The following is a 69747-nucleotide window of genomic DNA, read 5'->3' as shown; positions in this document are numbered from 1 at the left end:
CGGGTCTTCTGGCTCCGGCCCGCTGTACTGGCATTCGTACTCCTTGGCAGGCTCCTCCTCGATCACTCCGTGATCTACGGTGGAAACGGCACAATCGGCAAACAAACACAAGCAAGCTATAAAATAAGCTCAAATGGAGATGAAAATAGGAGAAATAGATAGTATATGGTTTGAGGAGAGTTTAGGAAGAAGAGTTATGTGAAAAGGAGTTGATATGAAGGAGATATTGGGTTTACAGTATTGGTTGGTATTCAAATAGAATGATTTGGATTAGGTGTATTCAAATAGAATGATTTGGATTAGGTGCTCACGACCTGGTGGGTGTTTTGGGCCTTTATTAGTATTGCGGAGTTAATGGTCGGGGAGTTGCCTGCTATCTCACCTTGGCGCGGAACAGCTCGAGGAAGAGGGTTAACCGTTGGAGCTTCGTCTCGTGAGTAAGCTGGGCTCGTGAGAAGTGGATCAGCTAGCGGAGTGAAGCGGCTTGGTGTGCTTGGGTTGATGATGGGTTTCGTCACGGCCTTGCTTCTTTTATAGGCGAGGGGAGCAGCAGCGACGTTGCACAGGGACGGGCGACGGCGTGGGCTGCGGCAGCTCGCCGTCAACTCAAACAGTGGCAGCGCTGAAGGCGCGAGCGTCGAGGCGGCAAAGCCGGCGAGGACGCTGCAGTGGCGTGGGCGAGGTGGGGACGCGGAGGTGGGCGGCACGGCGCGGTGCCGACGGCAGTGCGCAGTCCCATCGTGGGGCCGGCGTGTCGCGCGTGTGCGAGCGGGAGCGAGTGCGGGTGAGGACGGCAGGGAGGGGCGTCGGCTTCTTTTATGAACGAGGTGAGGCGGTTCGCGCGCGGAAAAATCTAGGCCGGCGCTGTGCGCGACGACCCCGATTTATGGCGAGGTGAGTGCCACTATATTTGCATGACGGGTTATTTCAAGGTCCATGGTGTGGGTACTCTGTGGCTTACATGGAGTGATGAAGTTATGGCAAAAAAGGTAGGTGCTGTCATGATTATCTGGGAATTATGGCGTGGTGCGGTGACCCGAGAGGCTTCTATGGAAAGGGACGAGATTATTTTTATCGTAAGTGCAAGCATGCGTATGCTAGAACGAATGTACTAACGCAGGGCAAGAGTATAAAATAGTCTGCCTAGTAGTTATGTAATACCTCATATAACGTTAGTATTATTTTACGTTACTAGTTTAATTGCAACATAAGTTTTATCTTAGCGGTTGTTGGAAATTGAGATGGCGCTAATACCCCCTAAGTTTAACCGGGAGTCTAACATTTATGAAGACACTTACCTTATTGAAGGAACACACACCTTTAAGGAGTTAGTTCAGCATTCACCCTCCTAGCCCTACCACAACTTATCTCCCTTGCTCATGGGTAGATGCTATGGCAAGAAGTGGGGACTCTATTTATAGGTCAAGGGGAGGCTTGAAAATATCTCACTCTTACTAAGTGGAGAAGGAACTAGAGGTTTGCCTTGAAAATATCTCTCTTGCTTAGTGGAGAAGGAACTAGGGGTTGACTTGAAAATATATCTCTCTTGTTTAGTGGAGAAGGAATTAGAGGTTGACTTGAAAATATCTCTCTTGCTTATAGGGTTTGCCTTACATTCCTTTCAACAGGGATAAAAACTGGGATGTTACGGATCCCTTCGCTATTTTCATTACTGCTGCCATATCTAATGGTGCATGCATGGCAGATACGCTTTCACGCCTTCGGCTCGTACGGGTTGCCAACTTTGCGACTGGCATGGGCATGGCAGGCCGCACTGCACGAGCGAGCGAGCGAGCGGACGACGCCTGCTTGGTGCACGCAACGCGTCCCGGCCGTCCGTCCGCCCACAGACGACGCGGGCGGAGGGAGCACCGTGGCGTCTCCGCCCGTGCCCGTTCGTTTGTTCGGGCTGAGGTTTTGACGCTGCGGCGGCCGGCGTGGACGCGGCGGCCAGTGCGTACCACGGGCGAGCGGCAGCCGCAGCCGGTGTCGCGCGCTGGACTCCCGTGCTCCTCGCGTCGTGTGCGCCAGACCACGTCGCCACGCTGCATGGGACAGAGCGGAGAAGATCGTGCGCAGGATCTCGGATCCTACGCAGCCGGGCGGTGTATATGTGGTCGGTCGCTCTGCGCCTGCGGAGACCGTACTGGCCGTTAACGATGGATCTTGGGGGATTTTTGTTTCTATATCAGTTGGAGAGGAGAAACTATGGAGCTGGGAGAATACGTCTGCTGGTTGCTCACCCGATCCATTCTCTATTCTCTTCCTGTTTTTTGTGTGCTTTTGCCAAACATTCTCTATTCTCACCCGATCCATTCTCTACACTTAGGCTTCTGTACTTGCAACTTACTCTCTCTGTGCATGATTTGCGCAACTTCAGTTCGTTTTTATATCCAAATTTACGCAACACCCTTCATGCCATCGAGTATTTAAAAACAGAGGGTACTAATTCTAATTTCATCACTGCTGCAAGATTACCGAGAGTATCCTACAGTTGGGCGGTACTCCTTGTGCAGGATTCGGATTTGGGGTGGCCGTCCGCGTCCAGGGCACGAGTCCGATCGCTGCTCATGAGGATCCGTGGACAGGCACAGAACCTCGCGCTTCGTATGAGTTCTGGCCATTCCTGCGGGCTGCCGCGGGAACGGAAAAAACGGGTGGTGACCAGCGGCGCAGGTCTCTGCTGCCCTTTTCACGGATCTGTTGGTTCTCTGCCCGCTGCAGCGTTTTTGATGGGTCTGTAAATGCGTGCAGATGGAGGAAGCAAATTCGGTGCAGTCAGGCTCCAAACCCATGCCGCTGCAGCCCTGGATGGATTAACGCCACTTGTCCATCTAATCGAATCTTAAAGCAAGTTTGTTATCATCACAGCCTAGCGTGGCTTCGGCTTGATTAGCTCCGGCTCCGGCTCGATTAGCTTCAGCTCCGGAAGGATTAGTATCATGCATGCCGTCTCTTCTAATTCCTTCACCGCCGTCCTCCGTGATGCCATGCTGCCGCACTATATAGGGCCTCGCTCCGTACCGCCGCGCCGGCAAGGAGACGGCTGCGCTCCGTGACCTCGCATGTCAGACGCACGCGGAAGCAGGCAGCCATCGCATGCATTGGATGAGCCACGCTTTTAGCATTTGAGCACTTGCATCTGCATCTGATATTACTTGCAATTGAACTGGAACAATTTAGTCTCTGATTCAACCAACAAACACATACACCCATTGGAGTTTTCGTTTACATGTGCCATAAATTCTGCCAACATTTGATCCAGGTCCAGCGAGGAAATACAACAATTAAAACCTGAAGACATAAGAAAAGTTCTAGGACGATGGACTATGATAATAACTAAAGTGCTCTATTTCTCATATGTTGTATCATTTCTTTCTTTATTAAAATATAATTTCCGTGCAGCTGTGGCGTCTTGGTCAAGACCAATCAAAGAGACTTGTATATCCTCCTTATATCCAGTCATGCACATTGCTCATACAGTTGGCCAATATATTGCTGGAATTATTTGGTACTGCCATATTAGCGGCACTATTCTCTCCTTTGTTACTTGGTTCTTCACCTAAAGTTCACACATACAAAAATAAGAATATTATCTAAACCTGAATTATATTTGCAAAAATTAATAAAATATGAGATGATAAAAAATATAGATCATGCAACAACAAGTACCTTTCTCCTGAGAATTTTTCTTTTTCTTTCTTGTCTTCTTTTCAACTACATTCTTTGCTCCTTTACTTTTTGCACCTTTCACTACCTGAGGAACTCTAAATGATATAGTACTATTTACTGTACCTACAGTACCATCCGTTGAAACCATAGGAACGTCGTTCTCTTGCATCTTTCTTAGAGAATCATCTGCTTCTAATTCTAACTTGTGCAATGCTTTCTCCAACTCATCAAGAAGTGGTATTGACACTGAACACTTTAATGCAAGTGATGTTGCCATTCGAGACAGACGTGCAGCATGTGCTTTCGAGTTTCCTTTCTCACTTTCTTTTTTATCAATATGAAAGTCTCTTTTTTGCATATTTTGTCCATCTGTTCAATATATATTGTGATGGTAAAATGAAAGCATCATTCACACTGAATACTTTGAAGGCATGGCTGCACAATATACCTATATATAAAATATTGAAGCAAGTGATTAGCAATTTTTATAAGAATTAGTATTGTAATTCAGAATGTGTTCAGCATGTGTATACATACCTATGGCCTCAAACTTTCTGCAAGAACATGTAATAGACATATCTGTACTATTGAATACAGTAGTTGCTCCTTCCTGAGAATGCATATGAGTAACCATAAATGTTGATATTGAACCTTCAGATTGTAACAGTTTACAAGAAAATGAGAATTAAGATTTGAATTCTGCCTCGAACTCTGCATATATCCTCCTTGTATAAAACTCAGCAGCAGTTTTCAACAAAGGTAAATCTGGGATGTAATTAACCGGGCTCTTTATACGGGATTTAAAATCTTCATCCAACTCATTTTCACGAAGGGAAGCAGAAACTTTCTCACATTCGACAATAAGTTCAGAAAGAACAAGTTTCCTCCGAAATTTTTTCTTAAAGACATTATTCATACCTTCACTCCTTTGAGTTGTTGTCATGTCAGCTGTGAAAGAGTCACGATAAACAGCGGCCTATTTTTCTCTCAAATCATACAGGTTTAGTAGCCATGAGTTTTCTTCAAATTTATAATCAGTTAACAATTCATTCCACTTCCTTTGGAAATACTCCTCTGATCTATCTTCATACACACATCTTTTAAAAGCAGGTAAAATTTTTTTGTGGTGCTCATGAATTGCATGACTGAGATGCTTTGCTGCATTAAGATAAATATGCCACAAACAAAGACGATGACTTGTATTTGGGAATACATAAGCAATTGCTCCTGCCATGGCCGTATCTTGATCGGTAAAAATTGTACTTGGATGCTTGCATAATATTGCCGTCAAAAAGGTTTGAAACAACCAAATAAATGATGGAATAGTTTCATTAAATAGCAGTGCAGCCCTAAAAATTATTGTCTGCTTGTGGTGATTGGTTCCAAGGAGCGGAGCAAATGGCATTTCAAACTTATTTGTCTGAAATGTAGTGTCAAATGACACAGCATCACCAAAGCATACATAATCCATGATAGACTGACCATCAGCCCAAAAGAAATTTGTTATCCGAGCAGTTGGCTTATCAATTTCGATGGCATAAAAAAATGCAGGATCCTCTATTTGCTTATTCTTCAAGTATTCCAACAGTGTTTGTGTATCATTAGATTCCAAGTATTTCATCCTCTCACGACCAATTTTATTATTGCAATCTGTCCTTGAGAATGGAATATTTTCGGCGCCACCATAAAATTATTTCATGAACTCAAACACTTGACTTGGCTTCATCCCAGCTTCCCTTATCTGAGCAATAAGTACTCTGTCGGCTTCTATAACTTGTCGTTGAGATCTTAGCTTGCAAGTCTTATTTGGACTAGCTAGATAATGATTGTATTCAGGTATCACTTTTTCACAGTCCAAATACCCTCTCTGCTGATACTAAACTGAATGCGAGCATTGCATCCTGTCCTTGTAGTGGCTTGTGATGAACTAGTTTATGCAAATCCTTGTTTGCTACAAACTATAATTTTGGAATATATTGTTTTATCTACTCGGCGCTTTATACCACTCTTTCTTATACTGAATCCAACCTTGCTAGCATAGTTGTTGTACATGTCATAAGCATCTTTCTCAGAGTCAAATATCATTCCAACTTCAGGAACTACCACTCTTGGCTCATTTTTGTCATCAACCTATCGTACGATTTGTAAGAATAAAAATCATATTACAACAGCTTAATTATTTTGTGTGTTAGAATAATAATTGTATTGCCACATCACATTTTTTAAAAAAAATATTAAATGTCAAGTTCATACGCACCTCAGATGATGTTGTTTCCGTGATTGTGTTGTCATCGCCTTGAGTGATTGCACCAGTTGCCAATGATGCTACATGCAGTGTCTGCTCTTTCGGTGCTTCATCCGTCACTTGCTCTATGGTCATCGAATTTGTGTTTTGTGTCATCTAACACATGCACATGTAACGTATGATCATGAGCACTACAATCGTGTGAATGATAAAATCATAGAGAAAACATACGTCCAATAAATAGGTGACTCACGTGCGCAATTTGCTGGCCGTTGACTCCACAATAATCATCAATGATTGAAGAGTTCTCATGCACAAGAGGGAGTGCAGATTGTATTGCCGCCTCATCTTGCTCTGTCATCTCGTGACTTCTTATTCGTTGTGTTAAACTTGGCTGCGATGGAGGAGAGAAAGAAGGTGCAGGAGATGGGAAGCAGCGATCAGATCGGCGGGGGCGTGATCCTGTGTTGCGATCAGATCGGCAGCGGCGGCATGACTCTGTGTTAGGTTAATCCTTTACGGGGCTGGAGCTAATCGAGCCGGAGCCGGAACTAATCAAGCTGAAGCCACGATAGGCCGCGCGGTGACAACAAACTTGCCTTAAGATTCGATTAGATGGACAGGTGGCGTTAATCCATCCAGGACTGTAGCGGCCTGGGTTTGCAGCCGGGCTGCACCCAATTTATTTCCGTGCAAATGGGAGTGACGGAGGCCGGGGCAGACCTACGCGCGGCGTGCTACCTCCATGTCAGCACGGAGCGCGTTGGCAATTGGCATGGCAGGCGCTACAGCCCGAAGGTGCTAGGCGCCCTTCAACTTTGGTGCTGTTGTTCTAGAAAGAGAAAATGCTTTCTTTCTTTCTTTTTTGTCCCGACGGTGCTGCAGTTTTTTTTGTTTTTTCAATTCGGCATGGTACAAAAGGCCGTGTAGCCCAATCTGAAGGATTGGTGGAGCATGACGGTTGACTAACTTGGGCCTCTGGCTTCGTCTTGTATACAAGAGAAAGGGGCCAACTGCTAAGGCAGCAGGCTCTATCTCCTACGTAGCCCATCTTGCAGAGTGGGCCAGCAATTTTTTGGTACGTTGAGGCTTACGAGTCGCGTAACATTTGTCCCTGCGCCGTTGGTCACTAAATGAATAATTAGTCATATCACTAAAAAAACTAAATGAATAATAAGTGCACGCATCAGTTTGCATTGGACGTAATCGAGCATCGAAGGAGCAGGCATCTGGACAAGTCTGATGACACCAAAGACTAACCGGCCCTGTTGATTTCTTTTAACTTGGACGAAGAATTCTCTATATTTCCTTTTGTTCCTTTGTTGCTTGTGCTTCCAAGTGGCCGCCGCGAGAAGCGCAGGCCAAAACACTTGTTTCGGCCGGCAGTTTTCCCAGCAAATGCCGGTGCTACCCGGCCGTTTGTTTTTGAGTTAGATCTAGACATGCTTGATGTGACCGCCGCTGTGTCGTTGTGACAAAGCAGAGCAAGTCATGTTCAGGTAGCGAGAATGAATGAACCGATCGAGGGGAATTTTCAGGGTGCAAAAATGTAGCGGTGAAAAGCACTGGTCTCACTTTCCGAGCACGACTGGATCAAGACCGTCGTTGGGTCAACATTATCTCCGGTCCACAGAAATGCAGAATTATATGTGATGGAAAACGAAGTTCAGTTAAAGCAGCACAATCGTAGGACTTGAAGTTCATACTAGGCTGACGGAGAAAACATCGTCAGAGGCAGAGGGAGTTACATTCTCTGAAAATAGTTCAGCTTCAGCTGGATTGAAGCTTTATCTGAATCCGACAATTCACAGGGCCAGAGCAACTGCTGAACGCTAATGTTTCCTTTTGCAACATAATCGATCGAATCCAAGTACCATAGAGCAGCATAATTGGCAGTTCATCTCACGTCTAAAATTATTCTGAACACGCCCGTAGCCTTCGGCAAATGGGGAGGTGAAGATCAAAGAACACACAAAAATAAAAAATTTATCTTAGAATCTTACTCAAACCTCAAACCACTCCCTCACTACTTGTACCGTGATCATGTTCAGCCTTGGTGCGATGCGACAGCTCCTTCGGCGCACCGTCGCCGTGGCTCCTCTTGCACTCGTGGTAGAACACGGTGTACACCATGGGGGAGAACATCCCCAGCAGGATGCGCACGGCGCACGCGAGCGCGTCCCTCCAGCCCAGGGCGCCGCGGCCGCTTCCTCCGAAGCCGACGGAGGCGTTGGCGACGGCCAGCGCCAGCGCGATCAGGAACCCCTGCGCCCTCCGCGCCCTCACCGCCTCCCCGGCCCTGTGCAGCGCCTCCAGGCCGCGGCAGCCGTCCTCGACGACCGAGACCACCACCCCGACCGCCCACACCATGCCCAGGTAGATGTACAAGAACCGCGCCGCAGCGGCGACGGCTGCGGCGGCGACGGCGGCGAGCCGGGACGACGGCCCGCCGGCGGCAGCCATGTTCAGGGCCGGGACGGCGATGAGGGAGACCGACAGCGAGGTGTAGCCCACGGAGAGGAGCGTGGAGTAGAGATAGGTCACCAGGGGCCCCTTCCACGACGCGGCCAGCTTCGGGGGCAGGTCCCGCACCGGCAGGTGCCTGCCGGCGCACGCCGCCGAGGCGGCGTGGACGATGGCCACCGTGGACGCGAAGTAGCCGAGGTGGGAGGCGGCGGCGAGGGCGACGTTGGCGTGCGAGAGGAAGTCCGCGTCGCTCTTGAGGCGGAGGAGCAGGTCGTAGAACCGCGGCGTGACGGGCTGCTCCCGGCCGAGGGCGTGCAGCCTGGCGATGACTCCCAGGAGAAGAGAGTACGCGGAGACATGGCCGCCGACCAGCTGGAGGGAGCCCGGGATCAGGGCGAGCAGGAGGCACGTCAGCATGTGGTTCCTGCTCCGGCGTGCAAGGCACAGGGCCTCGCTTAGAACCGCAACTGCACCCCGGGGTGCGTCCATGGCTCTTGATCCTCGAGGAAAGATTCAGTCAGGCAGAGCTCCAAGCTTCCCTGTTTCTACGACTTCTCCTCGGATGTGACGTTGATGTGATGGGTGCGTCCTCCTTGTGGGAGGCTTTCACAATGCTGTTTTTCTTCTTCTAGAAGATTATAACCTACTCTGAAAATCCTGCATCGAGATGCTGGCAATTCTGCTTCTTTGTGCGAGAGTTTTCTTAGTTGGAAGCACCATTTGCACGGGAAAAGACAAGAATAAGAACGTCCAGCACTAGGAATTAGACAATTGGGATCACGAGGAAGGTAAGCAGCCAAACAAACCGATGACTAGGAACAGGAAGCATTGTTCTATCGAATTGCTTCTGAACAACTACATGCATTGCACGTTATCGGGGGGAAAACGCTGCAGCACCCATTTGGTCTTTTTTTCATTTGACTTGATTGGTAATCTGACAACTCAACAGCAGATATTCAGGTTCGTACACAGAGTCACAAACTGTTGGAAACTCCAGCGGTTCACTCGAGTGGGTGTCGCAGCGATCAGCAACAACTCCGCAGCAAATTACTGGTTAACCGCATAGCAAGAGAGAGTCTCGGCCCAATACGTGCTTACCGGCCGCGCGTTCGTTGAAGTAGCGTTTGCCTTCGACTCCGTTCGTGGGCCGGATCTCCCCTTCGGGCCAATTTTACGCTGACGGCACCATCTGCGTGCGGATTTGCCGAGTACACAGCAGTATCAGTATATGTTGTTCTTCTACGGCTTCTCTGTTCACTTCGATTGCAGGGATAATCTCTGTTCACTCCATGAACACTCACACTTGCTGCCTGCCTGGCCTCGTGGCCGTGCCTCTCTCCAAATGCACTAGGGCAGGCCCAGCTAGCTCTAGGGCCTTTCAAGTCCTCCACAGCTCTCGCCCGGCCTGTAAAAACCGCAGGCATGCGTGCGGGCATGGGCACTGTTGTTGATCACCGGTGTGTTCAGTGGCCCTTTAGCTTGGGCCTGATCGCGAGTCCCTTTATTTTTTTTTAAAGGCCTGGACAGATTGTCCAGTGGCACCCTGAACAATCTCGTTCCTGACAGACCGTCGAGGTGGGTAGCTCCCGCCAAAATCCAAAGCCTGGCTTCGTCCTTCAAGCCTGAGAAGAGCCTATCGCGAGGCCCCTCTCGGGAAGAGCAGACCTAGATTGTGCATTGCTAGATTTGGGTAAAATTTTAGGGGCGAGGATCGTATTGTTTTTAGCGTATTTATATCGTGGGGGAGAGTTTCTGCCGGGACTCGCCAAGTTGATGCGAGAGTGAGGCACGACCTGGAGGCGAGACCACCGGAGTAGAATCATCCAGATATCTTTGGCTGCCCAATCAGCGGATCCCGACTACCAACAAAATTTAAAGAACACGGCAACCAAACGGCACCTTCATCGAGTAAACGGCTCAAAGATTATTCTATCCTTTCCAGGTCAACTATAATATTTTTCTTGTGATGCACGCATTGACCTTCGGTCTAATCATCTCAACCCGCACATGATCAAGGATTCCTAGCTCGACAGTACCCCTAACCTGCACCGGCAGCAACTTTTTCATCACCTGTCTCCAGTACGACGTAGCATTTTATTAAAAAAAAAATCATGCCATCTTTTGAAAGGCCTGACGAACAATCCAAACGGCGTGCATGTTTTGACGACGCTATTTTTTTTTCGCGACCACGTTTTGACGACGGTATGGAGACGCGGAATAAAAGCGGAGCACCTACTAACTGGCTCCGGCATTCAAGGCTGCAATGATGGCAGCAGCGTGTCGCTCAATCGACCAAGGCAGGGAGTAAATGAGACGAGAGGCGATGCGAGCGGCTGGAATTGCGGTTTTCAAATTTCCTGCACCTCTTTCTTTCCCTGCGCCGTTGTACAGCCAGATCCAGAGAAGTAAATGCTATCCACTTCAGAGGAAATACTATGCAGCAGAGTAAATGGAATGGAAGGAGGAGTGAACAATGAAGAAGTCGTGACTGGGAAATTGCTTGAATCGCTGTGCTCTATTCGAGTTCACGTTTTGTGTTGACTTGTCTTGTATAAAAAGATTCTGTTTGAATCAAATTTCGTTAGAATTGTCCATGGCTTTCTTGTTTAGGTCAATGTTTTTTTTTTCAAACCTGTGACCCCGTCTTCCCAGCTAATTATGCAGTAGACTCCAGCCATTTCAGGTCTTCAGTTCAGAAATCACCCTGCCTACTGAAGCAATGTTGAATGTACAGCAAAAAACCAAAGCAAGTACAGCTAACCTACTACACACAATTTGTGGAATGCCTTGTCGGAACATCTGGAAATCCCGAGCTGTAATCCTTTTGAACTCAAACTCATATCCACCATTTCTTCCAGTCCCGGAGCAAGGCAAATTTCCTGCGATCCAAAGTTGGAGAAGAAGATGCAGGCATGCATGCGTACACAGTTACACGGGGAGCAGAGGAGGAAGAAGAACCAGCTGTTGATGGAAGAAGCCAAGATCTCGGCTTCGCATTCGCTTCACAGGTGGCCTCTGATCCAGAGCAGCGTCCGCCGCGCGAACGACGGCGCCTCGTCGGCCCTGGAGCTCAGCCCGTGGCCGCCGCCCGCGGACTCGAGGTCCCAGTCCACGACGCTGCCGCTCGCGCTCTTGTCCCACGTCGACACGTTGTACTCCGACTCCGTCACGGGGCTCACCACGTCCGCCCGGCGCTTCGGCACCGCCGCCCCGACGTCGCTCGCCGTGCGCTGCAGCGCCGAGGACAGCCGGAACGAGGACGCGCGGCGCGAGGTCGAGCACGACCCGGCGGCGATTGCGGCACCTGAGGACGCGTCCTTCCGCCTCGGCCCGCCGCGCATCCATATCTTGGAGACCGAGAAGCTCTCCCGCTTGTCCACTGCGGCCTTCGACGGCTGGGGCTGCTGCTTGAGCGGCGCGTCAAAGCCGCAGAAGCCTTCTCGCTTGGAGTGGCAGTCGCACTCCGACATGGCGACGCGGTGCCCCGGCATGCGCGTCGCGGGGCGCTTCTTCTCCGGCGGCTTCACGGCGACGCGGAGCAGGGAGCTGTCGTCCATGACGTACTCGTAGGTCCCCATGGAGAAGCACCGCCTCACGTCCTGGTTGCCATGGTGGGCGCTGCCGCCGGCTCCTTCGGTGGCCTGGCTTCTGAACTTGCCGAGCTTGACGGGGACGACCACCTCGTCCTTCTTCTCCACGGCCTCTGCGGTGGCGTGCTTCCGGTCCTGCACTGCCTCCTCCTGCTCCATGACGAAGCTGAGGCGCGCAGACGACGCCGCGTCGAGGCGATCGGAGACGGAGCCCTCGGAGCCGGACTCGAGGACGAACACCAGCGGGCTGCAGCCGCCGCCGCAGGGGGAGAAGTCGGCGAGGAGGCTGCGGCGGCAGAGCGGGCAGGTAGAGTGCGACAGCAGCCACGTGTCGATGCAGTCGACGTGGAACGCGTGGCTGCACTTGGGGAGGAGGCGGAGGCGGTCGTCGTCCTCGAACTCGCAGAGGCAGACCGCGCAGTCGAAGGGGTCCTTCCCGCCGGCGCCGACCACGGCGCTGTAGAGGAACACCGGCAGCGCGTCGATGAAGGACTGGTCGACGCCGGCGTCGTGGAGGTGGAACAGCTGCTGGAGCTGCCCCTGGAACGCGGTGGCGTTCGCGTCGGCCCCGAACGCGTCGCCGGCGTCCCGAGGTGCCGGGCGGAGAAGGAACCGGACGAGGAGGTGCAGCAGGCCGGAGACGAAGAAGATGACGGCCAAGATCAGGATGATGAGGAGGACGCTGGGGCTGATCCTGCTCTGAAAGCCCGCATCGGTGGACGCCACCGCCGCCGCCACCGGTGGTGGCGGCGGCGACAGCAACGGCGGTAGCGATAACTGCGGCGGCGGAGGCGGCGGGAGGTACGGGAGGGGGAGCTCCAGCGGCGACGTGGGCGGCAGCGCGGCGTAGTTGATGGTTGCATGCATGGTGTAGTGGCTCATGGCGCCGGGTCAGGGGGTGGAGCGCCTGACCCGTGACTCGATCTAGAGAGCCAGGTAGCCGGGGAAAGAAGACAATTTGGAGGAGGTCAGCAGCAATGGTGGGAGTGCCGCCTGAATCGCGTGTCGTCTTCTTGTCAGTCGCCTCTTCTTGCGATGGAGACAGAAGCCAAGGAGGAAGAGGGGATCATCACTGGGAATCTTGGGTTCGATCTTTGTGATGTAAAGAAGGAAAAGAGGAACAAAGGCGGAGTTAATTGTGACACAGCTTGAACAGGCGCGGGTTTGGAGAGAGAGAGAGAGAGAGAGAGAGAGAGAGAGAGAGAGAGAAGACAGGGAGGGAGGGAGGTCAATGTATAGGAAAGAGATGGATCCTTAATGTGGGGAGAAAAAAATGGAGGGGGTGAAGGATGGTGATGGTGAGGAGTAGAAAAGGAAAATGAATTTCTTTATCACCACTATAATCGAAAGAAAACTAAAAGATCCCAAACTTTCGTGTTTAAGAAATACTCTGGTATTTAACACGCTCTGACCAAGATTATAGAAAATTATATGACATCTATTTACAATACCAAATGAATGCAATACAATGCATATTTGATGGTGGATTTAACGAAATTAGATTGAAACTAGCCTATCAACCCGTGCTTCTGTACGAGCTAATTAGAAATAATATAAAAAATAAGGTTTATAGCTAATAATTATGATTATCTATCACACGCCCTCTATCATATATTAAATATTCTAACACATGCGTTTAAATATATATATTTATCATTATCAAGTTGGTTCAATTTTTTGCATCACACCTCCACGTGTGTTTGATATATATTTAATTAAACTATTTATTTTTAAATTGGTATTCTTATCTTTTTCATCATATATGAATATATGGTGACACATATCGTGGGTAGTATTTTTATATAAATAATATATTAGTAATGATACAAATAGTAATTTAGAATTTTATAATGGTGCACTTTAATATTTTTTCATAATTATATAATTTAGATTCAAATTTAGGGGTTACTTTAACTTTTAATAAGATATAATTGGATAATTTATATGCAAATATAGAGAATTATTTGTATTATTTTTATAATGGCATAGGTGGGTAATTAACACGAAGATTAAGTGTTACTTCGGATTTATTTTTTATAATGGCAGATGTGGGTAATTTACATACATGTTTAGGGGTTACTTTAGTCTATTTTCGTAATAGCAGAGGTGGATAATTTATTAGAAAAGATAATAGATCTAATGATTATTATAATTAAAGTTGTTGGATTGATCGTCGGATATATTTCTGATTTTTGTGAGAATTTTTAGAATTTCTCTATTTCCACCTATGATCCTAGAGTCCTAGGTAGCTTCATATGGAGCTCTAAAAAGGAGCCTCCAACAGTAAAATTTAAAAATGACACTGGGGCATTACCCATTGGGCCATGTTATTTTCTGGATAAAAGCAACCACAATGATAATGTTATTTTCTGGATAAAAGCAACCACGGTAAGATTGTATGATATGATTCATGCGTGCAACAGTCAAGTCTTTTTTTATTTAAAATGATAATCGATGTTTGCCTGTATGTACAACTCTCTAACTCACGACGCAACGCCTTGTTGCTACCCATTACTCATCATGAGCTTTAAAACACAAATACTCCGCCTTTCTCTCTTAATCCATCCTAAACAATATCACCTCTCTTGCTATCACATTAGCCACCTTCCTCCTTCCCCATGTCCAATGCCTTCTTCCCTGGACTTATAATTGTTAACCATCGTCTCCTTAACATATCATTGTCAGAGCATCTTCAGCAGTCTCCCTTTCCTCAATAATCTGACAGTATTGGGAAGAGAATATACTCCAACAGTTCTCCAAAATCTCTCCCTTTCGCCAATAATTATTGGGTTGTCCTAATATTTCACTCCAACATATCATTGTCAGAGCATCTTCAGCAGTCTCCCTTTCCTCAATAATCTGACAGTATTGGGAAGAGAATATACTCCAACAGTTCTCCAAAATCTCTCCCTTTCGCCAATAATGAAGGAAAAATTTTGATTCTCCCACATGTTAGTTATATTGAAATGAGGTTATTGGGGAACCATGAATGCATCTCATCCAATAATCTATGAAAGTGGTATTGGTACATTCTAATACTATTTTATTTTATTTTATTAGAAGATGTTTATTGAAAAACTGTTGGAGATGCTCTTGCTAGTCCATGATTTTTCCATAACCCCACCAATAACCCGTTTCCGCTACTATCCTAAAAACGCCGTCCATTATCAGCTTGGTGCTGCTGAGTTACCCTCCAAACTTGCCTGACTCCTATGAAAACACACCCAAATACTAATTTTGAACCCCGAACTATAACCTCAACTATGGATCGATGTGCGTCAAGGAACGACAAACATTCAAGGTTGGAGCTCACTAATTGGAATTAGTCATATCTTTTACTCTTATTGGAGTAATTTTTTTTTAAGGAAACTCAAGGTAGTAAATTTTAGAGACAGTATGTGTGAGGTCGATGGGCCAAATATAACCATAGAGTAGCCCATTCCACCATGATAGCAAGTGTGTGTGGGATTTAGTCCCTCCTTGCTAGCCTAAAATGGGGAAGATCAACTTAAATAGCCAACTGTAGGAAGCATTACAATATTGGGTTAATCCTTTTACGCGAAGCGAGGATGAAAGCATAAGCAGGTTGCAGTGTAGGTGTGGTCCACTTGACGTGCAAAGTCGGCATGAGCCGTTTTCCTGAGTTGGGTTGTTGTAGAGTTGGCTATTTAAGTTGGTCTTCCCCACATTAGGCAACCCTTTTACACGAAGCGAGAACGAAAGCGTAAGCAGCTTGTAGTGTAGGTGTGGCGTAGCGGGCATGGTGCGCATGACGCGTGGGTCCAGTATGGTCACGATATGGCACATGCGTGCGGGCATGGTGCGCATGACGCGTGGGTCCAGTGTGGTCACGGTATGGCACATGCGTCGGTACTGGACGTACGGAAAGGGTAAGCATGTTGCAGTGTAGGTGTGGCGTGTAGAGTGGGCATGAGGCGTTTTTCTAGGTTGGGACGTGGTCAGAAAAGTTGATACTGAACCTGTATCCTGTATGGGTAAATCGGTGCCAGACAAGAACGTCGAGTCCTCGAGAGCCAACTCTAGAAAGTATTGCAATATTGGATTAACCCTTCTAATCGTAAACAGGTTACATAAATTGGATGGTTGCAGTATGTGACCATCTAAAATGGGACCAAAGGGGGACCATCAAATTTACATCCCAGATCATCATGGAGAGAAGGGAGTTCATTTCAAAACCTGTTGAGTTTAAATGGATGGTTAGATAGAAGTTGCATCGATCTTTTAAAAAAATCACTCGTGTCAAGCGTAGATTTACTCATCCTTTCGAAACAAAACCATTGCTTTGGGAACCACAAACTAGTGCAAGTGCGATTCCTAACTGAGATGGTGGGTGGACTTTTGAACTACCGACAAAAGAGAAGGGAGATTAGAAGCACGTAGCACCTCACCGAGCTAGGGGTTGGTTGGATCTTTGGTAACCTAATTTTGACTTTGCAAGAACACCTATCAGCAAGCGGCTCAAAGCCCAATTAAATCCCTCCTCACCTTTTATAATCATGCTAGGCCATACTCGTATTAGGCCACTCTCAGTGGGGAATGTCATCGCATAGTTGGTAAGATTGGCAACTTGGTAATTGTGCCGGAGGAGTATCATAGTGATAACACTCCTCTCTCATTCCATAACACTCCTCCTCCTCCTCCCTCCTCATAAATGACTCTATCAGTCAGCAAATTTGCTGATATCATATAATATTTAATTTTTTTGATGACACTCTTATGCCACTCCTGTTGAAATTAGCCTTATATTACTACGGAGACACCACTATCAGTGGGCGCTGGTAATGGACAGAGAGAGAGCGCGCGCTGTTGCTCGGGCCCACACTGTGAGTGAATGCCCCTAGGTTCATAGGTCAACTTGCTAGAATCCGAAGCAGTGGAAGTGTAGAACCAGAACATGGTTCGAAATCTTTGTTGAAGCCTGGGAGAGTAGTCCTGCGTGCAAAAGGGCAATGTGGTGGATCTGGTCTATTCAACCTTTTATTGATGTCAAAGTTAGTTGCCGGTCATTTTCAGCACCGGTTAAAGCTATAATTCTAGAGAATGGTTGAATTAGCTAAAAAAGATACCTACAAATACCAGAAAGTTAAACGAAGCCAAACTTTTAATCAGCTGAATGCATAGGGGCTAGGGCCGCTCCAAGAATTTCCAAAGCTGGTGGTGGCATTAGAAGTATTTGGTTGAGTAATTTGGTTATTATCTTAGAACCAGGCAAATTTCTTCAAACTATTTTCTTTTGCGAGTAATCCGTATAAAGAACTGCATGTGCTGTACACAGTAAACAACTCTTTCTTCTTAATACAATGATGCGTAGCTCTATTGCGTATTCGAAAAAAAATCGGTTTTTCTTTTATATCCCACAAATTGTACTTGCAAATGGAGGATCATGAAATTTGTGGACGTGTCAACCAGAAACGAGTTATGAACCCATGATGAGGAAGGGGCCGGCCAGCTGCTGATAGGAAAAGGGTGTTGATAAAGTGCCTTGGCTAGCCTTTGCGTTAAGCTACTGATCGAAACGTATAGCACGGCCGGAGACCGGGAGATGGCGCCTCTCCCGGCCGGAGTAGCTTGGGCCTCGCTGTCACCCATAAATGTGACCCCAACTCCCGGATTCAATGGGGATCCCGCGGCGGTGCGCGGGACAGCGTGTACCGGCGGACCGGACCGTCGGTGCGCGACCCCGCCGGCCTGGCGTAGTCGTGCGCGTACGTGTGGTGTGTGGACGCAGCACCGCAGCGGCGGTACAGCTAGCTAGCTCTGCACGCCTACCCATCGCTGCACTTCCGATCCAGGTCCACAGTGTTCCTCCCCGTGGAACCGTCGCCTCAGGAGCCGAGACGGCGAGACCTCAGTGACGTTCATCTCTACAGATCACGTGACGGGAGGACGGCGAAGACTAAGATCACGTGACGTTTTTCATTCAGAAAAAAAAAGCCCCCGATCGACCACTGACTTTTCCTTTTCCCCTTTACCAAGGGGGCGGCGACCTGCTTAAAAAATTGGGCCTGGTTGTGGTTGACCGCGGCGACGGGCGCTCCGCTTCCGTTTTTGGCTCGCGCGTTGTGGGGGAACGGCACCGGCCCGACGGGACGACGACGGTGCGCGCGGCCGCGCCTGCCGCGGGGGTCTTCTGGTTCCTCGGATCGCGGCGCCGGGGCGCGGCGCGGGCGTCCCGTGGTGGCGCGCTCGGCATGCCCCCCACTCCGTGCCGCCCGAGCGGGGAGCTGCGCCGAGCGCGGCCCGGCCCGGCTTTCCGGGCGGGCGACGGGTCCTCATCAGGAAAGGCTGCGCGCTTTTCCCAATTCCCTCCCGCGCTCTGGCATCCCATACGCGACAGACCGGCGGCTAGCGGTCTCTGATCCTCGGCAGCCTTTCGCCGTCGGTCATTCCGGTTCGCGCCCCTGGTAGTGGTGGTAGGTTGCTGTTGTCGCGGGCCTTTCGGCCTCGTCGTGGCAGTCGGGTGGGTGGGGCGGCGGCCGATGGGGGCTTGGCCTAGGCGTAGGGCACCATCCTCGGAGTCCGGCGTGGTTTTGTTGGATGGCGGTGGCAGGCGGAGCCCTGCCCATGATCCCTTGCTCGTCGATGACCACCTGCAATGCGCGGCGGTGGCCTGTGAGTTGTGACGCCACCCGCCGTTACTTCTCGTTGAAGCATCCAAGGATCCGTGCCCAGATACCATCGCAGGCAGCCTGCTTCGGGCCACTGACCCACCAGCTCGGTCTCGGACCCAGCAGGCCAGTACGTACTCGCATGTCCGTAGTGGTATGCCCGGAGACAGTGTGACCCTGCGCGTCGTCCCTCTGCCGCGCGGCGTGTACCGGGATGGGTGCGCAGTGCGCTGCTGGCTGCTCCCAGTCGAGAGCCGCGACGCGACCAGCAGGCCCGTCCGGTCCGCCCCGAGGCGCGCGTGGTCCTTCCCTGGGTGCGGGTGAGGGTGATGAGGCGAGGCTGACGACCTCGGGAAGCGAGGTGAGGACGACTCGGCGGGCCGGTGGGCGCCGCGCTGGCTGCCGGCCGGGCTTCTTGGATCCATCATCAATTTTTTCTTTTTTTTGATGAGAAGATCCATCATCAAATTGCCGTGGCCGATTCACCGTTCAATTCGGTTGGGCCTAAATCCGGTCTTTGGAACATCAACACTCCTTGATTAATTACTGCAGGTTGGTGGGAGTTGTTGGTATGGTCAGGAGAAATGAATGGTTAGGCCAGTTAACAACCTACTATACTGATGAGACGGTTACAGGCTTAACATGACAGACTGCTGCCACATGCTGATCACCCAGTCATCCATGATAGTTAACATTACGAAGTCGGCCTTCCAGTGCTTCACACTGGACAACGTGTTCAGACCAGGCCAGCCGTGCCGAACTTTATACTTGCCCAGACCAAAAATGAGTACTTGAGTACGTACTAGTACGTAGTAAGTAGCCAACGAAAACTGCTGCGAAGTTGTCGAGCGGTAGCAGTGCAGCACGTGCCTACAAGGCATGCGAAGAGAAATGTGGGACGCGCAGCGCAACGTACGAGTGGATCAGCATTCAGCGACAACTACAAGAAGAGCAGGAAGTGCTAGCACGTACTCCACCCCTTCCTCCCTGACAGGCCCCAGGTCGTCCTGAGACGAACAGTAGTTCCACGCCATTGGGCGAGGCGCGCGAGGTCGGCCCGTCGTCCAACATAACAACAGCCAGGCGCGAACCACCTTATCCAGGGCCGCCTCACTTATGACTGTCGGGGTCACCACCTCACTCGCCGGCCACCACGCCTCGGTAGTGCTGGACGGCGTGGCGCGCAGATTGGGTGCTGCCGCCGCGGTGGTGGCGGCGGCCCGCGGCTGCGATGCTCGATCGCCTGGCAATCTGGCATGGCCGGCACGCTACCTACTCCTCAACTTTTTGCAGCCTTGCAGGTGACCGACGGAGCGGACGGACGCCCAACTCAGGCGGGCGCGCCGGACGTACGCACATTGCATGCCAGTTCAGTGCTACCCGCGTACGCTACGTACGTGTAGCAACCTCGCGTGCAACGAAGTCACGAGAGCTTCGGTTACGGGTGCATGTTATCTGCCTTTGCACTTCGATGAACTTCGAATGGAAGCTCGACGTGTCGCCGGGCCGGAGCTTTTCTCCCACTTCTTTCCAGCTTCCCCCCCTGTTTGAATCGAACCTTTGAATTTTTTTTAAAAAAGGGATAAAAAAAAAATTCGAAAAAGGGGTGGCCGTTGGGAAAATTTAGGGAAATGGGTGCCTCCCGCCCGCTGAACGGGCGGAACGCGTGGGGCCCGGGACATCCCGCCCACCCAGCGGGCGGGATGTCACCCGAGGGCCTCTTCGCAAATAATTTCTTCGCGAAGAGGTCCCTGGGAGGGCATCCCGCCCAACCAAAGGGCGGGATGCATCCCGCCCTTTGGTCGGGCGGGATGTCCCCCCACCGGCTATTTAAGCCCCAACCTGCCCCAAAAATGCCATTTTATCCAGCAAAAATCAAAAAAAAGAGAAAGAGAGGAGAGGAAGAGAGAAGAGGAAGCGGCGAAGCCCTGTCCACACGTCGATTTTGAGGTATATTCTCGTTCTAGCCATATAAGTACTTGAAAATAACTATAATTTAGGAAATATTTGATAGAGTAGTTATATTTTGAATAGTTTTAGTATTTTTATTTGTTTTTAGTATAATTTATAATCTGAATAGTTTAGAATGTGTAAAATATAATCTGAGAGTCGCTGAAATTTAGGATCGTCGTTCGTTGTGTATTAATATGTAGTATAACTAGTTTATTAATGATTGACAGATATGTCTTCCGAGAAGGGTATTTTTAGTATATATTACGGAGAAGGAAATGTGATTTATGGGCCGAATGGGGTAGATTTAAGTGAATTCAACTGTGCGGTCAGAGGAATTACCAGACCGCACGAGAGGACATTTGAATCCCTATGCAACTGGTTAATGAGGGGACTAAGGATTAATCAGGAGACACACACTGTGAGTGTTCAATGCGTCATAAATCGTACCACTCACGCTTTGATCTGGGAGCTTATGCCACTTGCAAGCAACGAGGACTGGCTAACTTATCTGCAAAATGCAAGTCATTGGCAGTGGCCACTGGTACTCCTTGTCAGTGTGCACCAAAACCCTCCTTTGATAAACATTGAAGCTGGTCCGGGGGATGAAAATATTGATGAAGAAGTCGAGGAGGCAAACATTGAGGCAGGTGGCACCGCAGCACCTCAATGCGTGGCTGATGAGGGGGAGAACATACCCTTTATTGTTGAACAGCTGCAAGACGAAGAACGTGAATTGGATGAAGCAATGAATGCCGATTCGTCTGATGATGACGATGATGTGCCTCAAGATTGGGTAAGCAGCGACTTCAGTCATCTTGTCGTAGATGACGGATGTAGCTGGCCTTCGGATTGCAGGGAGAATGAAATTATCCAGGGTGCAAGGTACCACTCAATTGAAGAGGTGAAGGAAGATGTTAAGTGCTGGTCTCTCTCTCTTATGCGAGAGTTTAAGACAGTCGAGTGCAAATCTCGTAAGTACGATGTGGTATGTGTGAAGGATGGCTGTCCATGGCGGGTGCATGCCTACAAGGGTAAATGGAAAGATTATTGGGAATGCTCCATTGTCACTCAGCACACTTGTCATTTGCCTGGGGTGCAGAAGAGCCATCGCAACCTCACGTCGCAATACATCGCAAATGAGATGTACGGGACGATAGTACAGAACTTGTCATATGAACCAAAGTCTATTATCAGGTACATTCAGGAAAAGTACAAGTATACCATCTCATACAGTAAGGCGTGGAGTGCAAAACAAAAGGTGTTGGAGATGAGGTTTGGTACGTTCGAGGCTGCATATGATAATGTTCCTCGAATGCTGGCCGTCCTATGTCAGAGAAATCCTGAAAGCTACTATGACCTGAAAACTCTAGACAGAGGAGAAGGTCCGCCCCACATATTGCAGCGGGTCTTTTTCAGCTTGGGTCCATGCATTAACGCATTCCATCACTGCCGGCCTATCCTGTGCATCGACGGGACCTTTCTCACAGGAAAGTATAGATTGCAAATGCTGACAGCTATTGGAGTGGATGGAAACAATCAATTGCTGCCTGTTGCTTTTGCTTTTGTTGAGAGTGAGAACACAGACAGTTGGTACTGGTTTCTGGAACGGGTTAAGCTTGCAGTCGTTCGGGATAGGGAAGATGTCTGCCTGATTCATGATCGTCACGCCGGCATACTGAGGGCAATTCTAGATTTGCAGCAGGGGTGTGTGGAGACCGGAGAGCCGCCCAAGTGGCGTGATATTCGCAGTAGGTGGTGCATGAGGCATATCGGTGCAAACTTTTTCAGGCAATTCAAGAACAAGCACCTTATGGATATGTTCAAGAGGCTATGCAAGGAAACGAATCAGCAAAAATTTAACAAGCAGTGGCAGAAACTTGATGAACTGACCGGGAAGAAAAGAGCCGAGGACGCATCAAAAAACATAACTGCACAGGATGAAGCAGAGGCTTTGTGCTCTTTGCCAACAGATACTGCACGTACTCGCAGAAGATCTGGGTCAGCGGTGAAAAAATTTTCTGAATGGATTGAGAATGAACCTAAGGAGAAGTGGGCGTTACTTTATGATACCGATGGTGCAAGGTACGGTATAATGACCACCAACTTCGCCGAAGTTTACAATTGGGTGCTGCGAGGTGTTCGTGGGCTTCCACTGGTTGCAATTGTTGAATTCATTGTCCGCGGGTGTACCGATTACTTTCGGGAGCGGTTCACTAAAAATCAGATATTCATGCGAGATCCAGACAGAAATTTTGGATTCAAGGTAACAGAATATATGACTAAGAAGGCAGAAAGCGCCCGGCTACACCATGTACGGCAATGTGGAACACAGGAGCTCAAGTTTGAGGTATCTCCTAAAGATAGGGCGCGACATGGCATGAGACGTCAAACTCGTGTAAAGGAGTGCATTCTCAAGTTCGATGGAACTTGTTGTTGCTCATGCATGAGGCCCAAGTTTTAGATACCGTAATCTTTCTTGGAAGATTGAATTAAAATTTTATGTGCATACATAAGAGTATGGCGAATGAATCTTATATTTGAAAAAATTCTGAATTTCAAATAGTTTCTGAAACAAATAATCTAAGAAAAAATATAACAAAAATGGACCAGGAGCATAAGATTATAGGTTTTAGAAACTATTTGAAAAATCCTAAAGTTAAGCATAAACTTTGCACAAAGGTATCTAGAGTTTATAGAATAGTCATACCAAACTTCATAAACAACAAACCATGAAATCCTAAAGTTAAGCATAAACTTTTCTTAATCTTAGTTTTAAAATAGGGGTAAAAGTATTTTGTTTCAAACTAAACTCCATTAACAAAAGTTATAGAGTTTGAAATCTAGTTTCTAACAAAACTAGTTTTGCTATTTTTGGATTTTTCTGTGAATTGTTACGAATTTTGGAAGTCAGAAAACACACACACATGAAATAACAATGCACCAGGAGGCATCCCGCCCAGTGGCGGGCGGGAGGCCTGCTTCAGGGACCTCTTCGCGAATAAAAAAAGTTTTCTTATTCGCGAAGAGGTCCCTGGAAATTTTTTTTGAGCATCCCGCCCTATGGTTGGGCGGGAGGCTCCTTTCCGCCCTCCCAGCGGGCGGGAGGCACCCATTTTCCTAAATTTATCCAACTGGCACCCCTTTTTCGAATTTTATTTTTTTTTTAGCCCCTTTTTAAAAAAAACTCTCAAACCTTTTGGGTTCGAAGACCGTTAATTTTAGGCCCGTAACGACGGTCCCTGAGACGGCCCGTGGGCTGTAGCTCCCGTAACAATGGGCCGAAGTATATTCTGTCCAAATTGACCCACTCTCCCTCCTTTCTCCCCTCTTTCTTTTTTGAGCAGATCTTTCTCTCCTCTTTCAGCTGTTAGTGACCTACTGCACCTCAATAATGCGAGACATATTTTTTCCTGCCTCTCTCAACTACCTTTTGACCAACTGGTTTTGTCCGGTAATCCTAGAGAATCCTTGTGTACCACAATGCCTTGAGAACACATTGATTTGGTTATGTTTATATTATTCTTGTTTTTAAGATGGGAGTTTTATAACTCACTTCTTGGCACATGAGTGTCTTGCACATAAGTGACTTGTAAAGCTTGAATGATGCCCTTTGCACTTCATGTGTGGAATTTGCTCGAAATCGTTCTTCGCCTTTGCACAGCCATAATAACTTTATGCTGCATTCTACATCGGCATCTCCGCATATATTGGTAGATTTTGCTACATTATAAATGAAACATAATAGATTTTTTTTAGTATGAATAACGCAGCTTATGCACTGGGATAATATCAAACTGAACCAGGGAACACCTTTGCTACTTCGCGGTCTAAACTAGAAGATCAGATGAAACATGGAATCATTAAATTAGCACAAATACACATGATAAACATTTCTATATGATGCTTGGGAAAGCCAAACATTTCACTTTTACTGTAGTTGCAAGGCTTCAGAAAAATCTTAATGACATTACCTGCTGCACCTGCGTCTGCATCGCACCTAGCCTGCACTGCTTGAGACTGCACTTCCCTTCTGCCTTACGGCAGAAAGAGTTGCTGTATAGTCAGCTGATCCTCCTCATAATCAACCGGACTGTGCGATCTACTAACTTTTAATTAGCTGTCTTGCCCTGTTTGCGCGCTCGGTTAAATTGGATCACCGCACTGCACGTAACTGCTCTACGCATGCTGAAGGAAGAACAATGCCCCCCTTTTTTTTCCAAGCCGACAGAGCAATGCTTTTGGTGTTTGATCGGGCGCTGAAAGTCTACGGCTATGATGGATAACTTCCGGCGCACATTACATGACCACTCACTGGCCAATCATTGACGCAGCTGTTCGTGCAGAAAGGCTAAACGGATTGGCAAGTCAGCTGGAACAGCGCCAGGGGCAGCGTCGACAGGATACCTAGCTAGGCAGCTAATAGGCATGCATGTTTTTGGTGCAAAAACTGTATGCACGCCGACTCCTCTCCACTCTTCATCAGTATATTATCATCAGACCTCTTTCTACCAGATCGCTCAACTAACCAGCATGCAAGGATGCATTCAGACATCAGAGTGCAGTGTGTATACGAGCACAGAGCAACTTTGTCTGTGAGGAAGTAGCTCATCCAAAAGACTGGAGCGAAGACACCATCCGTCAAACAGGATCACCCTATGCTCCGTCCTTATCATGAATTGAAAGCTCGGTTTCGATCCCCCACCTGAAAATTCCAGTATATTCTGGGATGCTATCAGGAGCCCTCGCACAGTGCCGAGCAGGTGATCGACTGAATGTGCTCACGCTTTGCGCTTGCAGATAGCACAAGCGCGCTGCGTGATCAGCTTCACCGCCACTGTTGCCAGCCATGGCGAGCGAGCAGCTCCCCACCGCATAGCAGAACAGTGCGGCAGACGCTGATACCCGGATGCGATCGGTGCACGGTGGCATCTATCCGGATCAGGATCCCATGGTGGCAGTGGACGCATAGGATCAGGATCAGCGTGAGGAGACTAGCAGCTACCGGCCACTGGCGTATCCGTATCGGTCTACAGCTGCTAGCTAGCTAGCTCGCCGGCCGGGGTCCGAACAGCGACCTCCATTAACTGTGTCCCCGTTCGTTCCCCGCGCGTCGCTCTCGTCAACTGTAGATCCATAACACCATGATTAGCTAGCCTTTAAGTGCCTGTCATGCCGTGTTTCCCCGCCGGTGGGTCCCATGGCGAGGATCGATCGAGGCTAATGGGTGTGTCATGTGTGCACACGGTTGCAGGGTTTCCCTCGGCGCGTCACGTCGCCGACGGATTCGATCGACATCGACCGCGCAGGTTCATTGCTCCCACCACCGATCGCCATCTACTGTTCCCATGGTGTAAAGAAAAAAAAATGCATTTATCTCCCGCTCTCCATCCGTTGGGTTTCTGAGTCGTCTCTGCGCTGAAAGCCTGGAACGCAGGCTTGAAATGAACTGGCATGGGTCAGAAGCTCCCAGTTTCCGATCGGGCAAAGCCGGTGGCCCGGACCTTGCATGGATGATCCCTACTGGACTGGGCAGCTAGCTGCTTTGCTCCGGGCACCGGCAGGTGCATGCGCACGCAGTCGCAGAGGCACGTACAGTCAGTGATGCCCGCCGGCCACCGCACGGCTTGCCGGCGGCGATCACTGGCTCCGTTTCTCCGGACAGTGAGCGCTGGCTAGGGGTACAGGTGCATGATCGGCTACGTACAAGGCGCTCGCCGCTAGCTCTCGGTACGTGCATGGGGCACCACGCCTGCTGGCACGCCCAATTAAGGCGCACAGTCACGCGCGAGGGCCATCAGTCGCGCTCGGACTGACGCTCGACCGGCCGTCTGGTGCGTGGCGGTGACCATTACCGCATCTAGCCGTCTCTCATCCTCCGGTCACAAGGCTGCTAACGTTTCATTCTTCAAAACATCACCACGACACCATTAGCATCTGTCTCTAGCTCGCGCGAGCGCGCGCGCGCGGACTCGAGAGATGCTGGGGGGTGTCAGCGTCGACGTCGCGACGACCGGGCTCCTCACCGGACCGGCTCTCCGTCACCACCCGTCGCCCTCGCGCCTCACATCACAGGCAGGGCGTGGGGAGGGACGGGACGGGGCTGGGGCGGGCTGGCCCGCCCGATGAGTCCGCGCTGCGGGGGTGCACGTGCATGAGGTTCAACGCTGTCCACGCGCGCGCGCGAAGGCGACGCGCACATGTGCCCCTGCGCCCTGCCCCTGCCGCGCCACATGCCCGCGCGCCCGCACGCGGCAGGCGCGCTGCACGCACACCAGCCACCGCCGTCTGGCCCCTCCACGGCTCCACTCCACTCCGCTCCACTCCACCTCCCCGCGCGCCACCTCCGTGCCTAGCCGCGCGAGACCCACGCACGAGCGCATGCCGCCAGAGCCAGACCCAGCTCCACGACACGAATCCATGGAAGATCACCAGCTCAGATGATCCGGGTCGGGTGCGTGCGCGGAGGGTATAAATGATGGGGCCTTGGCGAACGCAAGCAGACAGCACGGCGAGCTCGATCGGTCAGGGACCGTCCGATCCGGCGGGGGTCACCCACGCGCGCTCGGATCCCGACCAGCCCCGCTCGCACGCGCCACGCGCCGCGCAGCGAGCCGGTGGCGCAGGTGCCCGCGCGAGGACAAGCTGGCGGGCGGGCCGCCCGGGAGACGCCGGCTCGCCAGCCAGCCAGCCTGCTGCGTGCGTGCAGCGTGCTTCCCAGCTGGCGGTTCGCGGAGCCCTGTGCGCGGGCAGTGGCGGCAGGACGGCACCTGCCGGCTGCCGCGCCCGGCCGCGCGCGATAGGCTCGTTGACGCGCTCCCCCGGCCCCCCGCCGCCGCCGTCGTCACGTCCGCCGCACCCACGTCGGCATGCGCGTGGCGCCTTGCGCGATCGCCCTCCCGCGCAGTACAACGCGACGTACGAACGCGCCCTGATCGATCGATCGCCGGAATTATTTCACCCGGTTTGGTCGTATTCGACCAATCATACGGTGCCAGCCATCCCCTGGGGGGCGTCTGGATACACCGCGTACCGTGCCGCCTGCCTTGGCGCACGTGAAGCTTACAGAGCAGCCACGCAAGCCGCCGGACAGCCGGAAAGAAACACCACAGGAACACGCCAGACGGCCATGTCCCGACGCTGCACGGTGCCGGAGCGACCTGTTTCGTAGCAAGCACCAGCTTGATTAGCTAGCCCTGACGGTGGATTAGCATAGCAGCCAAGGTTTTCGCGTGCGCGACAGCGTGAGGTTAGCGGTGAACTGGTGATATTCTCCATGAGCGTGAACTGGTGATCTTCTCCATGAGCGTAACGCAGCTGACAGCTTGGCGGGGCTGCAGCTGCAGGCTACGCGCCGAGGGCGGCCAGCTAGCCCAAAAGGTTTGGCGTCGGCCTGGGGCGCGCGGGCGCGGCGGCCCCCGGCGGACGGCATCGTGGAGCTGTCTGGCCAAATTGCGAGTGGACGGCTGGAGTGACGGCACCACAGTGCCCCCGGCATGCCATATCGAGGAACTCGGATCCCTACTACCCCCCTCCCTACCTCTCTGGCTCTTTACATGTTCCCTGTAGCGGTGCCGGATGCCAGGGTGCCGACGACGGGGACCTGATGCTCGCTTGAAACGAGCCGTGTTGTGTGATCCAAACACACTGAGAGCGAATTCAATTCAATCTTGCATGCACCCGTACGCCTTGCTGGTGTCCTGAACATTCTTCGCACCAGAAATATCGCCGTCGAGAGCCGGCCCTGTTTATTAAAAAAAAACCAGACGGTCATCTCAGATGCCCCCTTTGGCCTGCCTTACGGGTGCAACACCGGCGCGGTGAAAAAAAAAAACTAAGCTTTACCTGACTTCTAGCTTATAAAACGGTCCGCGGTACCTCGATTTGCATGAAACAGTTGAAACAGGTGAAAACAGGTGAAGCTCAAACCAAATCTTGATTTTCGTGAAACAGGTGAAGCTGAATCCAAAATAACTATGGATTAATCCAAAGTAACTATGGATTAGATCCAGAGCAAATATACAAAGACAAATGAATGAAGTGGCCAAGGGGGCCAAGGTTATGGATTGAATTTAGGGCAAACGAGAAGAAATGAAAGGAAAGAAGAAGGGCGAGATGTATAAAGGGGGAAAGGGAAACACCTGTCGGCACGCGGGGGCCAAGGCAGGAGCGGAACAGTACGCGGTACAGGAAACCATCGTCGTCTCCTAATAAACGGGTGATGTTTATTCGTTACTATTATCGTCTTTGACTCGTCCAATTCCATGTATATCGTCAGGCACAGAAGAGAAATAAGACGGATCCGATAAGACAACCAAAGAACTCACTCGTGAGGCGGGTTGCGGAACATGCCATGGCCGCTACACAACTCGCAGAAGATGATATCTTTGAGAACCAGTGGGTGGATGTGATCTCCCCATTTATCCCCTCGTGCTTGCCTGTAACTTCGGTTTCAGGAGAGTGTGGAAGAACGACACCAGCGTCGGCCTCGCTCCTGTTCGCCTCGTGGAAACAGCACACCCGCGCATGTTCCAGGGCTTCCAGCTCCCCCACTGCCTGAATGACTCCCCGCAAGCTGATCCGGATCCTGTTTTCCTACAAAGTAAATCAGAAACGAAATAATCGTCTGAACGAATTGAGGCGCAGAGAAAAAGAAAGGAACCCTGATGAAGGTCTAAGAGAAACTGAAGCGCACAGACATCTCTGCAAGGTAGATCACAAATGTTGCTTCCTTCCTGAACACTCAACACTGACAACCAGCACGTGCAGTTTCATCTGAAGGGCAAAGATCCATCCCCATGCTGGTTTTATCGATCGATTAATAAACTGGATCAGCTAAGGCACTGAACTGTTTTTTCCAGTCTTTCTATACTATTCTCTTATAAGGATTATAAAATCAGAAAGTGAGCATTCTCAAACCAGGTCTTCTGCTGTCCTACAGTTTAACTTAAATATTTTACTCCAGCACAAGTTGGCCATGTGTGTGCAGGCAGGCAGGCGGCTGCTGCTGCTTGGGCACTTGCAGAGTAAAAACATTGCTAGGGGAATGGGATGCCGTAGCTTCTGGCAACGTTTGTGCCACAACTTGACAAAGGTCACATGGAACCTCCCAATGATTGCAGGCACTGATAACCATCCAGTGATGATGATTTGGACAATAGTGTTTTGCGCTAGTTAACCATTGCAGCTAAGCTAGCCTATGAAGAATGGGTTGCTAACATTTGGCCACAGAATTTTGTTTGCACCCTAGAATTACATACATATCTACCCGGCGAGCTACATGAGCTGGTCCAGTAGTCCTTAATGATTCCACACAATTAAGCCACATAATATCTAAGTTATCCCAGAAACCGCTTTCAAAAGCCATGTCTACTAAGATGAGATAGCGGATAATTACTGTACACAAAATTATCTAAGTTATCCCAGAAACCGCTTTCAAAAGCCACATAATCTGAAGCAGAGATGCAGCTAAATGTTGTTTCCTCCGACAAGCGAAATGTTACTTAGTTGGCGCACTTATTGCTAATAAAACCATAGATGAGAGCTATTATATGACCCTTTTATGCGGTTGAGGCGTTGAGCGGATTAGCAATCATGTGAAGTGGTTAGCTCTCAGAATGATGGGCAGCTATTTGCGCAGTGGCCATTTCGGCATCAGGTTGGATTGAGATAGACCGCACGAGAGGACAGAGCCCCATGGCAAGGAAGAAACAAGTGCACGAGACGTGGAGACGTCAAGCAATTATTACCTAATTTCTCGAGCTGTCCTCTAGCTTCAAGCCTTCAACAGCTGCATGCCCCCCCAGCCGGCCAAGCCACTGTTCATCCTTACAAAAGGCCAGCAGCTGCTTGCATGTTCTCATCCACAGCGATCACAAGCGAGTTGAGTGATACGCTCTCATGGCCTGTTGGAACGCAACAACATCAAAAGAGAAAATGCAAACCATTATCAGCGCCTATTCAGAACATATAAATGTAATCAGTAACAGATAGTCTCATGAACCTTCTGTTATTTGCACTTCGTGGTGAACCTGGTCACCACTCAAATCAGCTAAAATATCTTAACCAGGTCAAAATGGTCCAATTCGCTGGCATGACAATTGACCATGCAGAAAACAAAAACAAGAGTAAATAACGGTGTCAAGGGAGGCAGAACCTATACCATGCTATATATGACTATGAGCGTTGGGAGGTTCTTATAGGTTTTCCTCTTTGGATTAAACTATAAGCAGGGAGCCACCCTACTCCTAGCTAATAATAGTTGCACAGAGTCATAAGATATGGGCAAGCTCACAAAAACTGATGGTCTGTGATAGCTCCAAGTATACCTCCTTACAGCTCAGTCTACAGCTTAGAACCTAGTTCTCTCCCACATGGCCAAGTGAAATCTCTCACGCCTCGTCTCTCAGGTTTCTCACCTATAAATAAGCACCCCCTCTCACTACGCCCCCACACCACACACTACAAGCTTAATACAACTCTTCACTTGCTACAACCACAGGGGAGAGACAGAGAGAGAAAGGGGAAGGGGAGAGGGAAGGGAGGGAGAGAGAGAGCGAGAGAGACACACAGAGAGAGAGAGAGAGAGAGAGAGAGAGAGAGAGAGAGAGAGAGAGAATCCATGGTGACACAAGGAAAGACCATCAAAATTAGCAGAGGAATGGTGTCCCTGAGAAGGAGGAAGCCGTTCCAGCTCATGGTGCTGAGGCGTCTCCGGGAGCTGAAGAAGATCGTGCCGGTGGGCACTCGTCGCAAGGCTGACGTCGATGCGGTGCTCCGGCAAACCGCCGAGTACATCTGTGCGCTAGAGCTGAAGGTGGCCATCCTACGGAGGCTCTCCAACATCTACGGCGTGTAGCAAGCTCTGGTGAAGACAGCCGATGATTTGCATGCCAGTCACCACAGCACATGTAAGAGGGAAGAGAGAACCTAGCTACATTTCTTGCCATGGCCATCTCTGTTCAACTCCTCCCTACCACCAAGCAAGTAGTAGCATGTTGTGTCTATTAGTTAAATCTGGCTGGAAAAGCCAGCCCGTTTATCCAGCTGATTGCAAGAAAATGCTTTGACTGGTGGTTGTCAATAGGCTAGCTGGTCTGCATGCATGGTTCATGTATTTCATTTGTTTGTATGTGTCAGTGTGTGTACAACGGATTTTTGCCTAGCTCTTCCGTTTATTGCCTCCAGTCTTTGGCATGGCTTCTAAGACTATATGCACAAACACATGCAACCACATCATCTAGCAAATAACTGAAAAAATATAGTATGATGATCCCTACAGGTACAGGATCATTTGTATGCATGGCAGCATCTGTCATATTACGAATAATGGAGTCACTACTGAATACTGATTGGGCTACTCATTAGAAGGACGTGTACTTGTGTGTACCTACCAATCAGACACTTAAAACTCTCCATAACCAATAAGGACAATGCAAAAAATATTTGAGAAACAATCCTTCTTTCAATCCATACTAGTTTATCAATCATCAACTGATTACTGATCAACCTATAGATTATTAAACTATACTTACAGTGCTGGATCTTGTTAAGATTGTGACTTGTGAGGCAAGCACAAGTAGCACAAGATATTCCCTGTCCAGTCAGAACCGTATAATGCGAGTGAAGATTCTTCAAACATTGCTGCATTAGCATGTCTCCCTGTGGATAAGAATTAAGAACATAAGATGGAAATGCTATATAAATACAGAATTATTGTAGATTTGGTTCCCAACCAAGACCGTCAAATGGGGTGTCGCCACTGAAAGGTTAGTTCTTTCTGTCAAGTCCATTTCTTCAGGTAGATAGACAGACAGGCAGTTGATATTGTGGGATTTGATCCTTTTTACCCAAGGAGAATATATGCTAACACGTCACATCAACTGGTGATCTACAATCATCCTACTTGAAAAGGATGCTATGATGAAGATAGAGCACATAGTACGTGCGGGGATTTAATTCATGCGTAAATGTACTGCTGACCAGATAGATAGCAGCTGGGCTACCAGAGGAAGCGTCCAAGAAGGGCATGTGCATGCAAGACTGCTCTCTGGCCTTTTGCTCCACATCATTGGAGAGAGCTGTCCCTTCTCTCTTGCCACTCATCACCAGTTTATCCTTTTGGGTGAAAACAATCCTACAAAACAAGCCATAGTTTACCCAGCAGGGAGATGGTTTAGGGATATGCCAATTAACATCAAAGGAACATTCTAGTGTGCTTTACTCTTTTGTCCAGGCTTAAGCAATCTTAGATGCAAAACGTCCATGCAGATACTCCATACTGCGATCAACTTCCTTAGCAGGCACTTTGATTCCTATACAGACGACCTGAACACAATGCTACCTTTCAACTTCAGGAAGCAGAGATACGCAGCCCTCAGAAAGAAGGTGGTCATTAATTTGAATCTGGCGAGTTGTCTCTCAGTGGGTGACATTAAATTCAACCGTGGGAGCTAAAGAGTAGTACACTCTACTGAGCCCAGGTTTCCTGTTGGGACACTGGAGGAAAAAAAAAACACTGCAACAGCGTGTGCTAAGCTGAAGGCGACAGTAAGATTCTGTATTTTACAGCACAGTCATGTGGGATATTCCCCTTGGGATTATTGTTCACAGCCAGGCCAGCTATGGGCTACTGCCATGGCATTTCAGATACAGCCTGCAGGTTGCCAACGCAGCTATGTCTACTTGGTGGTTTCCCAGGCGTGGCACCAGATTATTATGTCAGATTAGGTGGTAAGATTTTATTAACATCCAACTTGATCCACTTAAAATGTACTGTACCACACGTCAGGACCTTGGGACCAGAATTTAAAACCTTAAAAAATTAGGGTCCTTGGCAGCAAATCAACTTGGCTCCAGATTAACCATATAATTAGCAAGCATGTATCCTGGGGACATCAAGCCGCACAGCTGCCTACAGATGCAGCCAAGCCGGATTAAAGGCACGGACGACAATCGCACGGCCCCTAACTTTTGCGAGCTCGATAACCAAGCTTGTTGAAAACTAAAAGTATCTCAGAAAGTAATCTGGTATCAACACACAACCTAGTGCGCGTACAATGATATGACCATCATAAAAAAGTGGCATCAAGACACCTTTACCTTAATGATACAGCTCCGAGGGGCTGCGTGGCTTTATTGCAGCACCTGGAGCCCATCCATGTGTGAGCATGTGTCTCTGCAATGCTATGATTTGGACTATCCACCATAGACAAGTCGCAGCCCATGTAGCATGTGCTTGGCATTAGCCTGTAATGAGAGTGCAATGGAAAAGCGTTGGATTAGGGTGATTGAAACAATGGTGGATTAGCATATATGTAAGAGCCAGAGATGACAAGGCTGTAGTCCACTGAATCAGAGACAACAAAAAACCGTAACACACGTTGGATTAAAAGAATAATAATAACACATGTTACAGCATCAACACATTAAACAGGAGAAGGCTGGAACTAGGACACTGCATAAGCTGTCTTTGTGAAAAGTAGAATGGCACATGCAATACACTCGCAATGTCAAAAACCAAATGGAATGCTCAAATATTTGGAAGCAGCTGGAGCATTACCTGGAGCGCCTATCAGAATAAGCACAGCACAGAACACGATACCAATTAGGGGTACAATGCTAATTTTTTCTGCCAACCCTTGGACAGAGAAAAATATATATATATGCTAACCAACAAGAACTAGTCGTTTCAAGAAAGACTCCAAATATTACTTAATCCAGTATGTAGCTAACTTGATGTGGCCTTGACAAGCATGAAGTCTTAACTGCTACAATTATCACATCATTCACATTAAGAGGTTACATGATGCAAAATCAAATTGCAACCACAGATGGCATGAAGACAAGAAGTCGCCATACTGTGGATCTGTCCAATGTTGTTTAGTAGGACTTTTAAGAACCTAAGACAAATGATGTCCTCTCAAAGCAATAGGCAATCATCACACAAGAGATATGATGCATGGTGCATGTGCCTTGATAAGATGTTAAAAATGCCCCTCAGGAGATAAGAAAAACTGAAGATGATACGTATGACTTCCCCATGTTTGATTTCCCATATAGACAAAAAGGAGGCAAAGATGATGAGACTTATTTTATAGACTAATGGTGAGGTGGGTCTTCATTGCATCTCGTTCACATGTAAAGGGCAGGGATTGCATTTTTAAAGCAATTTCATAATGTAAATTTTATCATCCAGACAGAATCTCGCAGAAATTTATCATGCAACTCCTCTAAAGGTTTTCATCAGATGTTGATTGTTGAGAATTAATTAAGATATACATCTAACATTTGAACCATTTGCAGGCAGAACACACCTGGAACCATCAACATATTCAGCGTCAGCACTTCCCTTCACATGATCAGCATCCTTTATCACAACCACAAAAGGGCAGGCCTTCTGCACTGCTGAGGCTTCACTGGAAGAAAGCAAAAGTACACAATGATCAGGAGACTATTCCTGAGTCTTAAGCAGTTAGACCAACCGGTACCTTCTCCATGTCAAGCATATAGGAAAGGCTAATAGACCTAATTCGGCGCAATCAGTTCAAGTATCTCCTTTTATTCTCTCACTGAACTTCTGACGTGGGTGGGTGCCACACTGCCACTGCACAGGAAAGGTGGCTTCAAGCAAAGGTTAACACAGAATTGACTCAAACCAACAAACTTTGAAGTCTCTACCTCTAGCAATAAAAACCAGAACCAACAGAAACTAGATGCTCAAAATTCAAAACGCAGACACAGCACAGGAACTAGGTCTTCACCTATAAAAACTCATTTCCTTTTCAGTGTACAGACAACCTTTCGATCAGATTTAACACTAGCAAATCAAGTTTTGTTTGCAGCTACATGCATATCCAAATCCAGTTGGAAGTCCATGCAGATGTGGGTCTCTAACCCATGTGCACGCATGTGGCTGGTCCTGTTCTTCTGTTCCATCTAATTCAGATAGGCTAGGCCACCTTCTTCCTTCCGTATGGATTTCTCATGCTGTTCCGGACCACTGATTAAATATCATTTATCCCCACATTTAGCACCACAAAAATCTCAGGCATGGCCATGGAAATGTACTTCTCTGATAGGGCCCGACACAAGAAGTGGTCATATTCAACCATGCTTAAATCAGATGAGATCTCATGATTGTCCACGCTTGCCCTTTCCCTTGCCCCCACAGGCTCATCATTCTGCACAACTAACCTTATTAAACCCAAACAAAAGTTAAGTGGAAGAGCAATAATGAAAGTGGCCCAAGAGCTAGAATGCATGCTTTTCTAATCCATGCCATCAACAACCTCTACAAAGATGTTTCAAGCTCATCAAGGAAATATTAGTGGAAACACTAGAGTCGATATTCCTTATAAGGAGAGAACAAAAAAGACAGCATGTGAAGGGGAAAGGAGTAAAATAAGAACAACATGACAGACTACATTCCTCAAAAGGTGAGAACAAAAAAGACAGCATAGAGAAAGGGAAGGCAGTAAAGTAAGAACATGATGACAGATTAACACCTGTAATCCAAGACTCCCAGAAAAGAGATGTATTGCATTCATTTTTCCTAAAAAAATGCTCATTATCTATACCTGTTTGATTTACGTTAGCAAAGGAAGAACAGCGGCTCAGATGGACAGCATAATAATAAATGCCAACCATAACAACATCACAATTCAGCAGTGGAGAAAGAAAGGAGAGGCAGAATTAACGACAACAAGAAGAATAGGTAGGACAGTACTAACTATGTAATCCGTATTAAAATGGTGAGTGATCACATGAGAGCTCCAGAAGAAAAGTAGATTGTTAACCGACAGTGTCTTGACTTTAACATAACATAGTATGTAAACAACTATGCTACAGCTTAAAGCTTATTCTTAAAGGACACAGCTCCATGAACAACTCCAACATGTCCACCAATGCTTCTAGTAGGCAGTAAAGGTAGCTTGCCAAGAGCTTCTGTATTTTTGCACCAGTGTGACTTCTTTCTCTGCACAATTTCCATGGCAACATATAGTAATGTGAACACTTCACATGACAAAGAAAAACTGACATTAATCAATAATCAGTGGTGTAGTATACATGAGCACCAGAAGAGATAATCCTGTAAGCTACAGATCCAATACATAAATCGTTCTGTGTTTGATGGCGCTCCATCTGACTTGATTGCAGTCTACAGTATGATTAGAGAGGAGATGCGTTTATGGAACTTAGCCAGGGCTCCAGGAATTTCTTATCTCCTCTCCCTAGTGCCCTCACAAGAACAGTTGTGTCCTTGGTCTAGTTTAGGTCTTGTTGCTTGATAAAATAGGTTCCTAATTCTGATAGTATAGGGGTTTTTTGTACAGGTTTTGCCCAAAACAAAAACCTGTGATGTAACTTTGGGTTTCTATACACCCTTCTCTTCTTAATATATTGATACGCAGCTCTCCTGCGTGTTCGAGAAAATCAGATCCAATACATAGACATTGCCTTCGAATTACTCCATTCAAGGCATTGAAGATGGCACAAAGATGTGCTGCCTACTAAATAATTGGTATGTACACGTATGTCCTGGGTTTGAAACAACACTCTTTATTCTGGTTCTGGAGATGCAGTGGATGTCTTCCCCCACAATTCCATACCTGGCATTGCACATTTGTGTGTTTCAACTGAGCAACGTGCTCACCGGTAATTTCGACAGCATCTACAACTTCAGCATTTTACATCTTCCTTAATCATGTCTGTTCGTCTGTAACTATTCCAAGCACTGTCACATAATTGCTGCACACAACGCCGCCCAAATAACACTCTCAAAAATCATGCAGCTCCCAAAACAGCCTATTAATCACTTCCCTTCCCTCAAAATGCAAACTCCGGGAATAAATGGTTGAATTCAACCCCAGGATTTGCAGCGTTAACAAGGAGCTAAGGGCACATCCCCAAAATCGCCGCATAGGCTGGCACGGTAAAATTAAGCTAAACCAGGGATAAGTAGTCGCTGCAATTTGCGTGGTACTCATTACATTCGATGGGAAGTTGAGCGCACGCAGAATTGAGGGCTTAAACGTACCGGGAGTGGAAATTGGAGGCGCCGAAGAGGGCGCCGCCGCGGCAGGCGGCTGCGGCTGTGGCGGCGGGGAAGGAGGAGCAGACACCAGCGGCGCGTACATGTAGGAGTCCGACGCGAGGTATGCTGCGATCGCCTTCGCGAGGCCTCGAGCGCCAGCGCCGCCGCCGGCCTTTGCGGGCGCCACCACCCTGCGCCGCCGCTTCGCCGCCGCCGGTGGCTGCGGCCTCTTGCGGACGCCGAGCAGATCCCTCTTCTCCATCGTGTCGGTCCGCCCTCGGGTTTCTTCTCCGCGAGTTTTGGGGGTTTGGTGTTTCGTTGGGGAGACGGGGGGACTGCGTGCTTCGGCTGATCGGGTCGGCCAGTCGGCGCGGGAGCGTCTCGAAGCGGAGGGGAGGTGGCGGAGGAGAAGCTCGACGTGGCACTTTCTGGACGCTTCCTGCGGGCTTCGCGGCGACGCGTGGCGGCCGGCGCCTTTGGGAGGAAGCCGAAGGTCCAACGGTCGGGTTGGGAGCTTTTTTTTTTTTTAGGAAAGGCCGGGTTGGGAGTTGGGCCTGCACTGTTGCATAGGCCTTTCTGGGGTGGTTGGGCCGAAGTAGCAGCCTCTTTTGGCATCTGCCTGGGTTTTTCTTTTCTAATACTCAGGTCGCAAAATCCCAGTTTAACAACTTCAGCTAATCACCTAGTTTTGCTCAAAAAAATAATCACCTAGTAAGTCTGAAGAGCATTTTTTTTTACCGTCTTTTGTTAGTGGTATCGCCGATTATAATATTAGAGGCACTATTTTTGAACATACTCCCTCGCGAAAAGAAGAAAAAGAACGGCGAAAAGGCTCAAGGTACGAAGATGGAGGCTTTGGTTTGGATGAATGGTGCTTGCCTTGGAAAGGTGGGCTGCATATCAAGCAAACATGGGGCTTGTTTTGGTGACGGTGAGCTGAAAGAAGATGGAACTGCAGGACCAAAAGCTTGGACCAACATCGATCTGGGAGCAAAGATGGCCTGGGTCTGACAAAGACAACTTGAAGGGTGCACGAATAGATGGAAAAGTTGGTGTGAGTGTGTGACGCTGGTCACTGGCTGTTTAGTTGCTGTTAGTGGTTTTGATGTCTCTTTTCCTTGGTCGGCTTGGTTCTGTTGTTTTTGGTGAGTTGAGCGCTTAAACTGTGGAATGGATGCACCATTCAGAATGCTGTAAACGTTCTTGGTCTTTGGCAATGCTTAAGGCCGGGGACCTCGACCTCCTAAAACTCTAAAAAAAAAAGCTCAAGGTACGAAGCATCCAACAAGTTCAAACCTCTTAGAAGTTAGAACTGCAAGATACGTATACATTAGTTACACTCATTACACTGGTGTCCTTTTATTGAACGTACGGTTCATCATTGAATGGTTGAAATCATACGTGACATTTTCTGCCGTGGCATGCGAAAGCGATCGCCTCTCGCCGAAGCAGCGGCGGCGTGACGCCGTGACCGGCCGGCCCCCGAGCTCCTGGCGACGCTACCGCGGTCGATCGATCAGGCGGGGCGCAGGCCGTGGCGCATCGCGGCCTCCCACACGACGTCGATGCGGTCGACGTCGATGGCGCCGACCTCGTGGCCCTCGTAGCCCTCCAGGAAGTGCACGACGCCGCCCGCGTGGCACGCGTGCACCACGCCGCGGCCCAGGGTGTACTGCGGCGAAAGGGATGAAGAGAACCCATCGGTCAGCACGGCACGAGGGGGAAGCTGGTCGGTGGCCGCGGCCGGTCTTACCTCGCAGACGCCGAGGCCCTGGACGTCGTCGGGCAGGCGCATGGCGGCGAGCTCGCCGTAGGTGCAATCCCGGCGGAAGCGGAGGATGGGCGGCACCACGAACTGGTGGAAGTGCGTGCCCGCCGGCGCCCACAGCTGCTCCCGCGGCGACAGCCACTTCCCCGCGATCCACGTCTGCGCGCATCAGCATTAATTTGGTTGGGCCAAAAACTTCCAATCAATCTAGCAGACCAGAATTGGCCTGACCAAACTACTAGTAACATGGGCTGTCACTACTCACCTTGCAGTGCTGGGCCGACTGGCACTTGGTGACCCGGACCAGGTACTGCTGGGCCTCCGGCGGCGCCTCCTCCTGGATCTTCTGGAACCTCTCCTCCGACGCCGTCAGCATCTGCACGCACGCGGCACGCCGGCCCATCATCGGAAATTCAGAACTGCTCGCCGCCGGCATGAGCGGACTTGCATCCGGCTGCTTGCTAATGCTGTAGTAATAGGGACCGTACCATGACGCGGACCCTCTTCCTGCAGAGGTAGAGCGCGATGGCGCGTCCGAGCTTGGACGTGGCGCCGGTGAGGAACACCTCCGCCGTGCCCTCGGGGATCTCCCGCAGGATCACCGCCGCCGTGAGCGTGTTGCCGTGGACGACGCGCACCCGCAGGCCCGGGTGCTTCGCCACGAACAGCGTGCCCCCGCCGTTCAGCGCCTCGTTCTGCACAACACGCCTCGACGATGAACATCGCTAACCTTGCTCGCTCCTGGCTCGCTCATGTCTCTCAATGCAACGAAAGCGACCGAGGTCGGTCGAGGTGAGGTCGATGACGACTGCACTGACCTTGTTCAGCGCCGCGAGGGTGACCACCTTGACGCCCATCTTGTCGGCCCTCAGGATGGCCGCCTCGATCTGCTTGTTGATGCCATCTTTCGCGAACGGCAAGAAGTACTGCAAGAGATCGACGAGATTAATTAATAGCAGGCTTGAGAAAACAGAACAACTGATGATGCTGCAGCAGGGTAATAAGGTGAGAGTGGCAATACCTGGAAGCCGTACCTGGGGACGACCCAGGTCTGGAACAGCCGCCCCCGGAGCCTGTAGAAGTAGGCGACGAAGGTCTTGGACCACACCCACATGGCGAGCATGATCACGAACGCGATGGGCCAGTGCAGCAGGGTCACCGGCGTGGGGCGGCCGTACGGCAGCGAGGCGTAGCTCCTGCTCATCATATTGTTGTGCAGGGCCGCCGTCACATCGACGATGTGGATCAGGAACACGAAGCCGGGGATCTCGTCGGTCCCTGCGCGAGCGCGGCCAAGAGACACCATGCATGAGCCAGCACATTTTCATAAGATCATCCATGTATACTTGGCATATATATCCAAGATTTTGGGTTAGGGTGGTTTCCAACTTGATTAATAAGGTGTCTTATATTCGCTTCATATATGATGCTTATCTTCAATTTGATACGTCATATATGTCTACTATACCCAGATTCATCCATTTTCTAAAAAAAAAATGTCTACTATACCCAGAAGTCCAAATTCTTCCTCATCTTCTGGTTGAGCTTGTACTAGTTAACTGTTCTATCTGGAAATACAGTGGATGCTTCTCGCTCTTAAACTGTTAGATAAGTGTGTTTACGTGTAATGCAAACACATGCCGTTCGTCCTCAGGAAATTCCCCTACCGGAGAATAAAGAAGGCGTACAGTGTCTCTGAAAAGTCTCTAACGACAACACAAGTACTTGCGCTAGAAGGGAAAATAATTCCTTCAGAATGTATGTGTATGAGCATTTTGAAAAAAAAAACTATTCGTCAATGGAGGCACCATGCGACTGTGATGTGGGGATAACTCGCCCAAGTCTGCCCAGTCTTTTTTTTCTGAAACATAGTATGGTTTCAGAATATACTGATAGCAACTTGGATATCCAGATAGTGGTCGAAGGTGTTAACTTTTTATTTTTTTACATAAGGCAACTGAGCGCAAAGTGCCCACGTGAACGACGGCGTTAGAAAAGGAATTTGATCATTACTGTTATGCCAGGAAAAAAAAACTTGCTATCACACTGAAATTCTAACAATTTCGCTAGATCCATCATTATTGGCAGAGAACAAGGACCTTTCAAGGAATCTATGTCGTCCTTTCATAAACTGATCGAGTCAATCATTTTGGAAAATGAACTGATCCAGTTATTCAAGTTTTTGCAGCTTACCTGCGCTGTTTCTTTTCTGCAGCTCCCAGGACTTGTCATTCAGTGTGCCTCCGAGCAGATCAAATAATGGCATAAACAGACAGAAGTTGCTGTCCCTGTTGGTGTGGTGGATAGTGTGGTATCTGGACCAAGTAAGAAAAACATACGGAGAAAAATCAGTAGCAAATTCACAGAGTTTATTTTTTGAATAAAAAATAAACACTATATAAGCTTATATATGCGCGCATGTGTGGATTTGAAAAAAATATATAATTGCACAGAACTAATATGAACTATATAAATAAATAAACAGACTATAAATATGTGTTTTTCTATATCTGATCTGAAACATGTGCACCGAAGCGTGCAGCGTCATGTTGCTCTTGTTTTTTGCATGCCAACAAATACCCTCTCTAGTCGGATAGGCGTGCAGCCAATTGCTAACACGAGGAGCTCTCGCAAAGACTGGTTCACCCACTACCTGATATCTGTCTACCCACTCTATCCGTGATTTGTGTTCGTGTCTTAATTCACCTGAATAATTCTAATCCAAATAATCTGCTCAGCTCACAGCATTAGGCAGACATGAACGCAGAAGCGAGCCCTGCAAGAAGTCAAGAACTGACACGCAAGATTGAAGATCCGCCGCCATTTTTTTTTAAAAAGTCTAGTTTACATTTCCGAACTATCATAAAAACTTGAGTTTTAACTTTTAACTATAAAATCGAATAATGGAGACAATCTAAATATTTAAACCAGACAAATTTAGCCCTTTGGTTGGTTTCAAAGGTGGTACTTCATTTTATGAAAATTAAAAATATTTAAATTAAAAAATATAAGTAATTCATTTTAAATTAAAAAATACAAAACGGTTGCCAATATTTTCTAAAAGTGTAACTTGTCTATTGGCGCTCTACTAGTTATTCGGATCCAATTTTTTTTTATGTCCCTAGTATTTATTTTCTTGTAGATATGCCTATTATTTTTAAATAAATAAGATATAAATAGAGCAACAACATATATGTTATATTTTTAGAATGTTTTTACTAGTTTCATATTTTTTTGATTTAAAATGAATTAGTTTTGATTTTCTATATCTAACTAGAATCTTTTATTTTTTAAAAGAAATATAAAACCACCTATAAAACCATCCAAAGGTTAAAATGCTGTGAAATCTGACAGTTCTGAGGCGGAGTGCTCACGTCGGGGTGGCGATGAGGTATCTGGCCGCCGGGACGGTCTGGAAAAGCCACCCGGGGAACACCTCGACGTTGCAGTGCCCCATGGCCCTGAGGAAGTCGAACGCCAGCGTGTAGCCGAAGATCAGCCAGGCGGAGCCGAGCCCCGCCGCGCAGGCGGCCGCGACGGGCACCGCCATGAGCCCGCTGATCGCCATGATCTCAAGCGGCGTCGCGAACCCAGCTGCATCGATCGATCAAGATCGTCAAGAGATTATAAGCATTATTGTTGAGCAGGATCCTGTTCGCAGAGAAGTAGAAGTTCTCATGCGAGAGGCCATCGATCAGTGGTTACCCGAGTAAGGCTGGAGGATTTTGCTGGAGTGGTGAAAGGAGTGGTAGTCCGAGAAGAGCCGGCCTGTGTGCAGGGCCCTGTGCAGCAGGTAGAAGAGGGGCTCCGTGGCCGCGACGTGGAGCAGGAGCGCCACGGCCGCGCCCCGCGCGTCCCAGGGAGGGAGGTGCGTCAGGGAAGGGAAGGCGTACAGGGCCGCGGCCGCCAGCCAGAGCTGCAGGATCAGGAAGTTGTCCCTGCAAGTACGCACACGTCCAGGCATCCAGAACCATGAGAACCGGCAAGCAAGGGCTCTTCATCGTAGGTGTTCAGCGGTGGCGGCGGACTGGTGAGAGCACGGCGTTCTAGCTCTAGCTCAGCTCGGTCCTTACCAGTGCCACTCCTTGTCGATCTGCTGGAAGTCGACGCCGTCCCGGACGATGACGCGGCGGCGGTTGAGGAAGAGCATGTTGGTGAAGAGGCCCCAGAGGCGGTAGGTCGCCGTCCGGAGGAAGAAGAGGAGGAGGAGGAGGAAGCACCAGTGGTCCGGGCTCGCGCGCTCCCACGCCCTGCCGCCCACGGCCTTGGCGAACAGCGGCCCGCACAGCAGGTACTGCGCCAAGTTAACAACCAGACCAGAAACAAACGACGTCATCAGAGAGAAAACCCAGTGAATCAAGGACGGCAATCAACAGAAAGCCAGAGATGAAGCAGCAGCAGCAGCCATATCTTGCCTTGTAGGTGCCCAGGTTCTCCCATGGCCAGGAAGCCAGTGGAGCCCCCATGCTTGTCGAGCCTCCTCCGTTGCTGGCTGCTGGCTATGGAGGTCGGATCGGAGGAGTTTTACGGCTGCGGCTACTCGTGCGCTCGTACCCCCTCCCCGCCTATGCGCGTAGACGTGTACATATAGGATCATCAGAAGCTCGAGTGCTCGACCGACCGATCGATGCAATGCAAAATCTAGGGATCGCGAAGGATGCAGATAATGGAGACGCGACGCAGCAGTCAGCTCTCCAACCAACCGCGCGCTGTGAGCTAACAACGCCAGTACGCGCGTGCAAGTACTACCGATGTGTGACGATGCCAGAGCCCTCCGGCAACGCAGTACTCCCCGCTCAACTTAAACATGCGCCAGCTACAGTAGCGGCGTCGTCGGTCGATGTACAAGGGGCCGGGGGCGACGCGCGAGGCACATATGAATGTGTGGTGGCCATATGCAGGGAGCATGGATTCCACGTGTTCACAAGCCTTCAGCTAGCCGCGTTAGGCCATATGTGGCTGGTGGCCCGTAGGTGTTGTCTCTGTTTTAGGAGAGAACCTGCGCATCTGCGGCAAAAATGTACCAGATGGTGGGCGGACGTATATGGGCTACTGTCGATGTCATCAAAGCAAGAGTTGTTTGGAGAGTTCCGTCACATCGAATGTTTGAATACCAATTAAAAGTATTAAATATAATCTAGTTACAAAACTAATTGTATAAATAGAAATCAATTCACGAGACAAATTCATTAAGCTTAATTTAGTTCAGGAGTTGATGTGATGCTACATTAAACATCCTGCTAACGATAAATTAATTAGGTTTAATAGATGCGTCTCGTGAATTAGCCTTCATTTATTAAATTGGTTTTATAATTAGCCTATATTTAATACTCCTACTTGGCGTTAAAATATCCGATGTGACGGGATTAAACTTTAGTCCGGTGAATCCAAACATGCCCTAAGTATAATAAGATGATGTAGGTGGGTAAAATGAAGAGCATCATTGGTGGTTGGATGCCAATTTTTACCAAGCAAAATCATGGCAAGCCAAAATATTAGTTTACCAAAATCAAGATATGCCAATTGCTAATGTTTATTGCTAATCGGGTACCCATCGGGCGATAGAAAAAATATACCAATAGGTTCATATGAATGAGTAAAACAGCAATTTGACAACCACAATACAATTTAAACAAAAAACATAGTTCAAAGTTCACAACCAGTACTCCATTAGGTCCCTAACAACCAGTGAAATAGTTCAAAGATTACAGCCAAATATTGTGCAATACTGCAGTTCAAAGTCCCACTTTCGCACAAGCCAGATAAACATTACAATACAAGGATTTAATGTTGTCCAGCCACACACAAGCCAAATAAATTGAGCAGCACAAGCACAACTCTTCCAGCCATCTCATAAGTCATGGATCAATGATGTCGGATTCGATATCACAACCAGTACTCCATTTGGTGATTAATGATAATGATCTTAAGGAAGTTTTTAAGGCGGCAAGCGAGCCCTTCCAGACGTCGGCGCGTCAAGGCGACGCCATATTCATATCCTAACCCACAATGGAGCAGCACAAAAACACACTGATGCATACCTTTTTGCTACCAATTCTGGAGCATATGTACCAGTGATCCTCCTCTTTCCAGCTTCGCTTGCTGTCTTGATCCATGTAGCATGCTTATGACTATATAGCAAGCAGAACAGAGCAGCACTGGAGTGACCATCAACACCTAGCAGGCTAGCACAAACAACCAGCACCACTAGCTAGAGGCAAGCGGTAAGCACAAGCACAACCACAGTATATCCAAGTCCAAGAGATTCAGAGCAGAGGAAGAAGGTGAAGGAAGAGAAAACGATGGGAGAGAAGAGTGGAACTGCCTGTGAGCCGACGTGAAGGACGCTAGCAGGGAGGCGGAGTAGAGGAAGCAGCCACGAATTGATGGGGGCAGAGGTCGGAGGTGCGGATCGACGGGTGGAGGTCCAATTGGAGGGACGAATCGGTGATGCAGAGGTCCAATCGGAGGGGCGAATCGGCGGAGCGGAGGTCGGAGGCCGTGGAGCAGCAGGAGCCTCGAATCGGCGGTGTGGAAGGAGCAACGGTGGCTGGATGGAGGCGGCGCGCCGCCGGATTCTAGGTGCTGCCGCCGCCCTCTTCTCTTCCCCTCTCTCCTTTCTTTCCCTCCCACTCTCTCGATTTAGCGCGCTGTAGGGATGGCCCGCGCGCCCGTGCGGGAGGTATACGCGCTTGATTTCCTGCGCGCGCTCCCCGCCACCCTCGTAGCCGCTTTTTCAGCCGTGCGGCTTTTGCCTCAAACAATCGGACGTCAAGGACGCCATAATCAGCCAAGTCACGGCGAGACGTTCCAATTGGAAAAGCGCATGGATGACTCTAGGCGACGGCATAATAACCGTGGAACTAACACGCGTGAACGAGAATGCTTTCAGGTGATAAGTTACGGGCTGAAGAGATTGGAAGAATGAAAGATCCCAAAAATAAAAAGAAAAGTTAGCATGAAGATCTTCATAGATTTATCGTGAAAAAGTTTTAATCTTGAGTATTAGGGCATGCCGTACAATCAAAAGAGATACAAAATCATTTGACGAAGGATTCCCAATGCTTAAATCCAATAGAGACACACTTGAACCTACAGGAATACTTAGAGCAACAATTCTTGTGACGTTCGTCTTCTGCTGGAGATTTCCAGCTCTCAACGGAAATTTCCGGCTTGGGCGACGGAAATATCCGGTGGTGCACCGGAGATTTCCGGTCACTTAGTCGGAGGTGTTTTCCACTAGAAATTTTCGGTAGGCATCAGAAATTTCCTATCCATGCGATGAAAATTTCCGATGGACTGCTGGAGATTTTCGTCAGGAGCTGAGCAACAGTCATATTTGACTCGTGACACTATATATACCCCCTCACTCGCCTCATTTGTGCTTGCTGCCTCCATTTGATGAACCCTAAGCTAGAAACTCTCTCTTGCAGTGATTCCCTTCACATTTGCTTCACTCTTGAGCATTCCTAGCGAGATTTGAAAGTGAAGCTTGTGAGAGCTTAAGTGAGAGAGTGATTGTGAGAGCCAAAGCTAAGCCTTGAGCACTTGAGGTCTTCGTCGAATCGATTTGCTTTGTTTGTTACTCTTGGAATCTTGATTCGTAGACAGCTAGACGTCGCCCGTTGAGCATCCAAAGTTGTGGTGTGCCCCGGAACATTTGTACATCCTCAACAACATAGTAAGTGACCTTAGCTAGACCTTGGGATCGCTAAAGGGAGGCTACATAGCTCAAGGAGAAAGTGGTCTCTTTAGGTGCTTCAATGGAGACGTAGGTTTCACTTGTGGAACTGAACTTCGGTAAATAAATTTCTATCTCCCTTGTATTTGTTTTGTTGTTCTTGGTGTTCTTATAGTTCTTATCTAGCATATTTCTTATTGCGCTTTGATCTACTTGTGTGTGGAGTTCTAACTATAGGGAACTACTTCTCAAAGATCTCTACACCTCAAGTAACAGATCCAACTCAAGAAAACTCTCTTCTTGCTTATCAATTGGCACCGGAAATTTCCTTGGCCCCCAAAAAAGTTGCTCTTAGTTTCTTGGCCCATTTTCGATTGAACTTGCTTCTTTGGCCTCAAAACGTTTGGGTTCTTGGCCATTCCGTTAGTTTGAAGGGCTAACAGTGTTAATAGCAACGTGAAATGACGTTTTTACCCCTAGCGCTAAATGGAATGCAGCAGCAGCATATAGTAAATACCTACAAGCATTTTAGGCTGCGTATTATCATTAATCTACCAAAATAAGTTATAATTTTATTTTTAAGCATGAAATTATTATTTTCATATATATTTGCACATGACATCACACTGACCATTTAAATTGTATATAAATCAACAATCACAATCGAAGTGCACACATACACAATGATTTTGAATCAAAGGATGAAATATGAGATAGGTTCACGTCATACGTGAAGAAGGTGCACACGTACAAGAGATGTCTAAGTTACCTGTTTTGATTTCAAGATTTGAAACTGAACCTTACAGAGAGGCCCTCGGGTTTTGCATAAAGGGCCCTAAAAATATTTCAGTGCTCGCAATGTGGCCCTTGGCCGGAGCTAGGTGGTTTCTTGCCGGAATCCGGCAAGGGGGCTTACCGTTGGCGAGGGGAAGGAGGTGGGGGAGTATGAGGGGGACAAGAGCTACCTGGGAAGGGGCTTGGTTGGGGTTAGGGGCGGCCGGAAGGGGCTCGCCAGTGTGAGCCGAAGCTCGGCGGAGGCGGCGTGCGGCGACGGGTGGGGTTCCGGTGGGGGAGTGGAGGCGGGGTGAAGCTGGTGGACTTCAGGAGGTGTGGGGCAAGCTAGCTAGGGGGTTGGTTGGGGCAGAGGGAGGCCGGAGGAGGGGGCTCGGCGCGAGCTCCAGTGGCGAGATCGGCAATGGTGAGCGGCGGCCTTTCGGGCGCGAGCAGGGGCTGATCTCAGCCTTTTATAGGTGCGTGAGGGGGGGGGGGGAGATGCTGGGGCGGCCGGGCAGTACGAGTAGGCCGAGCAACGGCCCGGGTACGGCTGTGGCAGGGGCGCAGCTTCGCTGGCGTGTCACGGCCCAACCGTCGGTATTCGACGGCCGTGTGGCGCGCGTGCGTCAGGTAGAGGGATTCGAGCAGGGGTGGGAGGATCTCGGGCGCGACAGGGTGGTGGCTGGTCGGGGCGCCAGCCTTAGCGCCACGCCCGGGGCTCCTTGGATGGCGCGGCCGGTGGCCAGCATCGACAACAGTCGAGCCGCCCAACTCTACCGTGGATACGGTGGATCCGGCGCCGGCACAGGTGGATCTGCCGGCGGGGCCTCATTGGAGCTGGCCATCGCCGTCGCCCGTAGCGGCCTGTGCAGTAGCCGGCGCCCAAATCCTCCCACAGGATTGAAATCACGCTTGGGTACAGGGATAGAGAAACGTGAGGGGTATTTTGGTCCTTTTGGTGCTCCCTATGTGCTGGCTTATGATAGCTGCAGACGGAATGGACGTAAGGGCCAAAAATCCAAACAAAATTCGATTTAAGGTCAAGTAAGCAAGTTCAATCGAAAACAGGCTAAGAAATTAAGATCAATTTTTTTGGCCAACGAACTAATTTACTCTATGTAGAGCGTCATGCTTTCTGAGCTTGCATTCCATCGAGGTGGTGGTAGCGGTAGCAAATGCAGGTAACGAGGCCATGTTTTGTGCAGTGTAGTGTTAAAATAGTCCTAATTTACTAGAATAAGTCTTCAAATTTTCTGAGGGACCTATTACCGTAGTGAAAAAAATGTCCATTGCATCATGATTTTGTGCATTAATGCACCAGCAAATTTTAAGTTGTACTTGATTCATCAATACATGAAACAAGTACAACATTTTGCAGGAAATAATAAAATAGTATATTCAAGCGTTAAAATATATAATCAAAACAGTATATTTTAAATGTCGATATTCCAAAATAATAAGAATAAGTTGTTTCATCTTTTTTCCTTTCTGTATCTAAATAATACGTAGCTGTCCAGTATGATAAAAATGCATATAGCAAGCTTATATTATTGTATTTATTTTAAACAACCTAGTAACTCATACGTAACAAAAAGGATTCATGGTTTCATGATTAGAGAGAAAAAAGTTTCGAGATTCAAACTAATTATTTATTACCCTCTTCGGAAAGACCTGTAGTCTAGTGATTACAAGATCATTAAAGACCATCAGTAGCACCTCAGGATTCGACTTCTTGCAAGATTTAACGGTGTTGTGCTTTTAGTGCTAGGCATCATTTCCGTCGACAGCGAGGTGTACGTGATGACTTCGTCAATTTTAAAGATTTTCCAGCTCAGTCTTCAAAAATACTTATACAGATAGGGTTTACATGCGTACATTCTTATGGGCAGTGGCGGAGGACGCGACAAAATCAAGGTATTGCCGACAACGAGCTAAAAAAATGCATGCCGCAATTTAAACGTTTATCATAACAAGCAAATGTAAAATTAGACTGAAATGAGAGTGAAAAAAATACCTTATCAAGAGATCATCGGAAGAAGAAGAACTTTATTATACATAATTCAAGGCTTCTTCCCTGCTTTCTGTACCAACTTTGGAACAGTGCGGGGAAGAAAATGGCTATCACTGATTTCAGCTGTTTATTAGCAAAAAATATCCACAATAAAGGTTACAAGAGATCCAGGTTCAGCGATTTCACAATCTACATAACTAGCCAAGCAAATGATGATGAGAAATATCTTGTGGAACCAATGCAGCCTATATGCCATTACAGATAAGGATATCATCAGGACAGGAAAGCAAGCAGCAATTCACCAGTGATCTAAATCCATAGAAATCCACTACAATCAGAAAATATATGGGGTTTTCACAAGGATCTGTGACCTGATGGACCAACACTACATACGCTACAGCGATTCACCTCCAGACTAGTACAAATCGGCGGACACTCAGGGATTTTACCAGCAACAATTCAAACACATGCAACTTAAATCACGCACAGCCGCACAGGCTGGGATGGGTAGGCTTTTACCTCGGGTTAGTCAGAGCCACCAATTTCAAGGAATGCAGTGTGGATCCGCCTCCCTGCCTCTTCTCTCTGATGCACGGTACGCCGCCTCCCCCATGTGCCGCTTCTTGCCTCTCAGACCATGCGTGCTGGTGGCCGGATCCGCTGCCCGCAGGGCAGGCTCGCAGCAGCCCCTTCGCCACCTCGCGTAGATCTGCCCACGCCGTGCCGATCTGCTATGCCTGCAGGCCTCAATCTCATGATCTGGAATACTTGCAGCACAGGCCGCGGCTGTAGTTTGCGGGCGAGTGGGAGCATCTGCATCGTGCGGGCGTGCGGGCGGCGGCGCGCGGGCGGCGGGCGGCGGCGTGCGGACTCGGGAGCAGGAGTCACGGTGTGGATTGGGGTCCGGGGAATTGGATAAGGTTAGGTTTTTTTAGTTGGGCTGGACCGAGCCGAGGTATTGGCCGGGCAATACCGGGCCCTCCGCCACTGTTATGGGTGAGCATGTGTAGTTGTGAGTGTGTGGGTCGTATGGTGCCGTGCGTAGTGCGTAGTCGAAAGAAAGAAGAACCTTCGTCCGTGGGCCGCCGCTCACCTTCCCGAGGGCTCGTTCATCCGGGCCCAATGCTTCTCTGCAACTTTATCGACGAATACCAGCAGGCCAGCCCAGTGGGTAATTGCTTCGTCAGGCCGGATCCATCAGCGAGTCGCGGCCCGTTGACCCCCGAGCGCCGACGCCGAAACGGCTCCGCAAGTCGCACAGGCAAGGCACGGGACAGTCGTGAGTCGCAACTTCGCATCCTTCTCTTCCTGTTCCTCTCCAGGCTCCGCCAGACCGCCATTAGCCCGAAGTTCCCAAACCCTAGCTTGCTCCGGCGCTGCCTTCCGCCGGTCCGCCCATCTGCCGCGGACCGCCGTGGATCCCGCGCTGCCGGCCCGCTTTCACTTCCCCGCTCCCGTCACCCCACAGGTGAAACCCCCGCTAAGCCCGCCGCTGCCAAGGAATCCGTCCCGCCTCACCAACTTCTTTTTTTTTTGGCCCCTTTCTCTTCTAGGTGCGCTTCCGGTTCCGGGTTTCCCAGCTCTCGCGTGAGGTGCCGGATCAAAGCAATCGGCCACCATGCAGGTTGGTAGTCCCTGGCCTATCTCTCCCGATTGGTTGGTTGCCTGTGTGTGGCGGATAGTGTTCGGTTTCTTCTGCGGTTATGACACCTTAAAACAACAGATTGGTGCATCTGTATTCTACATGCTGTGATCCTTGTAACTTTCATTTGGTTAAACGAGGGAACCTGTGCTTCCCTGTTTTTCCTGTCCTGTTCTGGGAATACGAAGATAGAGGCATAAAAAACAGTTAACGCAGTCCCTTTTCTCCTGATGAATTTAGCATATGGTGAAATTGGAAGTTTGGTTCAGTGCTTAGTTGTGGAATTGCTATTCTTTTTAACCATAATAATGAAAGCACTAGGGCATGTTCTACATGCTGCTTGTTATTTTACTGAACCTGCAGTAACGTTTTGAGGATGTTGATTTTGTATAAGATATAGTCTTGTTGGAGTGCATTCCTTTTTCAAGGGGTGTAGTGGAGCATGACTCTTTAAGTGTATGGCTCATTTCACATAATGACATAACCCCTGGTCTAATAAGAACATGATATACCTGTTGCAAGTGCAGGAAGTTTGGTGGTATGTTATTTATTTGTTAAATTTCACTTGCGATTGCGCGCTTTGAGTTTCAGCTATAGCAGTATTCATTTATGCTTGGATGATATTAAGTAACCATTGTGGGTATTACCTGGTCTTGTGGAGTTTCTGATTTCTTTAAGCTCACTTTGGCTCAGTTGTATCTTAGTCTTTCGTGTGCTGTTCCTATAGCTAGATTTTATTTGACAATTTGAATGCAGTATTTCTAACTCAATTTACTATTTCAAAGGCTAGCGATAGGTTCAACATAAACTCTCAGCTTGAGCATCTTCAAGCTAAATATGTCGGTACAGGACACGCTGACTTGACCAGATTGTAAGTACGCCATTCTTTGTAAAAAAAATATGTCACTGACTTACTAAGATATTAAGCTTATTGTTTTCTTTATTTACAGTGAATGGGCTGTGAACATCCAGAGGGACAGCTATGCCTCTTATATTGGGCACTATCCAATGTTGGCGTACTTTGCCATTGCTGAGAATGAATCGATTGGAAGAGAACGTTACAATTTCATGCAGGTATACATGGAAACTTGCCTCCACTCACCTACTAAGCTATATCTGAAAAGTTCTGTAGAACAGGTCCGGGGTATAAATATTGCAGTAAAATTTTGGCATTACGGCTCAGTATCTAAGTGCAATGACTGTATTGTCTATTTATCTCTGCAAGTACGAAATGCCACCAGTTATGTGCTGCCACTATTCCAATCTGTTTCAGATTTCTATATTGACAATTCAATACGAAATTGTCAGAAACTAGCTGGAGCAGCATTATTATTTTCTCATAATGCTACCATAACTACATACGAATTAGGAACTTCCTTCCTTCAAGAAAAATGGGATGATTGGGTATAAAGTAGAGTAGATAAAGGTCTACTGCTCTGCTGTTTTCTTTCTGTTCTCACTACTAGTAAAAAAGGAAGACACACTGCCTAGAACTAAGATTGTAGAGTATAGACTAACTTTGCCTAGAACTATGATTATAGACTAACTTGGCCATTTACACATATTTCCACGTGTCTATCCTATAACAATACAGCTGTCAATAAATTCAAATTCTTATGAATTGTCATTACAAAATAGGGAAAATTGCAGCTCAGCTGTCTTCACATAGACCAATCATTTACCTGTGGTTAGAGGGCTGAAAGTAATTATGGAGATGATGCATAATCAGTACTACGTTTGATCCCAAATGTACTTATGTTTGGGATTGTCCTAAGTCAAACCTTTTTAACTTTGACCATCAATTTCTATAAAAGCATATACTTGCATAATATATAATTACTTCGATTCATAGTAATATATTCCTGTAGATATTGCTAGTCAAAGTCTTATATTGGAGACTGTGTTGATGCGTCAATATAAGGGAGTAAGTAGGCATAGCTTACAACTGAATGGACATAGCTTACAGTTATGCAAATGGTGCATTGATGTTGATAATCCACAGTGCTAGAAATAGCTGCTTTGAATCAGTTTGTTGAAGGGATGGGATATTCGGATGGATACTCAATGCTGGTCAAAGAACCCAGAATAATAAACAAATATCTCTCGTTAAGATAAATGTTCTGTATCTACATACAATTGACTATATTCAGCGAAGTAGTTAATGATGCACTAAAATCAAAGTATTGGCATTTGATAAGATAGTGGGAACTGGATATGTGCTTTAATCTGTAGGTAGGAGAGGTTCTGGAATAACTAATTGCTCAGACCCTAATACCTCTGATACACGGACACGTTGGTCTGATGGCGTGTCGGTGTCCGACACCGACATGTTGCCGATTCCTCTTTGATACGTATCGAAGCAGTATCAGAAAAATAAGCGCTGAAAATAAATAAATTAACTCGCCGATACTTCATCGACGCGGCCCAGACGCGGCCTCGACACGGCCCAGCCCAGCAAGCAACCCCTAGGGATAACCCTTATGTCCAGTGTGCCTCATACGCAGCCCCCAACCCTGACTTCCCCTAGAACTCGCAGCCGCCGCCTCTTCTCTCGCGCTGCGCCGTCGCCGCTCCTCAGATCCATGCACCGCCAGCACGTCATCGCTGCTCCTCGGCTTGGATCAACGCACCTGCGCCACCACTGATGCTGCTCCTTCCAGTCAACGTGAGTTCCTTTTCTTTTTCTGCTGCTCCAGCTTCCCATCGCTTCGCTACTCTTTGTCGAGTCCACCCAGAATGCTTCATGAGTTCTTATTTGCTTTTTGTTTGCAGTTACGAATGGCATTGGGAAGTCTGAAAGAAGAGCACAGCAGCGTGGTTGCTGTGTGGTTGTCACTTGTTGCTGACATCCTGTGTGGTTGTTTGAACTTAATTTAGAACCATGTTGACATGCTTTTAATTTGGTTTATGCGCTGGTGCATTTATTTGCCTAGGTGATTATAAATATTAATCATTATTAAATTATATTTCCGTGTGGGCCATATCAGCATTTTGGGGAATATGGCGCATGCGTGTCCGCTACGTGTCGTGTCCGATACGCGTGTCGGAGTCGGTGCAACGTAGCCTAATACTAGATGATAGCTGCAAGCCTGCAAGTAACAAAAACAGGTCTTAGCCAATTAACATATCACTGAAGCCAGTTCTGTTAGTGGTTGTACTCACAGCTAATCTGTTAAGCAAACGAGTTCAAAACCTTAGCTCAGTCTCCCTTGTAACCAAATATGTATTGGGTAAATAAGTGGAGACATTTATAGTGTGGTTCAGCTTAGTAGTGCTGTTGCACGTGAAACTGCATGAGAAAAACAAAGCTGGAGTACAGATAATTTGATAATGAGCCCTAATACACTAGCGTGAGCTTGTCATCTTGCCTCCCATCTAGTTCATTTGATGTCCAATTTTGCAAGCTAAATGTGTTAATAGGATCAGTAGATCGGAAGGTCTTTGTTTTGCTGCTTGTTGTCGCAACTAGTTATGTCCCTCGTGAGTGCGGCACACACCTTTTTCTTTGTTTCGGAGCGGGGTGTTTCACTCGTTTAACAGTTGTTTATTTTGATATTTAGCCATGACTAGTGTACAGACTACAGACTGTTTTTGCATCTTTGACCATTTTATAACAAACAGTTCTATTGATGAGGAATTGCAATATGAAGTATTAATCCACTGTTTCTGTATCACAGAAAATGCTGCTTCCTTGTGGCCTCCCTCCCGAGAGAGATGAAGACTGAGGAGCTGGTGCATAATTTCAGTCTTATTACCAAGAGAGCAACCTATGTTTAGCCCCAGCATGCTTTGGGAGGAGACTAGATTAGCCACCGTGGTACTATGTGCAACTCATTTTAGAGCGTTTGGTGTATGCTTGACTTGTCTAAAATCAATCTATTTTGATGCACAAAAATTTCGAACTTGTATAAGTGTCAAGAAAATGTTGCTGTTGTCTGTAGTATATTTGTGGCGTGTTCAATGAGCGTGGAAGAAAATGTACTGGCCAGATTGATGCCTGCAGTGTCTAATGCAATGGTTAAACAAATTCCCTAAAGATCTTCGTAAAACTTTGTTGAATCGGGTCTCAGTCTTCTCATGGGTGATTGGCGATCTTGATTCGTTGGTGATTGCCGATGAAGCCATGTCGTTTGTTGATGGAGTTGCGTTGATTTGTTGAAGATCCCGACTGGTCAGAATCAATTCCAACTAGTCACTGGTGGTGTGAGTCCCGCTCCTGACTGGTCGTGTAGTCAAAGTAGGCGTCGGCGGGTCGCCGAGTGCTCTTGTGATGGCGAAGTAGTCATCTAGGAGTCGAGGGTCATGCCTTTTGAGACGGTGCTAGGCCCGACAGGTTGTCGAGGTTGGTGGCGCAAAAAGTTGGACTAAGCCGGGTAGCTTGGAGGACTCCGTGCCCTTCCGATACCCGAGCCTACCTGACCAGGTTGAAAAGGGCTGAGCCGGGTAGCTTGGAGGACTCGTGCCCTTCCAATGCTCGGGCCCGCCCGACCAAGTTGTAGACGCAAAAAAGGTGGGCTGAGCCGGATAGCTTAGAGGACTCGTGCCCTTCCAATGCCCTGGCCCGCCCTACCAAGATGGAGGCGAAAGAGGGTGGGCTGAGCCGGGTAGCTTGGAGGACTCGTGCCCTTCCAATGCCCTGGCCCGCCCTACCAAGATTGAGGCGCAAAAAGGTGGGCTGAGCCGGATAGCTTGGAGGATTCATGCCCTTCCGATGCCCTGGCTGATACCCCTGAGGTGGAGGCGCAAAAGGGTGGGTTGAGCCGGGTAGCTTGGAGGACTCGTGCCCTTCCAATACCTTGGCACGCCCTACCAAGATTGAGGCGCCAAAAGGTGGGCTGAGCCGGGTAGCTTGGAGGACTCGTGCCCTTCCAATACCCTGGCCGCCCTACAAAGATTGAGGCAAAAAACGGTGGGCTGAGCTGGGTAGCTTGGAGGACTCGTGCCCTTCCAGTGCCCTAGCTCGCCCGACCAAGATGGAGGCGCCAAAAAAGTTGGGATGAGCCGGGTAGCTTGGAGGACTCGTGGTCTTCCAATGCCCTGGCCCGCCCGACCAAGATTGAGGCGCCATCAGGCCACGATAGCCGTTTGGTAAAGGTATGGCGTTGTTGATGAAGTCCGAATAGTCGGCGGGGACGGGAGCCCTTCGATGGATGCTGGCTAGTCCTTCTTCGACTTGTAGTAGACGATCCAAATCCTCCTCCGACTTATAGTAGACGATCCAAATCCTTCTCCGACTTGTCATAGACGATCCAAATCCTCCTCGGACTTGTGGTAGACGATCCAAATCCTCATCCGACTTGTCGTAGACGATCCAAATCCTCCTCCGACTTGTGATAGACGATCCAAATCCTCCTCCGACTTGTCGTAAATGATCCAAATCCTCCTCTGACTTGTGGTAGAGGACCTCTGACCGAGGGGGATTCGGTTCGAGGGGTTCTGGGTTGTCGATCGACTCGTCAATTGCATGGTTAACATCCATGCGGGTGGTATGGGTGCTTCAGGCTTCTTCTAGTCGGAGAAAATTGAAATCCGTCGAGACCGTTGGCAAGGTTGAACGGGAGCAAGGCCCCTTCACTAAACTACGCGTAATACTAGTTGGAAACTAGTAAAATGGAGTGTTACTCGAAGTTTGGGAGCAAGACCCCTTCAGTAACATAGAACAACTAGTCGGGAACCAGTAATCTAAGCGTTACTAAAAGTATTTGATAGACAGTCACGTAGGTGCTGTATTTGACTAATTAACGGGTTCCACTAGTCATTGCTAAATGAGGCAACCATATTTGGCAGTCGCATGGTTCGGCTGTGATAGGGTTCCCGGAGTTTAGCGAGGGAGTCATGATTAACCAGAGTAAATGAACATAAATAGCGACCCTGACTAAGTGGTAAAAAGGGGGTGCTTTTAGGTGTACGGAACCTCTTGTTTCGAGATAAGGTCCCAAAATAATGGTTTAAACAAACAAAACACCAAAAAGACCCTTAGAAAACCTCTTTGAGCCGGGTACTTAATTTATGAGTAAATCATTAGTCGGGTAGTCCCGTCGCCTTTTCGTAGACTTGGCGGAGCTCCAAGGGCCCTCCGAAGGGTTTGACATTCAAACGCAGAATGCTTGCTCTTCGGGTGGCACCGGCATTGCCCGTGGAGGGCTTCCTCGAATCGTTTATTTGATTTGGGAGTCTTCCTTCTACAGGTGGATTGCTCCCCGGCTTCTGGCTTGCGCTTCCGAGTAGTCTCCAAGTAGTCGAGAGGGTGTTGGTAGCGGGTGGGGCTGTAGGCTTCCACTTCTTCGCGCTCCTACCGCCTGGCAGTGATGACATTGCAGGCGTCCTTGCCAGCATTGATGATGGCACGAAGGTCGCCCATGGAGGAGTCGTGGAGGTTACCGCTCCCCTGCTGGTTCGTCTTGACGGCGCGGCGCCTGCGTTGGGCGCGCTTCGCATTGATGAGCCTGCGGTGTTCCTTCTTGATGTTATCTGCGTCTTCCACCATGATGTTGGATAAGGATTCACTATCCATTGTTACATCCACGTCTTCGTCGAGTGGATCAAGGAGGTAGTCGTCGTAGTCGTCTAGCTGGACCCACTCTAGGCCTTCACAGTCCTTGTCGGCGTGAATCATGAGTACTTCTCGATTGGGGGCGAAGCATTTGGCACGCTGCACCACTTGGCCCTCGTCTTCGTCGTCGGAAGGGAGGATGGGTCTGCCTTGACTTCGGAGTTCACAAAGAGCCGGGTCTTCCACTAACCCTTTACCTCACTCAATCAACCACAATAGATGATTGAGTCACTTACTATAAAATCCAAAAAGGAAAGGGTAATACAAACTTCCCGGGGCGCGCACACATGAGAGGACGCTCCACGGGCAACACCAAACCGTCTAGAAGGAAGCTTCAAGAGTAACAAACGTGAATCGAATGATGAAGATGCTTCAAGTGCTCTTGAGATGAACTTGGCTGCCCTTTCACTTAAAAGGTTGAGTCTCATACCTCAATCTTGCTCTCACTCAAGCTCTAACTCAGATCAGCTAAAGGATTAGCTCAATGAGGGATTGGGGAGGAGTAGTAAATGCTCTTGGAGGTGTTTGTCTCGGGTTAGGTCAGCAGCAAGTGAAGGGGGGCTGAGGGGTTATAAATACCCAAGCCCCCAAAACTAGCCGTTAGTGCACTGGTTAAGTGATTGTCGGAACTTCCTACACAGGGTCGGAACTTCCGACAATTTTAAAATAGCTGGCCGAGGACCCCTTGTCAGAAGAATCCAGCTTCTTCCGACAAGTGTTGGAACTTCCGACCTAGGGTCGGAACTTCCGACACACACTGAAACAGATAGAAAACTAGGTGCACAAGTGTGTGATTTTGTGTCTCTCCTTGATGGTTAGCATCTCAAATAAACACTTTGATACCTTCATGCTATCCATTCACATCCCTCTTAATAGTACGGTGTTTCCTAAACTCAAATTCAAAATATAAAATAAGTAAGGATCTTCTTTTGAGACCAACACCATCCTTTAAGCAAATTTGACATCTTTTCTTGCTCTATTTCATTGAATTGATTTTAACAAGTCCAAAACTCGATAAACTCATTAGCTCCTTAATTTTGTATGTCATCAAAACCCACTTAGGGGGCTAAATGCACTTTCAATCTCTCCCTTTTTGGTGATTGATGACAACACAATTAAGACTCACAATAAATTCAGTAAAACATTTTGAATTCAATTATATAGTTGAACTCCCCCTTGATACGTGCATTCATCAAAATAAATAAAAATAGCCTCAAATACTATTTGCACATATTAAGAAAGATTTCTTCTATATAATTGCATTCGTGGGGTGCAACGTGTGATAAATATCAACGTGATGCACATGACAAGATGTATCACAACAATAAAGTGGAAATGAACAAACACCAAGTCAAAAGTCATGAGCGTCACAAAAGCAATAAGGTTCTAAGATCACACAAGCATAGAGAAACTCACTTAAGTTTTACAACATTAAAAAATCCCACTTGGCACACCACATGTTACACAAATGCAAGTCTCATTTGTCCACAAGCACAAGAGTTTAAAGCTTCAATGTTTCAACGACGAAGCTAAGATTGATAAAGCAGCCACAAGGCCTATGGTGAGCTCACTCCCCCTTTGGTAACAAGCACAAAAAAGGAGAGGCCCTTCCATAGCCACTACTCATCATCGTCGTCATCATCTTCGGCATCATCTTCTTCCTCATCGGCGGGTGTGTTGGCAATGGGAATGTCCTCTTCTTCATCCTCATGCGACTCCTCACACCCACCCAAATCTTCTTCAATTTCATCATCATCAACTTGAGGAGCACCAAACATCATGGAAGGTTCACCCATTTCTTCCCAAGGGTTGTAGAAGGTCGGTGGAGGAGGAAAATCCATGGGAGCACGAAGTGGTGAGCGAGGCATGTCAAATTTGGCCATGATTTTATTTTGCCTTGCCTCAATCTTGAGAAGCTGCTCACCACATGCTTCTTGTGGTCATGGATTTCTTGCGCATTATGACGACCCACATTGAAGCATGCAAACAGTCCTTGAGAAATGAAATTTAGAATCCCTTTCTTCTTTGGGGCACAGGGAGGAGGACCACGGGAGCTCGAAGGACCTTGAGAACTTGAAGGATGATGAGAGCTTGAAGGACCATGAGAGCTCGAAGGACCATGGGAGGGTCCTTGAGTGGAGCAGCAAGGTGCATGTGCGCCAAGCTTGAGAAGGTGCTCAAGTTGACCTTTCTTAGGCTTGTACACTTGATGACTCTTGTCGGTCAAGATATTGACACTTGTCACTTCTTTAATCATGGTAAAGATATAAAGTGCATAATGACAGCCTTTCTTTGGTGAGACAGAATAAATGATGATTTCCTCCCAAATAAAGTCAAAGACACTGAACTTATTCTTGTTTGGAGCCATTCTTGCAAGCAAGTTCTTGGACATGTTTGAGATGTTGTCCGAGTCACCACTTTTGGGATATAGAGTGTGGCGGAAGAGTTGGTTGAGCAACTCGTAATAAGGTGTCAAACCATGTATTGTCCCAAATTTAATATCACCATATGCACTGTCATACATGAAGAGAAATTCTCCATCATCAAGCACATTCTCCTCCTCATGTATCCTCTCTCTAGTAAGATCAGCATTGGAAAACCCAAGAATACTAGCAAAGTAAGCATATTCAACATAGAACGGCTTGCCTTGAATAGTCCAATAGAAGGTCTTGGTTGAGCGGTTGACATAGAGAGTGGAGTAGAACTGAGCAATAACCTCCTCATTCCAATCATAATTGAAGGACATGATTGATATGAGATGCATCCTTCTACAAGCATCTTGGACTTCACTCACCACCGGCAAGTCAATTTCAGACAGATACTCCCAGTTGATGGATTTCATCTCGGTGGTGGGGTGAGACTTGCAAAGAATCACTGATGCATACCAATTTGCATGAAAGTTCATCCAACCTCGAACATCTCCTTGCTGCTCTTTGGCATATTAGATGGATCATCATATCTCAATGCATAGATATCATGCTTGCCCTTTTTGTAATCCACTGGACGAGTCCCATTGAACTGTGAAGCAGTTAGCCTAATTGGGGGTTGCATCCGAAGGATGATCCTCTCAAGATATTCTATCGACTCTCTAGCATCTGACATGTGAATGCCTAGAGCAGAAGTGCGCTTCATGCGTGGATGAGCACCATGAGCGGAAGTACCCTGTGGATTAGGTCTTCCATGACCACGAGAGTGCAACGGATCCTTAGCCACTGCCTTTCACTTGCCAGTACGATCAGCCACAGGCGAAGCTTCTTGAGTTGCTTTGGAATCAGAAGGAGAAGATTCAATCTCTGGTGAAGAAGCCCTTTGCTTCCCTCTCCTTTCATGAGCCATCTGAGTATGTAGGATGAAATTAGGATAGACTCGATAGATGGGACAGTTAAGGCACTTGTCGGAACTTCCAATGCAGGGGCGGAACTTCCGACGGTGTCGGAAGTTCCGGCCCATAGTCGGAACTTCCGACAGGACCCGAGCAGACCCAAAAATCATGAATCAAGAGATTTTGCCCACAAAATTTGATAAGATTCTAGACATATGATCAATGATGTACCAGGAGACTATCCCTAAGAAAGAAACTTCTAACTCCTTCTACATTGAGAGATCGGGCGATGAGGATTTTGAATGAAATACCTTGAAGATTTCTCGCGCGAATCCATAAAGAGATGATGGGGATCGGATGTTCCAAAGAGTGGAGAATCCAAAGAACTCCAAAGCAATTAAATCCCACAGTTGAATCTTGGTTTCCACGCAAGATTTTGAGAGGGGAGAGGTGTTGGCGTTGGTGGTGAGAAAGTTAGGGTTTGAGGGGGCTGTCCAACGGGTATATATAGGTTCAAGTGAATTGATCTTTGCAAGCACAACAACTCGAGTACGTAGATCGGCACAAAACAAATTCTAGGTTAATAAGAACTAAATAAATACAATAACCACAAGACACAAGAGATTTTATTCCCGAAGTTCACTTTCACTAAGGAAGCTACATCTCCGTTGAGGAGCTCACGAAGAGCCGGGTCTTCCACTAACCCTTTACCTCACTCAATCAACCACATTGGATGATTGAGTCACTTCATATGAAATCCATAAAGGAAAGTGTAATACAAACTTTCCGGGGCGCACACACATGAGAGGACGCTCCACGGGTGACACCAAACCGTCTAGAAGTAAGCTTCAAGAGTAACAAACGTGAATCGAAGGATGAAGCTGCTTCAAGTGCTCTTGAGATGAACTTGGCTGCCCTTTCACTTAAAAGGTTAAGTCTCACACCTCAATCTTGCTCTCACTCAAGCCCTAGCTCAAATCAACTAAAGGATTAGCTCATTGAGGGATTGGGGAGGAGTAGTAAATGCTCTTGGAGGTGTTTATCTCGGGTTAGGTCAGTAGCAAGTGAAGGGGGGCTGAGAGGTATAAATACCCAAGCTCTAAAAACTAGCCGTTAGTGCACTGGTTAAGTAATTGTCGGAACTTCCGACAATTTTAAAATAGCTGGCCGAGGACCCCTTGTCGGAAGAATCCAGCTTCTTCCGACAAGTGTCGGAACTTCCGACACACACTGAAACAGATAGAAAACTAGGTGCACAAGTGTGTGATTTTGTGTCTCACCTTGATGGTTAGCATCTCAAATAAGCACTTTGACACCTTCATGCTATCCATTCACATCCCTTTTAATAGTATGGTGTTTTCTAAACTCAAATTCAAAATATAAAATAAATAAGGATCTTCTTTTAATACCAACACCATCCTTTAAGCAAATTTGACGTCTTTTCTTGCTCTATTTCATTGAATTGAATTTTAACCTGTCCAAAACTTGATAAACTTATTAGCTCCTTAATTTTGTATGTCATCAAAACCCACTTAGCGGACCAAATGCACTTTCAGGATCACAGCCAGGATCTCGTCCGAGAGGTGGAAGTCCACGCCCGCCGCCGATGCTGACGCCTCGTGCCTCGCCATTGCCGCCGCCGGGGATGGGTAGGTTGGCAAGTTGCTGCGCTGATTTAGCCCCAGAGAATACTTGCCGATCTAAAAGGTAAAAGTCAAGATGAGAAATGGAATCGAGAGAGAGGGAGGAGGAGGAGGAGAGGGAGACCACAGCGGCGACGCACATGAGTAGGAGGACGATCTGTCTCCCGCACCTTACCTCACGGCAGATCTAGGGGCGCTGCCATGCCACCGCCACCTTCCTTGATGGATCCAAGTGCGCGTGAGAGGAGAGGGAGTCGGTGCTGGAGCTGCTCGATGCTCGATGGGAGGGGTGAAAGAGCGACGGCGGCAAGGAGAGGAAAGGGAAGGGGAGAGAGAGAGGGAGGAAGATGAGGAAGAGCTAGGTTTGGTCCAGCGGGGGGTTTTCTGAAAAAACGGATTGCAGGAATGGAAGGCGGCCGCGGGTGAAGAGCAGCGCGTTTTGAAGCGACGTGGCGGGCTAGGAATTCACCGTCGTACATGTGCCGTACCGTAAAACGCTCTCGTGCGAGGAGGAACCTGTCTTTAAGAAACCTGATAGTGCCAGGATGGGAGCTGAATGGCCATGCGATGAAACCACGAGACGAGTAGCATGTGGAAATTTGGGTTAATGCCACTAGATGCAGCATGCAGATCCTTCTCCTGCAATGGAAATTCAAGGAAGATACGAGTGGCAAACAATTTTGCTAGTTAGTGGGCATGGTGCTTATTAAAGATGTATTAGTGCACAGCACGGACGGGTACGTGTCCATGGCTGCTAGGCGAAGGGACACGACGTTCTGAGATTCAAAAAGATGAACATGTACGTGTGCTGGTTGGCTCGGCCTGCTACCAAGCACTGCTACAAAAATGATGTATAGAAATGCTTCATTTTTATTTTTTTCTAAAAGCAGATCAAAAGATAACCTGCGCCTAAAAAAAATTTACTGTAGCAATTGACCCGCCAATGGAAACATCTTTTTCTAGCTGCAAGAAGGATACCGCACCCATCCTAAAAATATATTTTTACCCACCCTTACAATTACAAACCCTTTTCGTAGTATGTAGTGAAGAAAATAAAACGACAATATGTTGCTTCGTTGCTGTCACGTGCATGCTACAGGCCCAAGGAAACGGATTAGCAAAAGAATGGAAAAAGAAACTGAGAAGGCAATCTCGGCTAGTGCAGATCAGGAAGGGAAATAGATAGGGGCCATTCGTGGATTAACAAGGGATTAAACAAGAGATTATTTGGAATATGGACTAAACAAAAGGTTTAAGGAATTGATTGAGACTCTTTTTTTACTCAAAGAAAATCTATTCGTATTTCAAAATATTATGCAGTCAGCGTGAGTGCAACATCCCCAACGGATTGATTCAAAGTTTTTAAAAAACTATTTCTTTTCCTATTTGAATTGATAACAAATCAAAGATAAATGTTGGAACCTTTTAGAAAATTACAAAATCTTTATTCTATTTGATGCTATTGCAACGAAACAAAAAAAGTGGCCCAAAGTTGAAACCACGCAAGTACTTGCCACGGCTGCCAACGACCATCATATCATGGCAATTGAGATATATTGCCACGATTTGACCTCTATTGCCATAATTACTCAGCGTTGCAACAGTCCAAATTTCTAATGGTGCAAAATAGAAATTTTGGGATGTGACAAGTCATTAATCCTTATTAACAACTCTAATTGAGTCGCCAACCCCTCAATATATTTCCTAACTCCCTAACATGAATTATGAACCTTGAATTATTAAAATTTTATTTGGGATTAAATGGGCCAAAAACTCAAATAAATTCAACATCCCACCCAATCTAAAATGATGTGCCTACCCTTATCTCTGACCATTTGACACTGTCCACGACACGGTTTCGGTCCATTTGTGGGACGTTGCCATCTCCCCGCTAGACTGGCAATGTAATTTTGTTTTGGTTTTGAATCAAAACCCTTAACGTGTATCCCACGGTTTTGAATCTTATAGTATTATATGTCATGGACTATATTTTTTTTGGAAAATATTGTTATTCATCGGCAATGTTTGGTTAGAAGCTGTTCATTACCAACTTTTTTATACCACTGGTTAAATGCTGGTACGTCACTAGGGCTCGTTCGGTTACAGAGGAACGGTTCCTGAACCGTTCAGGAATAGGATCGAGTGGATCCTGTTCTTGAACTTGATCCTGGTCTGGTCTGGTTCGGGCCCAGGAACCATTCCTTGCATCAAAAAGTTGTGTTCGGTGGTTCAGGCATGGATTCAAGCCAGCAGAGGAGCAAGAACAGCTGGATGAAAGCAAGCAAGCAAGCATCGAGTTTGCTAGCGGTCTCGTCTGCAGCAAGTTTCCCGGGAAACAAATGAAAAGCAAGCCACTGCACTTCAATCTCACAGTGATCAGTAGCTTCGCTTTCCTTGCGATCCGCATTAGCACATGCCACCCACCCACCATCACCGTCACCATCACCATTTCACACATCATAAAAAGAAGAAGCCGCCGCTGGCCACATCCAGACTTCCACCAGACCAGGCTGCCTGCTGCTTCCACACACGAGCGCCACCAGGCTGCCGAGGTCCTCCGCGGATCGCCCCCTGCCCAGGCCGCCGGGGCCCGCCCATCCCGCGCCCACGACGCCACCAGGTGGCCCCATGCCCAGCAGGGGTCCACCGCCGCCGGGGCCGTACGCGTACCCGGCAGGAGAGCCCCCCTGCCGCGCCCCCCGCGGCGCTCGTCGTCATCCGCACTGGCGTCCTGCCTGGCCACGACGGCGTTCCTACCGCACGGACGTAGCTGCCGCTGGAGGCTGCTCCAGATCAAGAAACCAGAACAAGAAACGCGAGTACGGGAGAGGAGGGCACGGCTTACCGGCGAGAAGGGGACGAAGAGCGTGGGCGGCGAATGGGATGCGGTCGCCGTCGTCGTCGCGGTGGTTGCCGTGCCTCGCTGCCGTGCTGTCGTCGTTGCCTCGTGCCGCCAGCCGGTTCCGTTCGGGAGGGTAAAAGGGAGTATTTTAAAAAAGGGTTAAAAAAATTAAATTTGAAAAGGGTACCGTTTTGAAAATTTTCGAAAAATGGGTGCCTCCCGCCCGATCAACGGGCGGGAGGCGTGGGGCCGGAGACCTCCCGCCCATCCAACGGGCGGGAGGTCCGAAAATTTTTCCTAGGCCCCTCCCGAGGGTCTCTTCACGAATAAGAAACTTTTTTTATTCGCGAAGAGGCCCCTGAGGCATCTTGCCCGCCCAACGGGCGGGAAGTTCCCATTTTCTTATTTTCTGTTCGAATTTTTGTTTTACAAACTATTTAAAATTCATACTTTTTTCAAATACAAGATTTATTCGCCATACTCTTTTGTATACATATAAAATTTTAATTCAATTTTACGAAGAAAATTACAGTATCTAAAACTCGTATGAAGATCGCAAAATGATAACGTTTTGCAACGTAGAATCCAAATATTACGATAGTACGATATATCAACCCATTAAAAATAAAATAGTATCATACAAAAAACAGTTTAAATATATAGAGTCCACCGAATCAGGAGTATCTACTCCGCTTGTCCCGGATCTCGCGCTCTCTTGGTCCTCCCCCGTAGTCCTAGGCCGTCGGCGTATGTGGCCCTCCGAGTACGTAGTGCATCTGGAGCACGGTGAGGATGAGGCGGAGGAGGCGCCGGCGTGAACTGGTCATCCTGGGACTGTGCAGCTGGAGCGTCATACGTCTAGGACGGACCAATGATGTCAGGTCCGGCGCTGCAAGGGTGATACACATGTCTACAAGACAAGCTGACGTACTCTCAAGGCCCGGACTAAAAAGTTCCGACACTTGTCTGCAAGACAAACTGACGGAGCCGCCCTCCCAGTCGTCCAGTCCGGCACACCGAATAGACCACCATGTGCAGAAGCTCCCATCGACCAAGCATGCTGAGTATAGCCTTGAGAGTACGGAGCAGCTGGCATCGAACCCGACGGGAGAGACGTTCCTGGAGCATAGGCGCCAAACGTCTGAGGCTCCAAGAAATCTTGCAGGAGGAGGTCCCATTGCCGTCGAGTGCATGACTATAAAAACAAACGAAATTAGTCGTGTAAATCAAAGTTGATCGAAATGGCAATTATAAAGGACTTACAGCTCGATCTAGCGGCAGTACCGCTGGACGCTGCGTGCGGTGCTGCAGAGATCGACGGGCCAGCTGTGTACACGTGGGCGGACGCATGAGATGAACTGGAGGCCCCACGTCGTCTCTGCTGCGACACGTCAGTGCACGTAACGCTCGCGTCAAGTTGTCATGGATCCAACGAAAGTTGTCTTTGTACTGTGCGTCCGGTCGTTTATGCCACGTTCAATCAACGTGATCTGAGATGCAGCTTCGACCTCCGCGCAGTTGATCAGATCGATCTGCATGAGTAATGGGAAGCAGAGTAATATTATTATCAATTTTTTATAAAAAATATTTAATAATTGAAGTTGCGAAAGACGTATCGCGCCACGCTGCGCCTGATCACGGTACAAGGGATACGTGTCCGAGATAGTCGGCGGGTGCTGATGCTCCACGTCATCAATACATGAAAGAGTGACGTACGGACGTGTGCGAGTGAGGTACCAGCGGAGGTATGCACCGTAAGACGCCTCCGTGTGTGGCTACGGCTTGTCCCACACATCGTCAGGTGCATCTAGCCACCCTCCTACGTACTTCTGCAGCTTGACAACCCGGTTGACCTCCTTGGCATGATATCCCCTGCGCGAATATCTGTTGCAAATATTTGAAAGATGACATTATTTCATGATAACGGTTATATAATTAATACAAAACGAGTTATCACAAGCTTACTCGTGTACGCTACGCGGCACGGCCTGGAACGCTCGGGGTAGGAGAGGGAAGTGTTGTCGTTGTCGGAACTGCCTCATCACTCGCTCGGCGCAGTACGGCTCGACAACAATATCGAACACTAGGTTCGCCTTTGTGAGCCAGTACGCCTCGTCACGTGTGCAGAGGGAGGACAACCCGTGCGGCGCACGTGTCCGGACAGCTGGTGTACGGGGTCCATATGACATCCTGTGGCCGCATCCGATCAAATTCGGACACGAACTGCGGGTATGCTTTTCGGACCTGCCGATGTGCCCAGCTCATCTGCAAAATTACACAACTGCGTCGGTACTTTGCATATACAGAAATGTACAACAGTAAATTAAAGAGCTTACCCATCGATCGGTACAAAGCGAACCCATCGTGGGGCTATCCTCGTGCCACATCCCATACATCTCGGGCGGATAAGGCTCCTCGCTGATTAGGGGGCGTGCTATGGCGAATCGCTCGTACGACCATAGCTGCAGCAGAAGTGGACAGCCTGTGATGACGGCGGTCCTCTCCGTCTTGAAACAGGTCTGGCAAAGGCCTCAGTACGTGGCAGCAAGCACTGCCGATCCCCAGCTCCACCCAAGTACCTGGCCCGGCTCCGCATCCGCAATTGCGCGCGCGTACTGGATGAGAATTTTGTCCACATAATTGCCACTAGAGTTGCAGAAAAGAGTTCAGCCGAACAATCACAACAGATATGCCTCCAGACAACGCGACACCTCGTACTGCCCAGCCAGAGGGTGGAGATCCTGAGCCTGAAATATATTTGTTCAATGCTTAGAGGTAGTCACATATGATTCAATTAAATTAATTAAAAATAATTGTACGTACCCTATATTGTATTACTTAACCCTTGGCGGGGCCAGACGCGTCAGGTACGTCCAAAAAATGTGGCGGGTTCACTGGAGCAAACCGCTCCTGAAGCTCCGCCCTCCAAGTAGGTGGCACGGCAACCGGGCCAACAGCTTCACCCGCAATGGGAAGCCCGAGCAGGTACGACACGTCCTACAACGTGGGGGCCATCTTCCCGCATGGCAAGTGGAACGTGTGCGTCTCCGGACGTCACCTGTCCGCCAACGCCGCAAGTAGAGAGCGGTCCAGCTGCATCCGCTTCTTGGCGCCACCATCTTGGCCGTTGCCGGCCTGAACCATACGTGCGAGTGGCAGCAAACCAGCCTCACGTAACCTGTATATTTTGCATTGTGGTTACAATTGTCGTACAAGTAATACATTCATTCCGTAAAAGAAATACAAAGTATCACCTATCAATCCAGCGGTCGTGCAGGTGCAACAACTCCTTTGCTAGACGAGGGCGCAACTCGTGAAGGTGCTGCCCCTCCACCGCTGCCAGGTACGACCTGTGCCGTTCGTCGGTGTTTGCGTCAAGGAGCTCCGGTGTCTGCGCCATATCTGCATGAAAAATATAACTACCCTAAGAAATATTTCTAAAAACTATTAAAAATACTAAAAACTATTCAAAATATAACTACCCTAAGAAATATTCCTACAAACAATTGAAAATACTACAAACTATTCAAAATATAACTACCCTAAGAAATATTTCTAAAAACTATTGAAAATACAAAAAACTATTCCAAAAATATAACTACCCTAAGAAATATTTCTAAAAACTATTGAAAATACTAAAAACTATTCAAAATATAACTACCCTAAGAAATATTTCTAAAAACTATTGAAAATACTAAAAACTATTCAAAATTTAACTACCCTAAGAAATATTTCTAAAAACTATTGAAAATACTAAAAACTATTCAAAATATAACTACCCTAAGAAATATTTCTAAAAACTATTGAAAATACTAAAAACTATTCAAAATATAACTACCTTAAGAAATATTCCTATAAACAATTAAAAATACTAAAAACTATTCAAGATATAACTACCCTAAGAAATATTCTTAAAAACTATTA

The 69747-nt window shown here is 48.0% G+C and overlaps 6 protein-coding genes and 1 long non-coding RNA gene across 8 annotated transcripts; 1 reads left to right on the top strand and 6 right to left on the bottom strand.

The window, feature by feature from the left end:
• Window positions 1-7755: 7755 nt before the first annotated feature.
• LOC112897468 lies at window positions 7756-8959 on the bottom strand. Its single transcript, XM_025965767.1, has one exon. It carries the CDS (start codon window positions 8870-8872, stop codon window positions 7928-7930), a length of 945 nt encoding a protein of 314 aa, XP_025821552.1. The 5' UTR covers window positions 8873-8959; the 3' UTR covers window positions 7756-7927.
• Window positions 8960-11074: 2115 nt separating this feature from the next.
• Window positions 11075-13160, bottom strand: LOC112896336 (putative RING-H2 finger protein ATL49). The gene is made up of 2 exons (XM_025964278.1): window positions 11342-13160; window positions 11075-11262 (listed from the first exon to the last, which is right to left on the bottom strand). Exon 1 carries the CDS (start codon window positions 12853-12855, stop codon window positions 11386-11388), a length of 1470 nt encoding a protein of 489 aa, XP_025820063.1. The 5' UTR covers window positions 12856-13160; the 3' UTR covers window positions 11075-11262; window positions 11342-11385.
• Window positions 13161-28774: 15614 nt separating this feature from the next.
• LOC112897323 lies at window positions 28775-30655 on the bottom strand. The gene is made up of 3 exons (XR_003229645.1): window positions 30556-30655; window positions 30302-30457; window positions 28775-29147 (listed from the first exon to the last, which is right to left on the bottom strand). It is a non-coding gene; the product is annotated as an uncharacterized LOC112897323 (long non-coding RNA).
• Window positions 30656-31915: 1260 nt separating this feature from the next.
• Window positions 31916-34982, bottom strand: LOC112898298. The gene is made up of 5 exons (XM_025966649.1): window positions 34868-34982; window positions 33654-33800; window positions 32535-32688; window positions 32087-32213; window positions 31916-31941 (listed from the first exon to the last, which is right to left on the bottom strand). The coding sequence occupies exons 2-5, from the start codon at window positions 33794-33796 to the stop codon at window positions 31916-31918; spliced, it is 450 nt and encodes a 149-aa protein (XP_025822434.1). The 5' UTR covers window positions 33797-33800; window positions 34868-34982.
• A 1342-nt stretch (window positions 34983-36324) lies between these two features.
• LOC112897786 (ran-binding protein 9-like) lies at window positions 36325-38063 on the bottom strand. The gene is made up of 2 exons (XM_025966182.1): window positions 37591-38063; window positions 36325-36526 (listed from the first exon to the last, which is right to left on the bottom strand). The coding sequence occupies exons 1-2, from the start codon at window positions 37847-37849 to the stop codon at window positions 36396-36398; spliced, it is 390 nt and encodes a 129-aa protein (XP_025821967.1). The 5' UTR covers window positions 37850-38063; the 3' UTR covers window positions 36325-36395.
• Window positions 38064-38820: 757 nt separating this feature from the next.
• Window positions 38821-44093, bottom strand: LOC112897474 (protein ECERIFERUM 3-like). Its single transcript, XM_025965775.1, has 11 exons — window positions 43771-44093; window positions 43429-43649; window positions 43061-43293; window positions 42730-42949; window positions 41549-41670; window positions 40377-40633; window positions 40174-40281; window positions 39844-40050; window positions 39621-39731; window positions 39341-39514; window positions 38821-39259 (listed from the first exon to the last, which is right to left on the bottom strand). The coding sequence occupies exons 1-11, from the start codon at window positions 43819-43821 to the stop codon at window positions 39104-39106; spliced, it is 1860 nt and encodes a 619-aa protein (XP_025821560.1). The 5' UTR covers window positions 43822-44093; the 3' UTR covers window positions 38821-39103.
• A 6979-nt stretch (window positions 44094-51072) lies between these two features.
• On the top strand, window positions 51073-55499 carry LOC112897871 (uncharacterized protein At4g14342). 2 transcript variants are annotated; one of them, XM_025966259.1, is made up of 6 exons: window positions 51073-51289; window positions 51375-51445; window positions 52249-52334; window positions 52414-52537; window positions 54000-54128; window positions 54236-55131. In XM_025966259.1, the coding sequence occupies exons 2-6, from the start codon at window positions 51440-51442 to the stop codon at window positions 54338-54340; spliced, it is 450 nt and encodes a 149-aa protein (XP_025822044.1). In that variant the 5' UTR covers window positions 51073-51289; window positions 51375-51439; the 3' UTR covers window positions 54341-55131. The 2 variants fall into 2 exon arrangements, with proteins under 2 accessions (XP_025822044.1, XP_025822045.1); XM_025966260.1 differs by lacking the exons at window positions 54000-54128; window positions 54236-55131 and adding an exon at window positions 55141-55499 and having other exon boundaries at window positions 51081-51289.
• Window positions 55500-69747: the final 14248 nt, after the last annotated feature.

This window comes from Panicum hallii, chromosome 6 (assembly GCF_002211085.1).
Source record: "Panicum hallii strain FIL2 chromosome 6, PHallii_v3.1, whole genome shotgun sequence".
In the NCBI taxonomy this organism is placed as follows: domain Eukaryota; kingdom Viridiplantae; phylum Streptophyta; class Magnoliopsida; order Poales; family Poaceae; genus Panicum; species Panicum hallii.
The sequence above is the reverse complement of the archived record's forward strand: the minus strand, read 5'-3'. Positions and strand labels throughout refer to the sequence as shown.

Coding starts and splice junctions, on each gene's coding strand:
- LOC112897468 (XM_025965767.1), bottom strand. CDS start 8,872: ATGGACGCACCCCGGGGTGCAGTTGCGGTTCTAAGCGAGGCCCTGTGC.
- LOC112897474 (XM_025965775.1), bottom strand. CDS start 43,821: ATGGGGGCTCCACTGGCTTCCTGGCCATGGGAGAACCTGGGCACCTAC. Junction 43,294..43,428: donor ATCGACAAGGAGTGGCACTG/GTAAGGACCGAG, acceptor GCGTACTTGCAG/GGACAACTTCCTGATCCTGC. Junction 40,634..41,548: donor GCAGAAAAGAAACAGCGCAG/GTAAGCTGCAAA, acceptor GCGCTCGCGCAG/GGACCGACGAGATCCCCGGC.
- LOC112896336 (XM_025964278.1), bottom strand. CDS start 12,855: ATGAGCCACTACACCATGCATGCAACCATCAACTACGCCGCGCTGCCG.
- LOC112898298 (XM_025966649.1), bottom strand. CDS start 33,796: ATGCCAAGCACATGCTACATGGGCTGCGACTTGTCTATGGTGGATAGT. Junction 32,689..33,653: donor CTCGGAGCTGTATCATTAAG/GTAAAGGTGTCT, acceptor CTTGTTTTGTAG/GATTGTTTTCACCCAAAAGG. Junction 32,214..32,534: donor GCCCAGCTGCTATCTATCTG/GTCAGCAGTACA, acceptor TCTTATCCACAG/GGAGACATGCTAATGCAGCA.
- LOC112897786 (XM_025966182.1), bottom strand. CDS start 37,849: ATGGAGAAGAGGGATCTGCTCGGCGTCCGCAAGAGGCCGCAGCCACCG. Junction 36,527..37,590: donor GCCTCCAATTTCCACTCCCG/GTACGTTTAAGC, acceptor AATTGTGCAGAG/AAAGAAGTCACACTGGTGCA.
- LOC112897871 (XM_025966259.1), top strand. Junction 52,538..53,999: donor AACGTTACAATTTCATGCAG/GTATACATGGAA, acceptor TAGAACTCGCAG/CCGCCGCCTCTTCTCTCGCG. Junction 54,129..54,235: donor TGCTGCTCCTTCCAGTCAAC/GTGAGTTCCTTT, acceptor TTTTGTTTGCAG/TTACGAATGGCATTGGGAAG.